Raw genomic sequence first — 72089 nt, forward strand, 5'->3', positions numbered from 1 at the left:
ATAAAATTAGGATATGGAGAAATATTTTGAGCCCTGGTAGATTGGTGCAGTTAGAAATACTTGACTTTACAGAAATAGACTGTAGAACCTGTACTCTATTTTCTTTTCTCTAAGACCGTTCTTTGAAATAGAAAACCTGAAAGCCTACATATCAAAGAGCTATGGAAGATGAAGGAAGAATATTTGAGATCCACCCATTATATATAGGGCTTCCCAGGTGGCACTAGCTGTAAAGAACCTGCCTGCCAATGCAGGAGACTTTAAGGACCCAGATTTGATCCCCAGGTCAGGAAGACCCCCTGGAGCAGGACATGGCAACCCACTTGAGTATTCTTTCCTGGAAAATCCCGTGGACAGAGGCGCTATGCGGGCTACAGTCCATGGGGTAGCAAAAAGTTGGACTCAACTGAAGTGATTTAGCACATATGCATCTATATATAGAGTCCCAGAACTTCAGAGCCAAATATCTATGAAAATGAAAGACGGGACTGGATTTTCTAATGCGTGACTTTGGCCTGCACAGTTAAGCAGTATGTTTTCCTGAGGAAGTATTCACTTGGGGAGGAGGGTGTTCTTTCAGCCTAGTCTATCTCAGTATAAGACTTGAATAGGAAATCAATAAGAATACAATTTTTGAAAACTATTTTGAATCATGCCTTTCTTTCTTAAAGTATTAATTCACTAACTGATGTTTTATAATGCAAGAATTTAGTGAAACGTGGCTAAACTGATTTTTCTGAATTATCTGATATATATGGGTCTATGCAGTAGTTCCTGAAAGTTGTTTCTTTCAGGATATTTCCCCCACTGTAAAGAGGTTGTGCCTTACCCAGCGTATTCAGCTACTGGATACCTTAGCTCATTATCTGGGAGTTCAGTTGTAGCTAGGAATGATTTCAGATGATTTACATGCTAAGCAGTATTCTCTTGAAAACACATAAAAAGCAGAAAGATTGTGTTAGGATTGTGTAATGAAAACTTCAATATAAAGATCTTGTGCCTTCTTTGGATGTGCACTAAATAAGAAAGCTAGTAAACTAGTGGTTGGAATGTTTCTGTCAATAAAATTGATGTCATTTCATACTACTTGTATAAGGCTCACCTCTTTTTACAAATCAGAATAAGCAGTTAATTTGAACTTGTCAATGCAACAGTATCTGTTGTAGTTCATTGATTCCTCTGATGATAGTAAAAGATGCTTCTGTTTTTTCAAGGGCAGACATTTTGTATTCTGAGGTTATAGGAACACTGCCACATAAACCACATTTATTTTGTTTTGTAGAAAGAAAATTTGTATTTTTTTATAGTCTGGTTTTATAATAGCAATTACTTTAAAACTTCAAAATGTAAATGTGAAACCATTATTTAAAAGTTGTTTGCAAGGGTATGATTGGTTGAAGATGTTTATCCAGTTCTTGCAAACTTTTTATAAGCTTGGAATCATCACCAAATATAATGTGACTTTAGAATCTAATGGCTTTCTACTGAATGCATTGCTGTGAGGGTTAGAAAATGCATTTGTTCTGAATATTATCTTGGCTGCCTCACTGAGAAGTTGCAATATTGTTTGTTTGTCAAACAGCTTGAAAAGCTAGACAATGCTATTAGGAGTGATGTGGAAATGATAGGTGGGGAGATTCTTCTTACCTGCTGCTTTGTTATTTGGTAAAGTCAAGATGGTAATGGTTTTCTTATCCTTTCATTCCTAATGAATTGTCATAATAAGATCTGCAGATTACTTTTTAAAAAATCACTGTATAATCACAGTGGTAGAAAATTCTTTTCAGAAACACAACTTCCAGTCATCTCTGTAGAAGACATTTGTAAAAATGATGTGAGAAATGTTGAACTCTTTCTGTATTAGACAAATGCATTTTGTATATTTGTCATAGAACAATTCTTTCAGTGCTTCCTGCTTTCCTGTAAAAACACAGTTTTCTGATAAGTAATTTTGTCTATTGACTCCTTTATTTCTGACTGCTTCCACTCCTTTGTACTTTTTTGGTATTTTTCTCACTTAAAATAAAAAATATTATGATTGGAATTTTGGTGGTTTCATAGAACAATTAAGCTGGTAACCTCTTAGTTCTTTGGTTTATTGCTTAATAGGGCAAATGTGTAAAATCTCATGAGTGTGATTAGAATGGAAGGTAATTCTGCTTTACTTTCTAATTATTCATCACATTGTCTAATAACTGCACTTCTAATCCAATTAAAAAGTGACAAATTTGGACCTGGAATTCAGAACAGAAAAATGTAAGACTTTTTATGGTTGAATTCAAGGAGAGGGGAGTAGAAAGTAAATGTAACATTTTTTGTCCATATTACAGTTCTGTTGTATCAGATGAATTCTAGTGTATCACAGGTGAGAGGTTTTGGGGGTGCAGGATGTAAAAATAAAACTGGTTGAAGTATCACTCAAAGCAATGACAGTTGATAAGAGGCTCAGTAATGCAAGACTCGGAGAATCTGGTGACAATAGTTTGTTATGTTCATTTAAAATTTGCTACATTAATTTGTTACATTAATATTTCTCTAGGCCTGAGGTATATCCCTTTCCACAATGAAACCATCCCCAAATAATGCCGACATAGTTAATAGCTTCTGCAGCCCTAGTTGACAATCACAGTCTTACAGGCAGAAGTAGAGAAGGGACTAGAATATGAAAATACCTTCCCTAAGTCTGCACATCACTGCATGACACCTTTATATTCCAAGGGGAAAAATGATAGTAAGTCTTAGCAATAGCAGAGAACATGAAACATGAGAGTATATAAAAACACATTAATATACAAGTGAAATTCAAGTGACATTTCATTTTGTTTGATGACAGTGTGAATAATGGCTCTCCTATCCCTAATGACAAAACTTGTTTTCTAAAACTATAGAGGATAGTATAATATTTTCTTATTCATCTCTTGGCAAGAGCTACCTGTATTACCTCAGAATGTTTCTCTCCAAGAGTAACACTTCTTTTAGTGATTCTGTAGGAGGAGAAGGGACCTTTGAAATTGATAGTTGAAGTCCAGGTTACTCTGAGAGTGATATTCTGAGTAACACTTTCTCAAGTCACCCCCAAAGGCCAAGCATATGCTCCTCTCAGTTTTCAAACAGAAAGCCTGGTTCACTTTTAATTATCTCCTTCAGCTTCACCCGCTTAATGTATAGTAAGAAGAACAGCAATACTGAATTGCATCCCAAGGCAGTGAGACCTATGTGACACATCCAGGGAATATTTCTGGACCAGAGTGAACTCTGAACCTGTGTGAAATCACCCACAGTGAAAGTCAGTATCAGTGAGCTCCATCTCTCCAACTTATTGTTTTTTCCTGAAGGAGGGAGACTAGCCTTTTGACTCATGAAGTATGTTGCTCCTCCCTGTACTCTTTTCCTCAAGGACTGGCTGTGCTCATTTAGGCTTCTTTGCCTCTCATAGCACATCTTAGTTCAGAGTCCTGTAGTCTCCATAGCTCAGGTTTGGTGCAGGAAGCAATGGCATCTTCCAGTTACTAGGCTCCACTTTGAGGTTTCCCTCCACTTTACCATGCAGTTCTCTCTGTTCTTTGGCTTACTACTCCCTTCCACAGAGTCAGGGTGCATCCTGAAAATAACGCTAATTCCACAGACCAGCCTTCACTGAGGACTGTTCTTGAGTTGTGTTTGGCATACTTGGTTAGCTATGGGTGATTTTGCTGATGTAAGTAAACTTAAAAGCTAAAAATAATGGGATACAAGTTTTTGAAAATCAGCCTTTGAATCATGTGGAAATACCATATCAGTCTTAGATCAGTTTATTTAGTGAATATTGAAATTAAGTAGTGAAAGTGAAAGTCACTCAGTTGTGTCCGACTCTTTGTGACCCCATGGACTATACAGTCCATGGAATTCTCCAGGCCAGAAGACTGGAGTGAGTAGCCTTTCCCTTCTCCAGGGGATCTTCCCAACCCAGGGATCGAACCCAGGTCTCCTGCATTGCAGGCAGATTCTTTACCAGCTGAGCCACAGGGGAAGTCCAAGTACATAATAGTGTCATTAATTCTAATATAGTTATTTGTTTACTAGCAAATGCCAATATATAACTGACTATAATAAATGTGGTACTCTGGAAGTACAAAAAATGTTAACCTGGGACATTCCAAGAATGTAAGGTATATGTTTGCCTCTGCATATGTGCTTACAACTTATATTAAGTTGGTATAAAGACAAGCATTATATAGTATACTAATATTGTTATTGATTTTTAAATGGTCTTAATATTGTGGAGATCCAACCAATCCATTCTGAAGGAGATCAGCCCTGGGATTTCTTTGGAAGGAATGATGCTAAAGCTGAAACTCCAGTACTTTGGTCACCTCATGCAAAGCGTTGACTCATTGGAAAAGACTCTGATGCTGGGAGGGATTGGGGGCAGGAGGAGAAGGGGACGACAGAGGATGAGATGGCTGGGTGGCATCACTGACTTGAACGTGAGTCTGAGTGAACTCCGGGAGTTGGTGATGAACAGGGAGGCCTGGCGTGCTGCGGTTCATGGGGTTGCAAAGAGTCGGACATGACTGAGCGACTGAATGGAACTGAATATTGTATTAATAGAGCCATACTCACAGAAGTTAGGAATCCCAAGCCATAAATATATCCCAGTTTCATTCAGTTTATGAAAGTATGTAATGGTTTTAAGAAGCAATTTGACAAATGAATCATCACTTCACAATACTAAATTTGTGCTTGGTTGCTCAGTTCATGTCCGACTTTTTGTGACCCCATGGACTGTAGTCCGCCAGGCTCCTCTGTCCATGGAGTTTCTCCAGGCAAGAATACTGGAGTGAATTGCCATACCCTCCTCCCGTGGATCTTCCCAATCCAGGGGTAGAACCCAGGTCTCCTGCATTACAGGCGGATTCCTTACAATCTGAGCCACCAGGGAAGCCCTTGACTACATTTAGAACCAAAGATTCTCTCCAACATCAATTAGCATTTTAAAAAACTTGAGGTGCTTCATAATTATTTCTAGTGGTTTTTATTTTTTCCTTCCATGATTATCAAATGCTAGTTTTGTAATAAATTTATTTAGCTCAGACTAAAGATTACAAATTAATCAGTAGTCTTGTATTATAAAACTTTTCATATTTTTATACATGCTTTGGTTCTTTTAAAATTTTATGCACACTTTTGTTAATTTTATACTGATACTCTAAGTGTACTGATCTTGTTTTCTGTCCTAGATATAGATTGTCAACAAAGGGAATTACTACTCATCATATCATAGCATCAGTTTAGCATTTTACTATCTCAGAAATAAAACCAAGACATTATGGGTAAATGACAAAGTTGAAGAAGGAGAGTAGGTAGTTATTCAAGACAATTAAGCAGAAAGAAATAAGTGGAATTGGGAACACAACTTACCTTGAAGCTTGCAGGCATCCAGTACAAAAAGGGACACAGGGTGATTTGTTGTGCTCTTGCCAGGTAATAAAATAAAACATACCCATTTCTACGTACTGGGAATAAGATAAAACATCTAGTAGTTATAAGCACTTGAACTTACAGCAATATGTAATAAATGATAGTGGAATGAGCAATTATTCTCATTGTGAGGTATTTTGATTTGGTATATTTTTAATGTCCTGGTGAGGCTAAATAGATGAATGAAATAGGCCCTTAGACCATCCATTTGAAATAATCACATTCCACTTTTTTTAAAGTGTGTAGAGCAGAAAATTAAAAATTTGTATAAATGCTAAAAATTAGGTTACAGGAAGTCTATTTAGTATATACTGTTTGCAATAAAATAAAAACTATATACATTAAAATATTTATGGTATATTTTTACTAATAAATTGATAATTTACATTAAGATATAGAAGGTTTTATTAGAACCAGGCATGAAACAACAGATACTTGTTCCAAATTGGTAAAGGAGTATATTAAGGCTATATATTGTCACTCTGGTTATTTAACTTACATGCAGAGTACATCATGAGAAATGCTGGGCTGGGTGAAGCACAAGCTGTAATCAAGATTGCTGGGAGAAATATTAATAACCTCAGATACGCGGATGACACCACCCTTATGGCAGAAAGTGAAGAAGAACTAAAGAGCCTCTCGATGAAAGTAAAAGAGGAGAATGAAAAATTTGGCTTAAAACTCAACATTCAGAAAACTAAGATCATGACATCTGGTTCCATCACTTCGTGGCAAATAGATGGGGAAACAATGGAAACAGTGAGAGATTTTATTTTTGTGGGCTCCAAAATCACTGCAGATGGTGACTGCAGCCCTATAATTAAAAGATGTTTGCTCCTTGGAAGAAAAGCTATGACCAACCTAGATAGCATATTAAAAAGCAGAGACATTAATTTGCCAACAAAGGTCTGTCTAGCCAAAGCTATGGTTTTTCCAATAGTCATGTATGGATGTGAGAATTGGACTATAAAGAAAGCTGAGCACTGAAGAATTGATGGTTTTGAACTGTGGTGTTGGAGAAGACTGTTGAGAGTTCCTTGGATTGCAAAGAGATCAAACCAGTCCATCGTAAAGATCAGTCCTGAATATTCATTGGAAGGACTGATGCTGAAGCTGAAACTCCAATACTTTGGGCACCTGATGTGAAGAATTGACTCACTAGAAAAGGCCCTGATGTTGGGAAAGATTGAAGGAGGAGAAGGGGAGAACAGAGGATGAGATGGTTGGATGGCATTACTGACTCGAAGGACATGCATTTGAGCAAACTCCGAGAGTTGTTGATGGACAGGGAGGCCTGGCGTGCTGCAGTCCATGGGATCACAAAGAGTCGGACAGGACTGAGTGACTGAACTGAACTGAATACAGCATGTAACCTTTTTTTGCCATTGTACTAAGAAGGGTGAACAGACATACTGAACTTTTTATTCTGGAAGATTTTAGAAATTCAGTTGGTCAAATATTTATGCAGTTAATACTAAAAATTACCATTCTAGATTCCCAATAATATGTTGGATCTTTTCAAAGCCAACTATGAAATCTTATTCTCCAGATCCTCCCTTTATACTTTAGGCCAGCTTCTTGTTTGTCCCAATTGTTATCACTGCCTCAGGCAGTTGTGATGTTAAGCAATTGTTTTCAACAAATGTGCTAGGATTAAGGTTTATCCCACTGAATACACTTTGAATCAGGTCAAATAGTGAGAAGCCCTGCTAATGGAGCTTTTGCAGGAATCTACCAAATAGATAAAATATGTGAGAATGGGCTCTCTAAAGAGTTTCAAACAGTTTATCACCTCTAGAGCCTGCTGAGCAGCTAGCTGGTTTTCATTGCAAGACTGCTGATTTTCAAGGTTATTGTGGAGCTGGAGAGAGAGAGAGAGAGATGGGAATAACGCAAGTCAAATGACACAGGGCTTTTGCTGTTTACTGAGATTTTAGCTAGTTTTCTTGAATAAATACTCCTTGGATTGTTGGAAGCCTTAGGTTAAGTTTGGACTTCCCTGGTGGCTCAGACGGTAAAGCATCTGCCTACAATGCAGGAGACCCGGGTTTGATCCCGAGGTCGGGAAGAACCCCTCGAGAAGGAAATGGCACCCCACTCCAGTACTGTTGCCTGGAAAATCCCATGGACGGAGGAGCCTAGTAGGCTGCAGTCCATGGGGTCGCTAAGAGCTGGACACAACTGAGCGATTCACTATCTATCTATCTTAAGTTTTAGAGTTTTGAAAAAGTTATCATAATTTTGGATACTTTTATCAGCAGTTCCTACTGCTTCTATGCAAGAGCAGATTTTGGAGATTCTTACTCTGCCATTCTGAAAATTGTCTTCCTCCAATAGTGTTTCGGAACTTTTTAAAACCTCTTGCATTGGGACGTGGCACAGATGTTAAAACCTGTGAACTCTTGGGAGCAGGTATTTGCTCACATACTGAATGCTCACATACTTTCTTCTCTTTCTTTTGAAGGCTGTCCCCAAATAGCTCAGCTACTATCTGAAGTGAAGTGCTTAGGGCCCATGTAGATTTTTTTAACTTTTGAGATTTTTTTTTTTTTTTTTTGCTTAGTTTTTTGGTTTTTACACCCAAGATGCCAGAAGAATCTCTGGAATCATATTTGCTTTTGAGTAGCCTTGTTTACCTTCATCCTGAGTCATTTCATGCTGGTGTAGTAGAGCTTTTGAAAATCTGGGTCAATCTCATTTTGCTCTTCTAACTAAATAATTTTTCCCTTAAATTCTTGTATAATTACAAGGATTGAAAAGATATTATATACTGCATAGCAATAAATACATTCTTGTTGTAAATCTGTTAAGCACATTGAGGAAGGTTGAAGGGTTCCCCAGGACTTCTTTTCCAGGGTTTTCTATTGGAACATCAATCCAGTAGCTCCAGTGGTATCACCATAGCTATATGATGAGTGTGCAGCAGATCTTTGCAGCAGATTGCACTAACTCCTTCAGAGCAGTAATTATTACTGGAATGCATCTGTATATCAACTTGAAAAATAGTCACAGCCGAGAAGTTGAGATTTATGCTTTATTTGGTGGGAATTTTTAGGACTTCAAGCCTGGGAGAAAGCATCTCAAGTGACCCTGAGAGAACTGTTCTCAGGAGGTAGGGGGAGGAGTCAGTTTATATAGAAGTTTGCAACAAGGGGCAGGTAGTCTGAACATCAAAAGATTATTGTTCTTAATCATCAAGGAAAACCAAATCTCTCAAGTTAAGGAATTTAGTAGTTTTCTATGTATGAGAAGATGCAAGGGTCTGGACTTCCTGAAATCATTCCCTTCATATGCATCTCAGCTATCTGTGGCCAGTGCTTACCGTGGGCAGTTGCTGATGGCTGTTGCTTCTGCTTTTCACATCCTACTCCCACCCCAGGCTCCTCAGGGTTCACCATGGGCAGTGGCGGCAGCTTGTGGCAGCAGATTGAACAATGCCAGAGAGCAGGTGTTGTTCTTCCTAGGTGCCCTTTGGAGGGCTTGAATCACGGATGGCTGTGACATCTTTGTTTATTGATATGGTAGGAAATAGTCCATTTCATACATATGATAGTAGACATTTCCCCAAAGAAGACATACAGATGGCTAACAAACACATGAAAAGATGCTCAACGTCACTCATTATTAGAGAAATGCAAATCAAAACCACAATGAGGTACCACTTCACACCAGTCAGAATGTCTGCGATCCAAAAGTCTACAAGCAATAAATGCTGGAGAGGGTGTGGAGAAAAGGGAACCCTCCTACACTGTTGGTGGGAATGCAAACTAGTACAGCCACTATGGAGAACAGTGTGGAGATTCCTTAAAAAATTGCAAATAGAACTGCCTTATGACCCAGCAATTTCACTGCTGGGCATACACACCGAGGAAACCAGAACAGAAAGAGACACATGTACCCCAATGTTCATCACAGCACTGTTTATAATAGCCAGGACATGGAAACAACCTAGATGTCCATCAGCAGACGAATGGATAAGAAAGCTGTGGTACATATACACAATGGAGTATTACTCAGCTATTAAAAAGAATACATTTGAATCAGTTCTAATGAGATGGATGAAACTGGAGCTGATTATACAGAGTGAAGTAAGCCAGAAAGAAAAACACCAATACAGTATACTAACACATATATATGGAATTTAGAAAGATGGTAATGATGACCCTGTATGCAAGACAGCAAAAGAGACACAGATGTGTAGAACGGACTTTGGACTCTGAGGGAGAGGGAGAGGGTGGGATGATTTGGGAGAATGGCATTGAAACATGTATACTATCATGTAAGAAACGAATCGCTAGTCTATGTTCGATGCAGGATGCAGGATGCTTGGGGCTGGTGCACGAGGATGATCCGGAGGGATGATGTGGGGTGGGAGGTGGGAGGGGGGTTCATGTTTGGGAGCTCATGTACACCCGTGGCGGATTCATGTCAATGTATGCCAAAACCAATACAGTATTATAAAGTAAAAAATGAAATAAAATAAAGACGCTCTGACAAAAAAAAAAAAAAAGGAAATGTGGAATTGAGCGGTGCAGTGATTGTTTAAAGCAGAGTATGTATCACCACGAAACAGATGAATAATACCAAATGGATAAAGCATCAATTCTTAGTTGATTTCATAATCCAGTTTAGCATATCTTTTCTTCTAGAGTGAACATGTGGGAGAAATACACATTTGTTTTACTATGCCATCTAAAAAGGTGTTTATTGCATGTTCAATTAAAAACCAAAAAGAAGTAGTACCAACTCCCACGTTGGTGATCAGTCCTCAGAGTTTCCTTAACTGATTGAAACTCTTCTGATTAAAACAGTGTCAGTGCTAAGTCACTCACTTGACTCTAATTCTCAGTTACTTTTTTGGCAAGACAAATAAGTTTTTGCATGCAAAAATCTACTGTTGTATTTAATTATCTCTGCAGATATAAAACATCAATATAATTTTAATTAAGAAGTTCTTCATGTATCTGGGAAGTAATCTGTTTATGTGACTTTGGAACTTTTAGGTTACGAAGTCGCCTGCAGGAAATGTTTTAATGTTTTATTTCTCCTTTCTTTTTCTATTTAGTGAAGCAGGACACAATATTCTTTTGATGATATCCATTGATTGTGCTTAGCTATGAAAAAATATATATGTATATAAAATATTCATATTAATTATATAACTCTGCATGTCTATAACAGTGCTATCTGTAAGAACATTTTTATTTTTAAAATAAAATAATAAATTCCAATTAAAAATTCAATATAAGATTTATTATAATTTACCTAAATTCTGTATTGCTCTTTCTCTCTAATGTGTATGTACATCTCTGAGTATTTTAGGCATTATTTGGAATTATGGCATATAGTAATATTAACTGGAAAATAACTCAGAATCATGATTTTGTCATTTTAAGATAGTATTATAAAAAACTCTGCTTTTTCTTGCCTTTTTAATGATCCAACAGATGTTGGTAATTTGATCTCTGGTTCCTTTGCCATTTGTAAATCCAGCTTGAATATCTGGAAGTTCATGGTTCATGTACCGTTAAAGCCTGGCTTGGAGAATTTGAGCATCTCTTTGCTAGTGTGATGTGAATGCAATTGTGCGGTAGTTTGAATATTCTTTGGCATTGCTTTTCACTGGGATTGGAATGAAAACTGACCCTTTCCAGTCCTGTGGCCACTACTGAGTTTTCCAAATTTGCTGGCATATTGAGTGTAGCACTTTAACAGCATCACCTTTTAGGATTTGAAATAGTTTAACTGGAATTCCATCACCTCCACTAGCTTTGTTCACAGTGATGCTTCTAAGGCTCAATTCATCATTGAAAAGGCAAGACAGTTCCAGGAAAAAAACATCTACTTCTGCTTTATTGACTATGCCCACGCCTTTGACTGTATGGATCACAACAAACTGTGGAAAATTCTTAAAAATATGGGATCACTAGACCACCTTACCTGCTTCCTGAGAAATCTGTATGTAGACAAAAAAGCAACAGTTAGAACTGGGCATGGAACAACAGACTGTTTCCAATTTGGAAAGGAGTATATCAAGGCTGTATAGTGTCACCCTGCTTATTTAATTTATATGCAGAGTACATCATGCAAAATACTGGGCTGAATGAAGCACAAGCTGGAAGCAAGATTGCCAGAAGAAATATCAATAACTTCAGATATATAGACGACACCACCTTTATGGCAGAAAGTGAAGAAGAGCTAAAGAGCCTCTTGATGAAAGTAAAAGAGGAGAGCGAGAAAGTTGGCTTAAACTCAACATTCAGAAAGCAAAGATAATGGCATCTGGTCTCATCACTTCATGGCAAATAGATGGAGAAACAGTGGAAACAGTGGCAGACTTTATTTTCTTGGGCTCCCAATCACTGCAGATAGTGACTGCAGCCCTATAACTAACTGCTATAACTAAGTCCTATAACTAAGCGTATAACTGCTTGCTCCTTGGAAGAAAAGCTATGACCAACCTAGACAGCATATTGAAAAGCAAAGACATTACTTTTCCAACAAAGATCCATCTAGTCAAAGCTATGGTTTTTTCAGTAGTCATGTATGGATGTGAGAGTTGGACCATAAAGAAAGCAAAGCACCAAAGAATTGATGCTTTTGAACTGTGGTGTTGAAGAAGACTGTTGAGAGTTCCTTGGACTGCAAGGAGATCAAGCCAGTCAATCCTAAAGGAAATCAATCCTGAATATTCTTTGGAAGGACTGATGCTGAAGCTGAAACTCCAATACTTTGGCCACCTGTTGCGAAGAACTGACTCACTGGAAAAATCCTCATGTTGGGAAAGATTGAAGGCAGGAGGAGTTGGGGACGACAGAGGATGAGATGGTTGGATGGTATTACTGACTCGATGGACATGAGTTTGAGCAAGCTCTGGGAGTTGGTGATGGACAGGGAAGCCTGGCATACTGCAGTCCGTGGGGTTTCAAACAATCAGACATGACCGCGCAACTGAACTGATAAACTGACTAATACAAAAACTGAGCTAGCTCCTAACATATTCATTACACCAAGAGAAATAATGTATTAAAATACTTCAGTTAACTATTAAACACAATTCAGCTATAAAGTAAAATGACTAAATACTTCAATACTTCAATACTAAACTCAGTATGCTTACTGGAATCTGTAGGTTTAATGCAGAAAACTGGTAGAATGTTGAGCGTGTGGTTGTAATAATGTTAGAGGTTTTAGAAAATAAAACAAGATCTAACTTGTGATTTTATTTCTAATATAAACTGATAGAGAGTAAGTTACTGCATTGAGCTAAATATAGGTTATGTTCTCAATTTATCACTCCTTAACAAATGAATTGCTCAGTACTCTCACTAAAGATTTTCATTAAAAAGTACATTTGTCAATATTTTTGTTAAAATACATATTAACTGCATTTTCAAAGAGAATTGTTTTTAATTTTACTATTTTTGAGGAGAAAATAAGAATCTGTTTTGGTCCTTTAAAATGCCCTAGAAAAAAATAAAAGTTTCTAAAATATCACAGCATGCAAGTTAAACCAATGTCAAGGAAATGATCACTACCGTAATAAACTAAGTGACAATTTAAGCTCATTTATTTCACAAGATGATCAATATCTTTCTTATAAGCTATCATATCTTTATTACTAATGCTATATCACTTTTAGGAGGTCTCAGCTAAATACTCATTTCTATTTTTTTTAAATTTTGTTTGCTTTCCAAAAAGCTACAAATGACCTAATCTTTTTGCCCATTCTGATCTCATCCTTCAAAGTACAAATTAAAACTACTTATTATCATTCTCCCTCAAAAAGAAAAGCTCCTGCTTTTACTTCCCATAAAATATAGAGAATGGAAAACTTACTTGGAAGAACCTATTAGAAAGCTTAAGTCTATGCTGTGTGATTGCCATTTCCTCCTTGATCTTCCAGTGTGTTCTTCATTAAATTTACCAAACATGCTTAAAAAGTCACTAAGTATAGAAAACAAGTGATTGTCCTACACGCCAGCGTTCTTTATTCTGGTCCTAGTCTGGTTCACTAAACCCAAACCAACTGTATCACCAACACAACCTTGCCCTGGCTAGGTACCAAGCATTCCCACAGCCTCTGTTATGGTGGCAATACAGGTATTTGTGTGGGGGTTGGGGTGGGGATGGGATTGGAATAGGAAGCAACATTTCTCTCTCTCTCTTTTTTTTTGCCGTACCTTAAAATTTATTCCAATTTGGAATGGAAAACTGAAATATGTCTTAATTGCTTTTATTATCTGAGTTTTGGAGAGTGTACAAACACATTTTAACCATGTGGTAGGACCACTCCAGGGACTTAAAAAGGCCTGTCCAAGTTAAACCAAAGATGTGTGCATGCGTGCATGCAAAGTTGCTTTAGTCGTGTCTGACTGTGTGTCCCTGTGAACTGTAGCCCACCAGGCTCCTCTGTTTATGGGGTTCTCCAGGCACAAATACTGGAGTGGATTGCCATGCCCTGCTCCAAGGGATCTTCTCAACCTAGGGATCGAATATGCATCTCTTACATCTCATGTATTGGCAGGCAGGTTATTTCCTACTAGTGCCACCTGGGAAGCCTGAAACCGAAGGTAATTTCATGGTAAACCTTCCTTTGTAAACTACAGAATTAAAGCTGTGAATCAGTTCATATTGAAGTCCCCCGTGCCAGCTTGGTAACAGTGAGAATTTCTTTACTACCTCTAGCTGGAGTTCAAGATAATTTAAGAATCTGTTTGTAATTATTTCAGTCTTCTTGTTATTAATGTTAGTGTATTAATAACATCAGTGCTGTTAATATTATCAGTCTAATAATGATAATAAAATAATATAACATGAACAGTAATAATATTAGTGTTGTTAGTGTTACTCTTCCTTACAAGCATTCCTTGTAAAGGAATATTTCTGGAGCAAACTGTGCTTGGTTTATGCAAGTGTTTTAACCTAGAACAGCCGTGAATCAGGCTATTCTAGGCATTTTCTTTCACAGGTCTTAAATATCTTGGGTGTAAGAATTCAAAGAAGTGTCTGTAAAATCTTCATTCTTAGTACCATATAAGCCACAATTTTAGATTTTAAAAAGTCATGTGACAATATGTTTGGATTAGTAAGTTCATACATACTGCAGGCTAAATTTCCTTACAATAAGTAAAAGTGAAATGATTATATGGAAACCATTATAGCATACAAGAAAAATTGCAGGCTTTGGGAAAGTCTTTGGGAAACATTAACTCAAATTCTGTTTTGAATTTTAAACTTTCTGTATTCTAGCTACTTGGCCTTGTCACCTTTGGGAAAATGAAGAAAACAATGCCAACTTACAGCTTTATTGGGAGGGTGAAAAAGGTAATGCATGTAAAGCACCTATATTACTGCCACAGAATAGATGGAAAATAAACATAACTTCTCTTTTCTTTTTTTCATACTAACAGATAAAACTATTAAACATTACTTTTCTTAATTAGAAATAATGTAAGTATATGGTGCATGAAGATTTTAATTCATTAATGATTTCTTAAGTTGAAAATAGCAATCATATAAAACAGTATGCTATTTTAAAGTAAAGCAAGCAAAACTGCAGATATAAAAAGAGAAACATTCTTCTGATGTAGTGTGAATTAAATTGTTATCCAGCCAGCCTTGAGTTTGGATTCTGAAAACAACATTTTTGAAAAATTCAAAGTTCATCCTTTGAGGAAAAAAATCAATGATATATTGTCGATATAGCTACTTCAGTTATCATTCCTATTAGACAGGAAACCATATGGAAGAAGGGGGTAAACACTACTTCAATAACTCAGATCTTAGAATCAATATGGTGATGGAAATGACACCTATGAGAGTTAATGAAACACTAGGACACCTTTATTGTGGAAACACTCTAGAAAAGAAATGGAATTGAATATCACATTTGTGCCATCCAAATGTAATCTTCAGACTAGTCAGCAAATCTTATAACTGAATTTTGTTCTCATATTTGGGGCAGTAGAGCACTAATCAGAACACAGAATTCTTGGAAATAGTTTCACACCATCCGAATCAGCATATAGACCATTGTCTTGAAAAGAGGAGGTCCTATCCAAATAATCTCAGTTGAATATATAGGCACACTCTTTAATCTCAACAATTAATACTGACGTAATAGGGTTGATACTTTGGCCACCTCATGCGAAGAGTTGACTCATTGGAAAAGACTCTGATGCTGGGAGGGATTGGGGGCAGGAGGAGAAGGGGACGACTGAGGATGAGATGGCTGGATGGTATCACGGACTCAATGGACGCGAGTCTGAGTGAACTCTGGGAGATGGTGATGGACAGGGAGGCCTGGCGTGCTGCGATTCATGGGCTTGCAAAGAGTCGGACACGACTGAGCGACTGAACTGAACTGAATAGGGTTGATACAGTGATAAGTTTCCTAAGACATATCCTCAAGATAGCATCTAGCATATAGTATTCCCCCAAAAGTATTGACAGAAGCATTTATTGATATTTTGCAAACTTTCTTATTTGTCTTTGTATAGATCAGAAAGAATGACAAGTCCATTTAGGATATTAATTGGAGCCACTGCAGAATTTAAAAGTTAATTATTTTATTTTAACCAAAAAAATATTTTCTGCCTAAAGATCATCCGTTTCTTAGATGCCTTAACTTTTCCCTTATTTCAGTCATCAACACTTGGAGTTGACTTTTTTTTAATTCACATTTTTTCACAAATGTTAAAGCATATGGAACAAAGAGTAAATGCATAGCCAAACTGTGATACAAATAGTAGGTGATTTGGGGGTTAACTTTGTAGCCAGAGGCTGATATAGTACATGAGATTTTAAACATGAACTTTATCCCAGTCCTCAAGGAGATAGAATCATAAATAACATACGTAGACTTGCTTTTGGCGTAATGACAATGCATTAACTAAATTCAGTAAACTAATGATCAGCACATTTGCAAATTTATAATAAAACCATTTATTAGTACTTGTCTAAATTCCCCAAGAAACCAGTCAACTACAAGCAGCTATTATATTTTGTTTCACATGTACAGTTTACTATTCTGTAATTATTTTTTCTCAAATTGTTGAAGGGAAATTTGCCATGTCCAGTTTTAAATAGATGTCTTTACAGAAAATGCGGAGATATAATTTAACTCACAATACCCCACCAGTGTGTTTAGTTCCATCACATCAAACATGATTCTGAGATGGTTATTACCTTTAAAGGTAAGTCTTTCTGCCAAGTCACTGTTGCCTCACTTCATTGTCTTTTTGATTACTGGGTATATTGGAAGTATTCCTACTGTCACACTACTTGCCTCAGTTTTATCCATTGCTTTCTTCTGATTTCACCATACCCTGCTCTTAATAACTGGTTTATTTTCGTCTTAGAGTTGATTTTTTTTTCTTTAACACTTGTATGTTTATTCTTCTTCCATAGCCTCTATCCATCCACACTAGTAAATCCTGGGATTTTCTGGGTCTTCTTCCCATTGTTTTGAATAATATTACAAAATAGTCTACAATTGACTAGAAAGTAATTTTTCCACTCCCTTTATATTCTTAATGACATCATGATACCAATTAAAGTCATCTTGATATGATTTGCAGTTGGCTTTGCTGTTGGAAAATTAAAATTATAAAACACTGATAATTCAATATATAGCTGTGAAGATTTCTATAGCCTGTCTCTATGGCATAGTTTTTTTTTTTTTTTTTTACAGATTATAAAAATTATAGGGCATCTCTGTGGGGTACAATTAACTTTTTTCCAATTCTTCTTTACCATGGCAACACGTTCTCTTTTCCAACTGGCAATGTATCAAAGGCCACCTGGGTTATTTTCATATTCTCTGCCAGCTGGCACAACAGGAACATAGATTCATATTTACACAGGGGAATTGGGGGCAAGGGGTGACAGGCATTGCTTTTCCCCAGAGATGGGTTGTTGCTGCAGCTCCTCATGATTGTTAAAATTACTTCAGCTGGGTGAAGTTTGACAGTCTTCTGATACATGCATAATCTGAATTTCATCCGTATTTACTAGCCAGTGAGTATAAATGATATAATATTAACAATAACATTCTCATATTTCTGACTTAACATCTTTACAACGTGAAAACTTGACTACTCAACCCATAGTCTTCAAATGATTCTGAGCATCTCCAAGGTGTACCCCAGGGACATGCATGTGACCCAACTGAAGTATTCCTGGAAAATATGTGAGAATGCAGTATTAACTTATAGACTAATATAAAGTATTTCTGAAAATACCTATATTAATTTTAATAAAAATAGAATGTTTTAGATTAAAATAATTTGTAGATTTAAATTTTAAAAAGTGCCTAGAAATTTGGAAAAATAAAAATGGTGCTATATACCTAATATCTTGGAGGAATCATACTAAAATACTCAAAAGTATTTTCTTTGAAATTAGCCTCATTAGTCACTGATTCAACAAACTCAAGATTTCCTATAGCGTTTCTTGCAGGATGAAATTACTTATAATTGCTTTTGGGCCTCCCTGGAGGCTCAGCAGTAAAGAATCCACTTGCCAATGCAGGAGATGTGGGTTTGATTCCTGGGTGGAGAAAATCCCCTGGAGAAGGAAATAGCAATCCACTGCGGTTTTGTTGCCTGGAGAATTCCCGTGGACAGAGGAGTCTGGCAGGGCTGCAGTCCATGCAGTCACAAAAGTGGTGGACATGACTTTAGCTCCTAAACAACCAGCATCACCATATTTGCTTTTGTTTTCTTATTTCCTAATTGATGTGTGTGTGTGTGTGAGTGTGAGTGTGTGTGTGAGAGTGTGTGTGTGAGTGAGGCAGAGAAAATATTTTGTTTCAAAGTTTCAAATTCATGTGTCTTTTTTTCCCCCCTATTTTCATTTAACTGGCTCTCACGCTGCTGGTACATCTTTGGCGCCTAAAAAAATGAACTCACCTTTCTGCACTATGCAGAGAGGGATCTAAACAGGCACTGTCTTGGCTTCCTGTGATAACTTAAAGGGAAACTTTCATCATATCTCGAGCCCTTGAGTCCTGCAAATAGAGGAGGAAAGTGTTCTTAAATTCCTTGCAGCAGCGATTCGCTTCGGTGGCAATGACCTTGACTTCTGAATGGAACGGTGATGGCATTTGATCACGACTGAGGAAAACCTCAAGAAACTTCTGCTGGCAGCTTGTGCCACGGTTGCCAATGAAGACCCGATGACGGGGTCATACCTTTCAGAGATACTGATCAGTGAGCTGCCAGTTTGCTGCTGCTGACGATGGCGCCGCTCCTGTTGCCAGCCACTTCACTTCCAGAAACTTCAATAACCAGATCCAGGAAGCTTTCCGCGAGTGGAGACTTCCAGGAATTACTGATCCCAGTGCGGACCAGCGGCCTCACACAGAGGCATCTTATCACTGCTCTGCGGGCACCGCCACGGCGCGAGACAGAAGCGGAGCTCACCCAGTGGGTCTGATGCTGTGACGCTGGTCTGGGAGTTTCTGCGCAAGCGCTCTGGCATGGTCTCGTATGACCACCTTCGAGAGGTCAGCCTTACCTCCGCTTCCGGAAAGATCCTGAAGACACCGGAAAGATCCTAAAGACACCGAAAAGGAAGAGCAGACCGCGGCTCAAAGGCCGCGCCCACGGCGGGATTTCAGGGTGGGTGGAGTGCTCCAGCTTTCAAGTTGACTGTTCCCAACCCGAGATTGCGGACAGGTGGGAAGGCACGCTGGTCCCCTCTGCGTCCGGTCTGCTGCCACAGCTCCACTGGGTAGGAACTTCCATGGAGTAGTCTGCAGCTATTCTTCTGTAGACTCTTTAAAAGAAAATGGAAATAAGGTTGATGGAAAATAAACAGTCTATTTATTATTTTTTTTAAAAAGCTCAAACCATATAGCCCCTCTTGCATTATTGTTAGTGTAAATAATTTGCTACAGAAAACTCTCTTTCCCAAATCCCTTGTTTATTAGGCCACTCACCAATGACTGCTTTTTGGTTGTTAAATCATCCAGATGAGAAAGATGTCTGACTCATTTTGGGTTTAGAATTTTAGAGCATTTATAAATACTTCACATAGTTGTGTGTATTTTGCTTGCTTTGCCTGGAAGTAGGTTTTGGCTTATGTGTCTCCCTTTCCCGAATGAAAACTGCTCTCAGTCTTTGTCTCATTCTTGAACCTAGATGAACACCAAGTACAAAGTGCCTGGTTCATTATGTAAGTTCTGGTCTACTGAATTGCTATTTTGATATTAGAAAATTGCTTTTGAAAATACACCTTGTTTTGAAACAAAGCTATTGAGTTTATTATTTGGGTTTCAGAGTATTGAAAAGTAATAACTACTGCCAGAAAAAAGATTCCTTAAGGAATATATATTAAGGCAATGCTTTCTACTTATACGTGGGAAGCATAGGAAACATTTTCAAGGGTTTAAGACAGAGGCTGTTTGATGAACTCTGTGAATAATCTTACTCAGTTAAGCCAACCTGGGAACCACTATAGTCTCCTCTGCTCATCTAAAAAATTAAAGGACTGAATTAGGTGATTTTTCTGCTCTAAAATTCTGTGCTTATGGGACCAACTGCTCAATAATCTAAGCCTGGAGTCACATATCTCTGTCACAGCTCAAGTTTTTAATTTAGATCTATGACTTTGGGCCCAGTGTTTACATTTTGGGTCATGATAAATTCTCTCATGAAAAGATCAGAGGGTTTAAATAGGTTATTTGTCTGTGAAATTCTATAATACTTATACTATCAGTACTTGAATCACAGTAATATTTGTGGTTATGAAAGTGTACTTTGGCCACCTCATGCGAAGAGTTGACTCATTGGAAAAGACTCTGATGCTGGGAGGGATTGAAGGCAGGAGGAGAAGGGAACGACAGAGGATGAGATGGCTGGATGGCATCACTAACTTGATGGACATGAGTCTGAGTGAACTCTGGGAGTTGGTGATGGACAGAGAGGCCTGGCGTGCTGCGATTCATGGGGTTGCAAAGAGTCGAACATGACTGAGCGACTGAACTGAACTGAACTGAAGTGAATTAGTTGCATTGTCTTATGGTGTTTCAGTTCTTGTGTGAAAAAGTTAGGGAGTTAAGGAAACATTTCTGCAATGTACAGGATTCTAATTCAGTAGATGTTACTATTTGTGAGAGGGTGGTCTGAGATCTGTTATAATTCACAAGCTCTATTGGAAACCAAAGATCAGTATCAGGTATTGAACTGGAATTCTTATTTCTCCTGTTGCAGATATTCTGGTTTTCTCATTTTGAGACCATTAACAAGAGCACTTGTATTGATTTTTGTCATCTAAATTGCAGGAGTCAAGACTCAGAAGTTTTGCTCTGAAAGTCAAGAATTTAACCCAGTGTAAAACCTAACTGATGGACTATTTAGAAAAGAAGGTGATAGACACTGGGTATAATTTACTATAAGCCATAGATCATTCATAGTATTGATTAAGTTATAGTAGCACCCAAACACAAATTATTATTAGAGAACTTTTGGGATTATGAGAAGCTGAGTCACAAGTGCTTTGGAAATGCAAAGGTCTAGGTTATCTTTGTTTGAACACAAAAAAGAAGGTTAGGAGGTATTTAATTTCCAGGTACAGCAAACTCTTTCCCCTTAGTATTTAAAAAAAATGTATGTCTTTTACATCTTTTCTTTCTAAAGTTGAGTTTCTGGTTAAGTTTTTGTTCACCAAAATGAATAAGGGAGCTTTGTCTAATATTCAAGAGTTTGTTTAGTAATGACTATGGAATTATAAACTAAAAATTTACCATTAAAAACAATATTTTGAAATTATTCTTATAGAAAATTGCTTATATATATATTTTAATGTTATGCTTGCTGTTATAATTGTTTAATCAAAAACATAAATTTGAGATAAATAAGTAAATAGATAAATATTTAAAGATAAATAAAATATAAAATTGGTTTAAAGATAACCAATAATTATCATTTTACCATCCTAGCTCTAATAATCTAGTGTAGACCTGTGCAAAGTCCTTAAAATTAGAAACATAAAGGCTCTCTGTTAAGAAAAAAAAAATAGAACAAAAGTAGCTCTAGATTAAATTTAAAGTACAATGTAGAATTTTGATTTTCTGTAACAATTATAAGAACAGATTTTTGCATCAAAACAGAAACTACAATGAATGTGGAAACTAAAATTTGAAAGAAAAAGTTGAAAATTTAAAAAGAAGAAAAGTTTTTGTTTTAAATACAGAGTCAAGGCATTTTTGTATTGGTTACCTTCTTTATAGGGCTTCTCTGGTGGTTCAGACAGTAAAGAATCTGCCTATAATGCAGGAGACCCAGGTTTGATCCTGGGGTGGGGAAGATCCCCTGGAGAAGAAAATGGCAACCCACTCCAGTATTCTTGCTGGAGAATTCCATGAACGCAGGAGTCTGACGGGCTAACAGTCCATGGGGGTCACAAAGAGGTGGATATGACTAACACTTTCACACTTTACATTCTTTATATCGTTTTTTTGTCAGGGTTGGAATCATAGTATTTACTTGTGTTTCTTTAAAATATTTCAAAATTTATTGGAGTTTGACATGCCTTTTATTTCTTCTCATTTTACCAGTGTGAAACAGTATTTTCATACATTGCAACATTGTAAGTAATTGTTTATTTATTAATGACTATCTATAGCATAATGCCAGGACACTAGGATAATCAATACAGGGATCAAAATACTGATATTCAGATACGTGAAGTTTGGGTCATGATTGTTTGATCAATCACTTAAGTTTACAGGTAGCATATTTGCAATGCTTTCCTTAGGTCAATATATTCTTGAGATCGCACAAAATCTGTGGTATCTGTAAAGAACAGAGGAGCTTTATGATAAAAAAAAAATGTAAACATGGAAAATCAGAGCTGTGACTTGCTCTCATGGCCCTTCCTGGCTCCAGCCCTCTTTCCTCAGAGGCTCCTCCATGCTGTCCCCCTCACCTTCAGATTTACACTCCCTTTTGGCCTTCTTGCTCCTCCTTTTAAACCCCTTTGTCTCACCTGTGTTCTTTTTGCCCTTTTAACTCCCTTAGGTTGCCTTTGAGTATTGGATTCTCTGCCTGGCTTTGATTTCTTCCTAGGATGGTACTCCCAAGATCAGTCCTTTGGTCTCTGCACAGATGCTCTGTGACTGACAGGCAACCACTGAATTGGCCCCAGGTTCCCTGGATACTTTGCCTCTGTTAGTGGCATCTACTTTTCTGGGAGGGAGCACCTAGCGTTACTAAGAATTAGGCTTCCTGTCAATGATAAACTCGACCTGAGTGAAGTTCAGTGTGAAAGCACATAGAGATCAAGTGTGAATGATACATTAATGGTGAATTTTGTGCATTTTAAAATTCTTAAATAGATGTAATAGGAAAAAAAGATGAAGTTGGTATTCTTTTGTTTTTAGTGATATATTAAGCTGTTCTTGCTGTATGTTGTTGTTCAGTCACTCAGCCATGTCTGACTCTTTGCGACCCCGTGGACTATAGCACACCAGGCTTCCCTGTCACCGTCTTCCAGAGTTTGCTCAAACTCATGTCTGCTGACATGGTGATGCCATCCAACCATCTTGTCCCCTTCTCCTCCTGCCTTCAGTCTTTCCCAGCGTTAGGGTCTTTCTCAATGAGTCGACTCTTTGTATCAGGTGGCCAAAGGATTGAAGCTTCAGCTACAGCATCAGTCAGTCCTTCCAATGAATATGCAGGGTTGATTTTGTTTGGGTTTGACTGATTTATCTCCTTGCTGTCTAAGGGACTCTCAAGAGTGTTTTCCAGCACCACAGTTTGAAGGCATCAATTCTTTGGCGTTCAGCCTTTTTTTATTGTCCAGCTCTCACATCTGTACATAAATATTGGAAAAACCACAGCTTTGACTATATATGGACCTTTGTTCTTGCTATACCTTGTTTTATTATCTCCATTTCACAGTTAGCTGAAACAAGGTTAAATAAAACAGAACCTTACAAGTAACATAATTTAGATAATAGGAGATTTATTTTAAGAATTTGACCTTATGCATTTATGGGAACTGGTTAAAACAGTCTTCATCAAGCTTTGCTTTGTGTCTGGGGTCAGAGTCTAAATCTAGCAAGGCTGGCAGTCAGGAAGGGAAGGTGATGTTAAGTTGGGCAGAGGATCAAATAGGTGGAGCCCATGAGGATGAACTGAAACTTCCTCTTTCTCTCTGTCTCCAGGACTTCAACTTTGCTGAGGAGATCTCTTCCAGAACATGGTGTCCTTTAGCACAAGACTAACCAAGCGTTTAGCCCAACAAGGATCCTGCAGGAGCCGCAGAAGCTGCAGGCAGACTTGTGTCCCACACCACCCTGACGAGCCAGCAGGTAAGGGATGGCAGCTGTGTGTCAAACTGTATCCCTGCTGGGTATTCTAAACTGATCTTTCAAGCGTAAAATGCTTGCAGCTGCTGCTGCAAGCCTACCAGCTCTTGCACAAATGATCTTTGTGATTGCAATAACTCACTACTATACAAGGAGGTGCTGGGAAACAGAACTTCAGGCTAGCTAAGATCCACCCAACTGCATGTACAGTTTGCTGTATACACTTACATGGCCACAAACTGGCTGTAAAAGTTTTGGTTGTGCTCCCTAATTTGGTATTATACAACTTTGATTTTTACATTGTTGCTTTTCTCTTCAGTGTAAAATTATACCTCATTATCCCATTTTGGTCTTAACTTGCATTTCTATAAGTGATAGGTTGAACATATCTTTTTATTTGTACTGACCATTTGTGTTTCCTTTTCTGTGAAAATGCCTATGGATGTCTCTTGCCTTTTCTTTCTCATCTTCTGTTTATTGATTCAGTGGAGAGCTTCTTATTTTCTTACTGTTTACTGTTTTTTGGTATTTAATTTGCTATCATTGGCTAATTTGTGATTTTTGTTTTCACAAATGGCAACCCACTCCCGAACTCTTGCCAGGAAAATCCCATGGATGGATAGAGGAGACTGGTAGGCTAAAGTCCATAGTGTTGCAATGAGTTGGACACGACTGAGCTACTTCACTTTCACTTTTCTTTCGCTTTTAGTGAACACTTTTAAAAATTTCACAGTGGTGAATTTTAAAGTATTCTTAATGTAATTATATTTGATATGCTTATGAAATTCTTCCCTATGCTAAGATCATGAAAGCACTCCAAAACTTTCACATATTCGTTTTATACTTTCCCATTCTAAAGTGTGCTTTGAGATCAGGTTCCAAATACCACATCGTTGTTTATCTCATGTGGAAAACTAGTTGTCTCAACATTCATTACTGAAATATCTTTCCTTTTTTATAATCTATAATACGATTTACATCAAGTTTCTTGATTTACATCGAGGTTCTATTCAACTACCATAGCCGTTCAGTAAACCTTCATAACAGTTCTTAATGGAGTATATTGGTAATTATTGACCCTGTGTGCACGCATACTAAGTCACTTCAGTTGTGTCTGATTCTTTGTGACTCACTGGACCATAGCCCAACAGGCTTTTCTGACCATGGAATTCTCCAGGCAAGAATACTAGAGTGGATTGCCATGCCCTCCTCCGGGGGATCTTCCCAATGCAGGGATCAAACCTGTGTGGCCTGTGACTCCTGCATTGCAGGCAGATTCTTTATCACTGAGCCACAAGGGAAGCCCAATGGTTGACCGTAAGGTCTCTCAAATAAATGTTGAAATTATAATAACAAATAACAAGTAATTGTATTAGAATTTTTATTGGAATTGCATTAAATATGTAAGTCAAATTTGGATTGAACTAATATATTACAGTGTTTTATCTTCGCATGTAGAATATCTGTCCAGTTATTATAATGAGTTCTAATATTATATAAAACTTTATTATTTGTAGACAGGAAGCTCTTTTCTAATTTTCTTAGGATTGTTTTTAAGTAGCAAATAGACTATTTTTTGTTAAGATTGCATCTAATAATGAAAAATCTTTAATCTCTAATAATGAAAAAATCTAATCTTTATTTTCAATTATTTCATTTTTAATTTCTTTTTCTGGCCTTATTATAGTGTTTATAGTCTTTGGTAGAATCTTATTTTTTTTATTGTGATAAAAACTCTTAACAAGATTTACCATTTTAGCTTTTTTAAGTGTACAATATTGTTAAGTATATGTACATTGTTGTGCAACTGATTTCTATAAATTTTTCATCTTAAAAAACTGAAACTCTGTATCTTTTGAAAAACAGCTTTCATTTTCCCCTTTCCCCAACAGTTCCTGCAAATAACACTCTCTACTTTCTATTTGTAAGACTTTGACCATTTCAGATACCTCAATATAAGTGGGCTCATGCAGCATTTGTTTTATTGTGGTTGGCTTATTTAACTTAGCATAATGTCCTCAAGTTTCATCTATATAGCATATGACAGGATCTCCTTTTCCTAGGATGAATAATACTTTATTTTTGAGTATTCTCCATTTATTTATCCATTCATCTATCAGTGGACCTTTGGGTTGCTTTTCCTTTTGGCTATTGTGAATAAGGCTGCAGTGAATCTATATATGCAAATCTCTCTTGAGATCCTATTTTCAATTCTTGTAGATACACACAAAAAGTGAAATTGCTGAATCATGTAGTAAATTTGTGTTTAATTTTTTGAGGATTCTCCATACTGCTTTCTATAGCAGTTACATCATTTTATATTTTCTCAACTATAGTTCAAATTCTTTACTGCTTTTTCAATGCTTGTTCTTTTCATTTCTTTTTTTGACAGTAAGCATCCTAAAAGGTATGAGGTGATATCTGATTGTTGTTTTGATTTACATATGTGGTAATTAGTAACACTGAGCATCTTTTCATATGCTTGATGACCATTTATATCTCTTTTTTGAAGTAACAACTGTTCAAGTTCTTTGCCTATTTTTAATTGGATTATTTGAGTTTCTGGGTTGTTATTGTTCAGTAATAGGAGTTCTTCTTCTTTTTTTTCTTTAAAAAAAAAAAAACCATGTTCTAGATATAAAACCCATCAGATATATGGTTGCAAATATTTTCTCCCATTCCACAGGTTGGTTTTTCTGCCCTGTTGATTATTTCCTATAATATGTACAGTTTTTAGGGCTTCCTAGGTGGCACTAATGGTAAAGAACTGGCCTGCCAATGCAGGAGAAATAAGTGATGTGGGTTCGATCCCTGGGTCAGGAAGATCTCCTAGAGGAGGGCATGGTACCCCTTCTGGTATTCTTGCTTGGAGAATCCCATGGACAGAGAAACCTGGCAGGTTATAGTTCATGGGGTTGCAAAGAGATGGACACGACTAAAGCGACTTAGCATGCTCACACAGTTTTTAAGTTTGATGTAGTCCCATTTACCTATTTTACTTTTGTTGCCTGTGCTTTTAGTTTATACAAGATATCATTGCCATCCAATGTCACACAGATTTTCCTCTATAATTTCTTCTAGGAGTTCATAGTTTCAGGTCTCATGTTTAGATCTTTAATTCATTTTGAGTTAATTTTTGTGTATAAGAGTCCAAAATAATTTCTTGGCATGTGTATATACAGTTTTCCCAGCACCATCTGTTAAAAAGACTGTCCATTTCCTATTGTGTGAACTTATCTCTCTCAGCAAAGATCATTTGCCAGTTTCTTTCCAGGCTCTCTTTTCTTTTCCATTCATATGTATATCTGTTTTTTATGCCAATGCCATACTGTTTTGTTTACTTAGGTGTGAAATATATTTTGAAATCAGGAAGTATGATGCAACCACTTTTTTATTCTTTCTTAAAATTCTTTTGGCTCTTTGGGGTTCTTTTGATTCCTGATGAATTTTAGGTTTATTTTTTTCAATTTCTACAAACAGTATCATTGTGTTTTGCTAGGTATTGCATTGACTCTGTAGATTATTTTGGATAGTATGTGCATTTTAACAACACTAAGTTTTCCAATCCATGAACACAAAATATTTTCCAACTTATTTGTGTCAGTGTTTCAGCATTATTTTGTAATTTTCAGTGTACAAGTCTTCATTTCCTTAGTTTATTCTTAAGTATTTTCTTATTTTTGGTGCTACTGTAAAAGAAATTATTTCTTAATTTCCTTATTAAATTGCTCATTGTTAGTGTGTGGAAATGCTGCTACTATTTTTTGTACACATTGAGTTTTATCGTTTTTATTGCTCTTCTCATATTATCAACTCTGACTTCAGATATTTTATCTAATTTGTTTTTTTTCCCCTCATAATTTCTGTTCTTTTGTTTATCACATTTTTCTTCTTTCATTTAAAAGCTTTTATTTTTTTTAGCTTTTTATGATTTATTTTCAGATGATCAATTTTACCTGTATTACACAGATTTTGATGTTATATTGTCATGCCTGCATGCTAAGTTGCTTCAGCTGTGTGTGACTCTTTGCAACCCTATGGACTGTAGCCTGCCAGGCTCCTCTGTCCATAGCATTCTCCAGGCAAGAATGGGTTGCCATGCCCTCCTCCAGGGGATCTTCCTGACCCAGGGACTGAACCCATGTCTCTTATATCTCTGTCTCCTGTATTGGCAGGCAGTTTCTTTACCACTAGCACCACCTGGGAAGTTCTGTCATCATTTAGTACAAAACACTTTCTAGTTGTCTTTGAAATGTTTTTCTTTGACCCATGGATTATTTTCATTATTTATGTTCCAAATATTTAAGCATATTCTAGGTATCTTTTGTTAATTTTCAGCTTATTCTTTCTTTGTCATAGAATATACTCTATGTGAACTCAAACAGTTGAAATTTTTTGAGACTTGCTTTATGACTCAGACTATGAAGGTGATTCCTGATGCTCTTATACAAATTTCTATTTGTATATAATATCTGCATACTGTTTTTCCAAATTAATTAAAAATTTGTTGAGAACTTACCAAAAATTCTCAAAGTTGGATATACTTAAACTAGTATAAAATCCTTTATAAGTAAAGCATTTTTGTTTGGCTTCTTTTGTATCTTTTTCAACTTAATCACCCCCTAAAAGCTTCAATAAATTCTTTCATCACAGGAAGCCATAATTTTTTTTTGTACATTATTATTTCATAAAATATTCTCATTATTATAAAAGATTTACTAAGAAAACAAATATACAGTAACCCATATCTCTTTATTTCCTCATGATAGTGATAGAAATTAAGATCCCCATTACAAATTCACATTCAGTGCTACAATTAGAAAAAAATATAGCATATTTATTAAAATGCTTTTTTACAAAGGGTCTTGATTGCAACATTTTATTTAGCTATTAAAAATCTATTGTATTTCACCATCTTAACAGTGTCTGCCAAGAAGATAACTAAATGAATAAGATGTAAAAAAGAGTTTTGTGTGATTTTTCCATGAGTATTTCACCAAAATAACCTGCAAAAAAAGAATGAGGTATTGTTATTTTAAATCCCTTAAGATAAAAATATAAAATAGCATCATTCCTTTAAAATTTAAGACTTAAAATCGTATAGAAAATCAGTGAGTTACAAAAATGTACAATATGGTTGAACTCAATCTGGTTCATCATATATTCAGATGATCTGCAGGTTAGTTGTATTAACACTTACCTAATGTAATATTGCTAAAATTACATAATTATATCTTCATTTTGAAAATAGGAGAAATAATCTTAAATGTTGAAGTTGTTTTCCAAAAATTATAGACTATCAAGTAGGAGGTAAGAGTAAGTATTTAAGTTAGTGGAAAACCTTTATTTTGTTTGCGGTCTTTGCTCTGCCTGAAGGATGAGGAGCTCTGATATCACATGAGTAAATTTCTTGTTACCAGTTAGGACCTAACTTTCTGTTGGCATAGACTGAATATGTGGAATTACTTTAACAAATAATTTTTTTTGGAGAATTTTTAAAAATTAATTCATTTTTTATTGAAGGATAATTGCTTTACAGAATTTTGGTGTTTTCTGTCAAACCTCACATGAATCGGCCATAGGTATACATATATCCCCTCCCTTTTGAATCTCCCTCCCGTCTCCCTTCCTATCCCACCCCTCTAGGTTGATACAGAGCCCCTGTTTGAGTTTCCTGAACCATACAGCAAATTCCTGTTGGCTATCTATTTTACAAATGGTAATGTAAGTTTCCATGTTACTCTTTCCATACATCTCACCCTCTCCTCCCCTTTCCTCATGTCCATAAGTCTTTTCTCTATGTCTGTTTCTCCATTGTTGCACTGTAAATAAATTCTTCAGTAACATTTTTCTAGATTCCGTATATATATGTTAGAATATGGTATTTATATTTCTCTTTCTAACTCACTTCACTCTGTATAATGGGTTCTAGGTTCACCCACCTCATTAGATCTGACACAAATGTGTTCTTTTTATGGCTGAGAAATATTCCATTGTGTATATGTGCCACGACTTCTCTATCCATTCATCTGTCGATGGACATCTAGGTTGCTTCCATGTTCTAGCTATTGTAAATAGTGCTGCAATGAACAATGGGATACATGTGTCTCTTCCAGTTTTGGTTTCCTCAAAGTATATGCCTAGGAGTGGGATTGATGGGTCATATGGTGGTTTTATACTTCAGTATAAAATACTTCAGTATTCTTGCCTTGAGAACCCCATGAAGAGTATGAAAAGGCAAAATGATAGGATACTGAAAGAGGAAGTCCCCAGGTCGGTAGGTGCCCAATATGCTACTGGAGATCAGTGGAGAAATAACTCCAGAAAGAATGAAGGGATGGAGCCAAAGCAAAAACAATACCCAGCTGTGGATGTCACTAGTGATAGAAGCAAGGTCTGATGCTGTAAAGAGCAATATTGCATAGGAACCTGGAATGTCAGGTCCATGAACCAAGGCAAATTGGAAGTGGTTAAACAGGATATGGCAAGAGTGAAAGTCGACATTCTAGGAATCAGTGAACTAAAATGGACTGGAATGGGTGAATTTAACTCAGATGACCATTATATCTACTACTGTGGGCAGGAATCTCTTAGAAGATATGGAGTAGCCATCATGGTCAACAAAAGAGTCCGAGATGCAGTTCTTGGATGCAATCTCAAAAACCATTCAATATCACGATAATCCAAGCCTATGTTCCAACCAGTAATGCTGAAGAAGCTGAAGTTGAACAGTTCTATGAAGACCTACAAGACCTTTTAGAACTACCACCCAAAAAAGATGTCCTTTTCATTATAGGGGACTGGAATGCAAAAGTAGGAAGTGAAGAAACACCTGGAGTAACTGGCAAATTTGGCCTTGGAGTACAGAATGAAGCAGGGCAAAGGCTAATAGAGTTTTGCCAAGAGAATGCTCTGGTCATAGCAAACACCCTCTTCCAAGAGCACAAGAGAAGACTCTACACATGGACATCACCAGATGATCAACACTGAAATCAGATTGATTCTATTCTTTGCAGCCAAAGATGGAGAAGCTCTATACATCAGCAAAAAACAAGACTGGGAGCTGACTGTGGCTCAGATCATGAACTCCTTATTGCCAAATTAGGACTGAAATTGAAGAAAGTAGAGAAAACCACTAGACCATTCAGGTATGACCTAAATCAAATCCCTTATGATTATACAGTGGAACTGAGAAATAGATTTAAGGGACTGGATCTGATAGACAGAGTACTTGATGAACTATGGACGGAGGTTTGTGACATTGTACAGGAGTCAGGGATCAAGACCATCCCCAAGAAAAAGAAATGCAAAGAAGCAAACTGGCTGTCTGAGGAGGCCTTACAAATAGCTGTGAAAAGAAGAGAAGTGAAAAGCAAAGGAGAAAAGGAAAGATATAAGCATCTGAATGCAGAGTTCCAAAGAATAGCAAGGAGAGATAAGAAAGCCTTCCTCAGCAATCAATGCAACGAAATAGAGGAAAAGAACAGAATGGGAAAGACTAGAGATCTCTTCAAGAAAATTAGAGATACCAAGGGAATACTTCATGCAAAGATGGTCTCGATAAAGGACAGAAATGGTATGGACCTAACAGAAGCAGAAGATGTTAAGAACAGGTGGAAAGAATACACAGAAGAACTGTACAAAAAAGATCTTCATGACCAAGATAATCACGATGGATTGATCACTCACCTAGAGCCAGACATCCTGGAATGTGAAGTCAAGTGGGCCTTAGAAACCATCACACAAACAAAGCTAGTGGAGGTGATGGCATTCCAGTTGAGCTATTTCAAATCCTGAAAGATGATGCTGTGAAAGTGCTGCACTCAATATGCCAGCAAATTTGGAAAACTCAGCAGTGGCCACAGGACTGGAAAAGGTCAGTTTTCATTCCAATCCCAAAGAAAGGCAATGCCAAAGAATGCTCAAACTACCGCACAATTGCACTCATCTTACACACTAGTGAAGTAATGCTCAAAATTCTCCAAGCCAGGCTTCAGCAATACACGAACCATGAACTTCCATATGTTCAAGCTGGTTTTAGAAAAGGCAGAGGAACCAGAGATCAAATTGGCACCATCTGCTGGATCATGGAAAAAGCAAGAGAGTTCTAGAAAAACATCTATTTCTGCTTATTGACTATGCCAAAGCCTTTGTCTGTGTGGATCACAATAAACTGTGGAAAATTCTTCAAGAGATGGGAATACCAGACCACCTGACCTGCCTCTTCAGAAACCTATATGCAGGTCAGAAAGTAACAGTGAAAACTGGACATGGAACAACAGACTGGTTTCAAATAGGAAAAGGAGTATGTCAAGGCTGTATATTGTCACCCTGCTTATTTAACTTATATGCAGAAAACATCATGAGAAATGCTGGGCTGGAAGAAGCACAAGCTGGAATCAAGATTGCCAGGAGAAATATCAAAAACCTCAGATATGCAGATGACCCCACACTTATGGCAGAAAGTGAAGAGGAACTAAAGAGCCTCTTGATGAAAGTGAAAGAGGAGAGTGAGAAAGTTGGCTTAAAGCTCAACATTCAGAAAACTAAGATCATGGAATCTGGTCCCAACACTTCATAGTAAATAGATGGGGAAACAGTGGAAACAGAGTCAGACTTTATTTTTTGGGGCTCCAAAATCACTGCGGATGGTGACTGCAACCATAAAATTAAATGACACTTACTCCTTGGAAGACAAGTTATGACCAATCTAGACAGCATATTCAAAAGCAGAGACATTACTTTGCCAAGAATGGTCCATCTAGTCAAGGCTATGTTTTTTCCAGTAGTCATGTATGGATGTGAGAGTTGGACTGTGAAGAAAGCTGAGCGCCAAAGAATTGATGCTTTTGAACTGTGGTGCTAGAGAAGACTCTTGAGAGTCCCTTGGACTGCAAGGAGATCCAACCAGTCCATTCTAAAGGAGATCAGTCCTGGGTGTTCATTGGAAGGACTGATGCTAAAGCTGAAACTCCAATACTTGGCCATCTCATGCGAAGAGTTGACTCATTGGTAAAAACCCTGATGCTGAGAGAAATTGGGGGCAGGAGGAGAAGGGGACAACAGAGGATGAGATGGCTGGATGGCATCACCGACTCGATGGACATGAGTTTGAGTAAACTCCAAGAGTTGGTGATGGACAGGGAGGCCTGGCGTGCTGCTATTCATGGGGTCCCAAAGAGTCAGATATGACTGAGCAGCTCAACTTATCTGAACTGATGGTGGTTTTATTTCTAGTTTTTTAAGGAATCTCCCTACTGTCTTCCATAGTGGCTGTATCGATTTACATATCCACCAACAGGGCAAGAGTGTTCCCTTTTCTCCACATCCTCTCCACATTTATTGTTTGTAGACTTTTTGATGAGTGCCGTTTTGACTGGTGTGAGGTGATATCTCATTGTAGTTTTGATTTGCATTTCTCTAATAATGAGTGATGTTGAGCATCTTTTCATGTATTTGTACTTTAGCAAATAATTTTGAAGTGCTAGCTCCTCTGTAATTAGCAGTGTGCTCAGTGTTGGAAATACACAGTAACTGAGACAGACAAAAGCTGTTCTGATATTCAGAGGTCTCGAGAAATAAGCCCTGATTTTGGTGCTTTCAAGGGTTGGTTTTATAATCAAAAAGATAATAACACATCTTAACATTATATTTTCTTTTCAAGAACATATTAGTAATTTTTAAGTCATTATATAGAATGTGATAGTCTAACTTTATTCTGATATAAAATAATATATGCTTACTGAAGAAATGCAGGCAAAAGAAAATAAATATTAACAAATAATTCATCTAATCTTAACATTCCTGGGCTCACATTTTGTCCCCCAAATTAGCTTAATACTGAATGTGTATTTTGCTATCTGCTTTTTCCATTTTCTATTATATTTTAAATAAATATGAAATTATTAAATGCTTCTTGTGGGAAAATATAAAATATCAACAAATATAAAGAAGAAAGAAACATTCACTATAATGTTACCATCCGGGGTCAGAACTTTTAATATTTGATGATTTTTTTTCAGTAAAATACATTTATAATTATAGTAGTTGAAATTTGCTGTATATAAAGGTCTTTTTTAAAAAAAAAAATTTAAGCTTACATCATAATCATTTGGTCACTCATTTTCCTAATTGAGGCTGGTAAAATTTATAAAATTCTGGGAAAGAGACGTTTGCCTATATATCTTGATCTCTAGTTGTGATTTTTTTAAATGGTAGCTTTATTGAGCTGCACTATTTTAAAGTGAATGAATCTAAGAGTTTTTGGTGGGTAGAGTCCACACTGTCTTACGGATTTTCAGAATATTCTTAAGATCCCCAAAATCACTGTCTTGTGAGATTTGTAGTCTTCTGTTCTGTAATTTTGGGTTGTAAAATCTTTTAGAACTGTCGTAATATTTTAGGCAAACAGCTATCTTTTTCTTTAAGTCTTATTTATGTGTTTGTAGTCTCTTTGCATTTTTTTCCAGAGCTATTAAAGTTCTTTGCTAGGATGATTCTTTCATTGTCATTTGCAGGGCAAGGGCTTTAATAAAGGATTCTTTCACAATGTAAACATTTGGCTGAGGGGCTGGACAGTGCAGGTGATGGGAACAGAGGGAGCCTGATGTCCACTGGGCTCTTTTGTAGTCAGGTAGACAAGTTAGGTAGACCATGAACTCTGCACAGATTCCTATTCTGGCTCTGTCTCCTACCAGATATGTGATCCTCACTTTCTCTGCATCAATTTCCTTATTTGACATTCCAATTATGGTATTTTTCAGTTCCAGAATTTCTATTGGAATCCTCTTTGTACTTTCTATCTCTTTATTCACATTCTTTTTTTTTTTTTTTTTTTGTCTTTTTGAGACATTTTAGTTGCTTGTTCATGATATCCTCTGGCTCTTTGAGCATCCATCTTTGTGCATCTAGGTCATTAGGAAGTAATCTGAAGATTATTTTGAGGAAAAATGTGATAACACATGTTAAGCACTTAGAATAATACTTGGTCTGCTCATAATGCATCCTTAACAAATATCAGCCTGTTGTTATGGAAGACCAGCCCTGACCCAGTCTTGGCTTTGGTGATATAAAATCTTTCACTGTAATCTCTGATGAATATTCTTCCTAAATGTATATAAAATTCCTAACCAACAATTGGGCCACCATTGCTATGAGTTGAGGTGAATCTTCACAGGACACCTGGTTTTATATTTATCCATCCCTGATCCATATATGATGAATCAACAGTAAATAAAATCTATCACAGAAATGACTAAAAAACTGTTTTCATACTGGTGAATCAAGATTAGCCTCATTATTAGGTTGGTGCAAAGGTAATTGTGGTTTTGCATTGTTGAACCTTGCCATTTGATATCAGAATCATTCTTAAATAAATATGGTTATGTTATACATCATTTTAATATACATTCTTGCTTTATATTTTTAGCAAATGACATTACTTGCTGTTTATTTTATATTTATTTTATTTATTTTTATTTTTATTTATTTATTTATTTTTATTTTACTTTGCAATACTGTATTGGTTTTGCCATACATTGACATGAATCCACCACGGGTGTACATGAGTTCCCAATCCTGAACCCCTCCTCCCACCTCTCTCCCCATATCATCTCTCTGGGTCATCCCAGTACACCAGCCCCAAGCATCCTGTATCCTGTATCGAACCTAGACTGGCGATTCGTTTCTTACATGGTAGTATACATGTTTCAATGCCATTCTCCCAAATCATCCCACCCTCTCCCTCTCCCACAGAGACCAAAAGACTGTTCTATACATCTGTGTCATTTTTGCTGTTTCACATACAGGGTTATCGTTACCATCTTTCTAAATTCCATATATATGTGTTAGTATACTATATTGGTATTTTTCTTTCTGGCTTACTTCACTCTGTATAATTGGCTTCAGTTTCATCCACCTCATTAGAACTGATTCAAATGTATTCTTTTTAATGGCTGAGTAATACTCCATTGTGTATATGTACCACAGCTTTCTTAGCCATTCGTCTGCTGATGGACATCTAGGTTGCTTCCATGTCCTGGCTATTATAAACAGTGCTGCAATGAACATTGGGGTACACGTGTCTCTTTCAATTCTAGTTTACTCAGTGTGTATGCCCAGCAGTGAGATTGCTGGGTCATAAGGCAGTTCTATTTGCAATTTTTTAAGGAATCTCCACACTGTTCTCCATAGTGGCTGTACTAGTTTGCATTCCCACCAACAGTGTAGGAGGGTTCCCTTCTCTCCACACCCTTTCCAGCATTTATTGCTTGTAGACTTTTGGATCACAGACATTCTGACTAGTGTGAAATGGTATCTCATTGTGGTCTTGATTTGCATTTTTCTTATAATGAATGATGTTGAGCATCTTTTCATGTGTTTGTTAGCCATCCGTATGTCTTCTTTGGAGAAATGTCTATTTAGTTCTTTGGCCCATTTTTTGATTGGGTCATTTATTTTTCTGGAATTGAGCTGCATAAGTTGCTTGTATATTTTTGAGATTAGTTGTTTATCAGTTGCTTCATTTGCTATTATTTTCTTCCATTCTGAAGGCTGTATTTTCACCTTGCTTATAGTTTCCTTTGTTGTGCAGAAGCTTTTAATTTTAATTAGATCCCATTTGTTTATTTATGCTTTTATTTGCAGTATTCTGGGAGGTGGATCATAGAGGATCCTGCTGTGATTTATGTCGGAGAGTGTTTTGCCTGTGTTCTCCTCTAGGAGTTTTATAGTTTCTGGTCTTATGTTTAGATCTTTAATCCATTTTGAGTTTATTTTTGTGTATGGTGTTAGAAAGTGTTCTAGTTTCATTCTTTTACAAGTGGTTGACCAGTTTTCCCAGCACCACTTGTTAAAGAGATTGTCTTTTCTCCGTTGTATATTCTTGCCTTCTTTGTCAAAGATAAGGTGTCCATAAGTATGTGGATTTATCTCTGGGCTTTATATTTTGTTCTGTTGATCTATATTTCTGTCTTTGTGCCAGTACCATACTGTCTTGATGACTGTGGCTTTGTAGTAGAGCCTGAAGTCAGGCAGGTTGATTCCTCCAGTTCCATTCTCAAGATTGCTTTGGCTATTCGAGGTTTTTTATATTTCCATACAAATTGTGAAATTATTTGTTCTAGCTCTGTGAAAAGTACCACTGGTAGCTTGATAGGGATTACATTGAATCTGTAGATTGCTTTGGGTAGTATACTCATTTTCACTATATTGATTCTTCTGATCCATGTACATGGTATATTTCTCCATCTATTAATGTCCTCTTTGATTTCTTTCAGAGGTGTTTTATAGTTTTCTATATATAGGTCTTTAGTTTCTTTAGGTAGATATATTCCTAAGTATTTTATTCTTTTTGTTGCAATGGTGAATGGAATTGTTTCCTTAATTTCTTTTTCTACTTTCTCATTATTAGTGTATAGGAATGCAGCCGATTTCTGTGTGTTGATTTTATATCCTGCAACTTTACTATACTCATTGATTAGTAATTTTCTGGTGGAGTCTTTAGGGTTTTCTATGTAGAGGATCATGTCATCTGCAAACAGTGAGAGTTTTACTTCTTCTTTTCCAATTTGGATTCCTTTTATTTCTTTTTCTGCTCTGATTGCTGTTGCCAAAACTTCCAGAACTATGTTGAATAGTAGTGGTGAAAGAGGGCACCCTTGTCTTGTTCCTGACTTTAGGGGAAATACTTTCAATTTTTCTCCATTGAGGATAATGTTTGCTGTGGGTTTGTCATATATAGCTTTTATTATATTGAGTTATGTTCTTTCTATTCCTGCTTTCTGGAGAGTTTTTATCATAAATGGATGTTGAATTTTGTCAAAGGCTTTCTCTGCATCTATTGAGGTTATCATATGGCTTTTATTTTTCAATTTATTAATGTGGTGAATTACATTGATTGATTTGTGGATATTGAAGAATCCTTGCATCCCTGGGATAAAGCCCACTTGGTCATGGTGTATGAACTTCTTAATGTGTCGTTGGATTCTGATTGCTAGAATTTTGTTGAGGATTTTTGCATCTATGTTCATCAATGATATTGGCCTGTAATTTTCTTTTTTTGTGACATCTTTGTCAGGTTTTGGTGTTAGGGTGATGGTGGCCTCATAGAATGAGTTTGGAAGTTTACCTTCCTCTGCAATTTTCTGGAAGAGTTTGAGTAGTATAGGTGTTAGCTCTTCTCTAAATTTTTGGTAGAATTCAGCTGTGAAGCCGTCTGGACCTGGGCTTTTGTTTGCTGGAAGATTTCTGATTACAGTTTCAATTTCCATGCTTGTGATGGGTCTGTTAAGATTTTCTATTTCTTCCTGGTTCAATTTTGAAAAGTTGTAATTTTCTAAGAATTTGTCCATTTCTTCTACGTTGTCCATTTAATTGGCATATAATTGCCGATAGTAGTCTCTTATTATCCTTTGTATTTCTGTGTTGTCTGTTGTGATCTCTCCATTTTCATTTCTAATTTTATTGATTTGATTTTTCTCCCTTTGTTTCTTGATGAGTCTGATTAATGGTTTGTCAATTGTATTTATCGTTTCAAAGAACCAGCTTTTGGCTTTGTTGATTTTTGCTATGGTCTCTTTTGTTTCTTTTGCATTTATTTCTGCCCTAATTTTTAAGATTTCTTTCCTTCTACTAACCCTGGGGTTCTTCATTTCTTCCTTTTCTAGTTGCTTTAGGTGTAGAGTTAGGTTATTTATTTGACTTTTTTCTTGTTTCTTGAGGTATGCCTGTATTGCTATGAACTTTCCCCTTAGCACTGCTTTTATAGTGTCCCACACGTTTTGGGTTGCTATGTTTTCATTTTCATTTGTTTCTATGCATATTTTGATTTCTTTTTTGATTTCTTATGTGATTTGTTGATTATTCAGCAGCGTGTTGTTCAGCCTCCATTTATTGGAATTTTTAATAGTTTTTTTCCTGTAATTGAGATCTAATCTTAATGCGTTATGGTCAGAAAAGATGCTTGGAATGATTTCAATTTTTTGAATTTATCAAGGCTAGTTTTATGGCCCAGGATGTGATCTATCCTGGAGAAGGTTCCATGAGCACTTGAGAAAAAGGTGAAATTCATTGTTTTGGGGTGAAATGTCCTATAGATATCAATTAGGTCTAACTGGTCTATTGTATCATTTAAAATGTGTGTTTCTTTGTTAATTTTCTGTTTAGTTGATATGTCCATAGGTGTGAATGGGGTATTAAAGTCTCCCACTATTACTGTGTTATTGTTAATTTCCCCTTTCATACTTGTTAGTGTTTGTCTTACATATTGCGGTGCTCCTATGTTGGGTGCATATATATTTATAATTGTTATATCTTCTTCTTGGATTGATCCTTTGATCATTATGTAGTGGCCTTCTTTGTCTCTTTTCACAGCCTTTGTTTTAAAGTCTATTTTATCTGATATGAGTATTGTTACTCCTACTTTCTTTTGGTCTCTATTTGCGTGGAATATCTTTTTCCAGCCCTTCACTTTCAGTCTGTATGTGTCCCCTGTTTTGAGGTGGGTCTCTTGTAGACAACATATATAGGGGTCTTGTTTTTGTATCTATTCAGCTAGTCTTTGTCTTTTGGTTGGGGCATTCAACCCATTTACGTTTAAGGTCATTATTGAGATATTTATTTTAGACTATAGAACTGATGTTAGACAAAAAGCAAATTTGAGTGATTTTCTCATTTGAGTTCAAAATGGATTGTAAAGCAGCAGAGACAACTCACAACCTCAACAATGCATTTGGTCCAGGAACTGCTAACAAACATACAGTATAGTGGTGGTTCAAGAAGTTTTGCAAAGAAGACTAGAGCCCTGAAGATAAAGAGTGTAGTGGCCAGCCATTGGAAGTTTACAATGATCAATTAAGAGCAATCATTGAAGGTGATCCTCATAACTACACAATAAGTTGCTGAAGAACTCAATGTTGATTATTCTAAGGTCATCCGGCATTTGAAGCATATTGGAAAGATGAAAAAGAGCTGACAGAAAATAAAACAAATCATCGTTTTTAAGTGTCATCTTCTCTTATTCTGTGAAACAATGAACCATTTCTTTATTGGATTGTGTGATGTTTGAAGAAAAGCAGATTTTATGACAACCAGCAATGACCAGATCAGTGGTTGGTGTGAGAAGCTCAAAAGCACTTTCCAAAGTTAAACTTGCACCAAAAAAAGGTCATGGTCACTGTTTGGTGGTCTGTTGCCCATCTGATCCACTATGGCTTTCTGAATTCTGATGAAACCATCACACATCTGAGAAATATGCTCAGCAAATTCATGAGATGCACCAAAAACTTCAGTGCTTGCAGCCAGCATTGGTCAACAGAATGAGCCCAATTCTTCTCCACGACAATGCCTGACTGCACACCACACAACCAATGCTTCAAAAGTTGAACAAATTGGGCTATGAACTTTTGCCTCATCTACCATAAACACCTGACCTCTTGCCAACCAACTACCACTTCTTCAAGCATCTTGACCACTTTTTTGCAGGGAAAGTGCTTCCACAACCAGCAGGATGCAGAAGATGCTTTCCAAGACTTCATCAAATCCCAAAGCATGGATTTTTATTCTGTAGGAATAAACACATTTATTTCTCATTGGCAAAAATGTTTATTGTAAAGGTTCCTGTTTTGATTACTAAAGATGTGCTTGAACCTAGTTATGATTTAAAATTCACAGTCTGAAACCACAATTACGTTTGCACCAAACTAATGCAATGCTGTGGTAAAGACAGATTCTACTGGCGTCAAATGAAGGAGATGATCCAGAGACAGCCCAGAAAGTGTCATAAGTCAATAGAGAAGAGAATCCTTATTCAGTAAGTACCCTAGGGTACTGGGTTACCAAGTGACAAAAGAACTGCTTAGAGTAATTTAAATTCTTACCTCAACATTATACATTTATTTAAATTCATAAAGGTCAATGAGTTGTATTTTTAAGTCTCTGTGAAAATTAAAAAGAAAATTAAAGTGAATTTTTATCAAAACTTTCAAATGACTATTTTCTAACATCTGATGTGATAAAAAATTAAAAATCTATATTTGAAACAGTCTGCATTGAGAAACATCAAAAATTTAACATTGAAAGACAGTTGTCAAATGTGACATATAATTAATATTATTATGTGTAAAATGTCATAGAAATAAATAAATCATTTATTTATGATCAGTCAATTCTCAAAGAGAACGCATTCTAAAAAGACGAAGAAAAAACAGGAGATGGATCAGCTCTTTGACATCAGAATCTGTAGATAGTCTAGTTTAAGCTTCACCTAAACCATCTGAACTAGGAATACATTTCCATCTAATTAATAAAGACGCTGAAACTAAGGGAGATTCAGTAATTTGCCCAAATCCTCAGTTTGATAATAATGGTGAAGCCATAGCTCTCCCTTTTATGCATATGTCAAATTCAGTTTCCCTGAGAAGCTCATTACACAAAATAAAATAATAATGTGGTATTTTTGTTTAGTAAAGAGTATAAGTTTGAAAATATTAAATCATATGTAGGCATAATATCATTTATAAATTAAAAAAGAGAGATGACAACATGGAAAATTCTTTAATATAATATTAGGTTAAAAATAAGATACAGAATTCATCCTGCAATGTCATCTAACTTTAGAATAAATGTAAAAGATTATAAAGCACATCATGTGCAGATGGTGGCTTTTGGGTGTTCTATTTTACCATTTTCTTCTATTATGCATTTTTTTATAGTGAAACTATAAGAATCAATTTTAAAAAGGAAAATAAAAGCATGGTGTGAATATGCTAGTTAAAAAATCTGTTTGTATTAACTTCTTTCCATCTCTTCTTTACCAAAGCAACATGTCCCCTTTTCCAACTTGAAATGTATCAAAGGTCACCTGGGCTATTTTCATATTCTCTGCCAGGTGGCACAATGGGAACATAGATTCATATTTACACAGGGGAATTGGGGGCAAGGGGTGACAGGCATTGCTTTTCCCCAGAGATGGGTTGTTCCTGCAGCTCCTCATGATTGTTAAAATTACTTCAGCTGGGTGAAGTTTAACAATTCAGTCTTCTGATACATGCATAATTTGAATTTCATCAGTATTTACCAGCCAGTGAGTATAAATGGTATAATATTAACAATAACATTCTCAATTTTACTGACTTTAACAACTTTATGAAATGAAAACTTAACCACTCAATCCATAGTCTTTAAATGATTCTGAGCATCTCCAAGGTGTGCCCTAGGGACATGAATGTGACCCAGTTGAAGTACTCTTGGAAAATAAATGTGAATGCGACATTAACTTATAAATTAATACAAAGTATTTATAAAAGACTGTATTAATTTTAATAAGAAAATAGAATAAATTAAATTAAAATAATATGTAGATTTAAATTTTAAAAAGTACCTAGATGTTAGGAAAAATAAAGATGGTGCTGTATACATAATATCTTAGAGGAATAATACTAAAATATTTAAAAGTGTTTGCTTTGAAATTAGATATTCTCTTCCATCCAATAACTATCTAAGGCTTAATGGATAATAGAGATACTGTAGTTAAATAATATAAGAACCTATGGGCTATGTCATACAAACTCTATTATAATAGAATTTGGAAGTATTTTTCCATACAATTACTCCTTGTAGAGATCTGTAACCCTAATTTTTGTGAATGACAGAATCAGAATTTTCAGTTTACTTTATCTTGGAATACCAAATTCCATTTTCCTGTGCCTAAGATTACCTAGGCCTATGTAATCATACCACTGTTACAAAGAGATCACAGTACAAAAAGTTAAATCTCTTTTAAGTGGATATGATTAGATGCTGTATTAATTCACATTACCTATTTACTCTGGCAGAGTGTTCAGATGACTGTAGTTCTTTTCCCTATAAAGTGTTCTGAGCTTTAGATAGTCCTGCCTTTGTTGTTTTCAGTCGCCCAGTCATGTCCAACTCTTTGCAACCCCATGGGCTGAGCACACCAGGCCTCTCTGTTCTTCACCTCTCCTGAAGTTTGCCCAAGTTCATGTCAATTGCATTGGTGATATCATCCAGCCATCTTATCCTATGACTCTCTCTTCTCCTTCTGCCCTCAATCTTTTCCAATGAGTCAGCTGTTCTCATCAGATGACCAAAATACTGAGTTTCAGCTTCAGCATCAGAATTTTCAACAAGTATTCAGAGTTGATTTCCCTTAATATTTACTGGTTTGATCTCCTTGCTGTCCAAGGAACTTTTAGGAGTCTTCTCCAGCACCATGGTTTGAAGGCATCAATTCTTCAGTGTTCTGCCATCTTTACAGTCCAGCTCTCACAACGGTACCGGGCCATAGCCTTGACTATATGGACCTTTGTCAGCAGAGTAATGTCTCTGCTTTTCAACACACATTTAAGGTTTGTCATAGCTTTCCTGCCAAGAAGCAAATGTCTTCTGATTTCTTGGTTGCAGTCACCATCCACAGTGAATTTAGAGCCCAAGAAGAGAAAATCTGTCACTACTTCCACCTTTCCCCCCTCTATTTGCCATTAAGTTAATTAAAAGACACTTACTCCTTGGAAGAAATGTTATGACTAATCTAGATAGCATATTCAAAAGCAGAGACATTACTTTGCCGACTAAGGTCCGTCTAGTCAAGGCTATGGTTTTTCCAGTGGTCATGTATGGATGCAAGAGTTGGACTGCGAAGAAAGCTGAGCACTGAAGAATTGATGCTTTTGAACTGTGGTGTTGGAGAAGACTCTTGAGGGTCCCTTGGACTGCAAGGAGATCCAACCAGTCCATTCTAAAGGAGATCAGCCCTGGGTGTTCTTTGGAAGGAATGATGCTAAAGCTGAAACTCCAGTACTTTGGCCACCTCATGTGAAGAGTTGACTCATTGGAAAAGACTCTGATGCTGGGAGGGATTGGGGGCAGGAGGAGAAGGGGAAAACAGAGGATGAGATGGCTGGATGGCATCACCGACTCGATGGATGTGAGTTTGAGTGAACTCTGGGAGATGGTGATGGACAGGGAGGCCTGGTGTGCTGCGATTCACGGGGTCGCAAAGAGTCAGACACGACTGAGCGACTGAACTGAACTGAATTGAATGGAGGTGGATGCCATGATATTAGTTTTTTTTAATAGTTTTAAAGTTTTAGTTTTAACCCAGCTCTTTCACTCTCCTCCTTCACCCTCATCTAGAGGCTCTTTAGTTCCTCTTTGCTTTCTGCCACTAGAGTGGTATCATCCACACATCTGATGTTGTTAATGTTTCTCCCACCTGTCTTGAGTCCAGGGTGTAATTCATCCAGCTCAGCATTTCTCATGATGTGCTCAGTGTATAAATTAAACAAGCAGGTTGACAGCAGACAGCCCTGTTGTACTCCTTTCTCAATATCGAACCAATCAGTTGTTTCACCTGGTTCTAACTGTTGCTTCTTGACCTGCATACAGGGTTTTCAGGAGACAGGTAAGGTGGTCTGGTATTCCCATATCAGTCCTGCCTTGAAAGAGTTGCAAATTCATTAAAAAAAAAGTCTCCTCTTCTGGGCATGCTGGGACAAATGGGTAACATCTAGGGTCTTTCATTATACTTCTTAAACCCAAAGATAGAGCAGCAACCTTATTTTCCCTATAAGAAGAAATCACCTCTAACACCAAAGCATCTTTTTCTGATTATTTACCTGGTTGCAATCTGAGTTTCCAATCTAATGGACATTGTGTCCCTTCCTGAAAATTGTCCCCTTGAATACTGAAATATCTAAACAATATGATCTATGGTCATGGGGTAAGATTCTCTTTTAATCTTTAGCTTTTGACATTTTAATCAAAATGTGTTTATATGAATCTCTTTGGATTCATCTTGTTTGAGAGTCTGTGTTGTTTGGATCTGGATATCTGCTTCCTTCTCCAGATTGGGGAAATTTTTAGCCATTATTTTTTTAAAAAAATAAGACTTGTGCAGCTTATTTCTCTCTCTCTTTTTCTTTTGGGGCCACTATAATGGGAACTCTGCTCTTACTGATGTTGGCTTGATGTTCCCTTAGGATATCTTCTGTTTTTAGCATTCTCTCTCTCTCTCTCTCTTTTTTTTTTTTTTGCTGTTCTGTTTGGGTGAGTTCTATCTTGTCTTCCAGGCCATTCATCTATTCTGCTGCTTCATCTTGTCTGCTGTTAAACACTTCTAGTGTATTTTTTAGTTCAGTTATTGTATTCTTCAGTTCTGTGACTTCTATATGGTACTTTCTCATGTTTTCCCTTTGTTGAAGATCACACTGTGGTTATGCATTCTTTAGAGTTCAATGGGCATCTTATGACCACTATGAATCCTTTATCAGTTAAATTTCTTATGTTCTTTTTATTAAGATTTTCTCCTTTTGTTGTTGCTGTTGTTCTTTGTTTGGAACACATTCTTCTGTTTTCTTATTTTATGATTCACTGAATTTTTGTGTATTAGGTGAAATACCTCCTCTCACAGTCTTAAGTCATGGCCTTATGTAGTCAATGAATCTTACTGTTTAACCTTGCCATACCTCTTGTTTGTCTCTCAAACCTTTGTGATTTTCTAGGCAGCCTGGTGGATTCTTGATAGGTCCCCAAATGAGATTTTGTCAGGTCCTGTCAGTTTTCCAAAGGGAGGAGTCTCAGTCAGGCTGATTGGAAACCAGACGCACAGGCAGCAGCTTTATAAGTATAAAAATATATATAGTTCTTTGGAGTCATCATCATAACCCTCAGGTCAGTAACTCAGTTGTGTCCAACTCTTTGCGACCCCATGAACCGCAGCATGCCATGTCTCTCTGTCCATCACCAACTCCCAGAGTTTAACCCAAACCCATGTCCATTGAGTCAGTGATGCCATCCAACCATCTCATCCTCTGTTGGCCACTTCTCCCCCTGCCCTCAATCTTTCTCAGCATCAGGGTCTTTTCAAATGAGTCAACTCTTCGTATCAGATGGCCAAAGTATTGGAGTTTCAGCTTCAACATCAGTCCTTCCAATGAACACCCAGGTCTGATTTCATTTAGGATGGACTGGTCAGATCTCCTTGCAGTCCAAGGGACTCTCAAGAGTCTTCTCCAAACCACCAAACAAAGCATCAATTTTTCGGCTAACAGCTTTCTTTATAGTCAAACTCTCACATCCATATATGACTACTGGAAAAACCATAGCCTTGAAGGATGGACCTTTGTTGACAAAGTAATGTCTCTGCTTTTTAATATGCTGTCTAGGAAAATCCCATGGATGGAAGAGCCTGGTGGGCTGCAGTCTATGGGGTCGCTAGGAGTCGGACACGACTGAGCTACTTCACTTTCACTTTCACTTTCATGCATTGGAGAAGGAAATGGCAACCCACTCCAGTGTTCTTGCCTGGAGAATCCCAGGGACGGGGGAGCCTGGTGGGCTTCCATCTCTGGGGTCTCACAGAGTCGGACATGACTGAAGCGACTTAGCAGCAGCAGCAGCAGCAGGTTGGTCATAACTTTCCTTCCAAGGAGTGTAAGTGTCTTTCAACTTCATGGCTGCAATCGCCATCTGCAGTGATTTTGGATACCAGAAAAATAAAGTCTCTGTTTCCACTGTTTCTGCATCTATTTCCCATGTGGTGGGACTGGATCCCATGATCTTTGTTTTCTGAATGTTGAGTTTTAAGCCAACTTTTTCACTCTCCTCTTTCATTTCATCAAGAGGCTCTTTAGTTCTTCTTCACTTTCTGCCATAGGATGGTGTCATCTGCATATCTGAGGTTATTGATATTTCTCCTGGCAATCTTGATTCCAGCTTCTGCTTCCTCCAGCCCAGCATTTCTCATGATGTACTCTGCATATAAGTTAAATAAGCAAGGTGGCAATATACAGCCTTGACATACTCCTTTTCCTATTTGAAGCCAGTCTGTTTTTCCCTGTCCAGTTCTAACTGTTGTTTCCTGACCTGCGTACAGATTTCTCAAGAGGCAGGCAAGGTGGTCTGGTATTCCCATCTCTTTCAGGATTTTCCACAGTTTATTGTGATCCACAATGTCAAAGGCACTGGCATAGTCAATAAAGCAGAAATAGATGTTTTTCTGGAATTCTCTTGCTTTTTCAATGATCCAGTGGATGTTGGCAGTTTGATCTCTGGTTCCTCTGCCTTTACTAAAACCAGCTTGAACATCTGGAAGTTCACGGTTCATGTATTGCTAAAGCCTGCCTTGGAGAATTTTTAGCATTACCTTGCTAGCATGTGAGATGAGTGCAATTATGTGGTAGTTTGAACATTCTTTGACATTGCCTTTCTTTGGGACTGGAATGAAAACTGATCTTTCCCAGTCCTGTGGCCACTGCTGAGTTTTCCAAATTTGCTGGCATATTGAGTGCAGCACTTTCACAGCATCATCTTTTAGGATTTGAAATAGCTCAACTGGAATTCCATCACCTCCACTAGCTTTGTTTGTAGTGATGCTTCGTAAGGCGCACTTGACTTCACATTCCAGGATGTCTGGCTCTAGGTAGGTGATCACACCATTGTGATTATCTTGGTCATGAAGATCTTCTTTGTACAGTTCTTCTGTGTATCTTGCCACCTTTTCTTAATATCTTCTGCTTCTGTTAGGTCCATACCATTTCTGTTCTTTATTGAACCTATCTTTGTATTCAGTTTTCCCTTGGTACCTCTAATTTTCTTGAAGAGATCTCTAGTCTTTCCCATTCTATTTGTTTTCCCATTCTATTCCTCTATTTGTTTGCCTTGATTGCTGAGGAAGGCTTTCTTATCTCTTCTTGCTATTCTCTGGAACTCTGCATTCAGATGCTTATTTCTTTCCTTTTCTTCTTTGCTTTTTCCTTCCCTTCTTTTCACAGCCATTTGTAAGACCTCCCCAGGCAGCCATTTTGCTTTTTTTGCATTTCTTTTCCTTGGGGATGGTCTTGATCCTTGTCTCCTGTATAATGTCTCGAACCTCCGTCCATAGTTCATCAGGTACTCTGTCTATCAGATCTAGTCCCTTAAATCTATTTCTCACTTCCACTGTATAATCATAAGGGGTTTGATTTAGGTCATACCTCAATGGTCTAGTGGTTTTCCCCATTTTCTTCAATTTCAGTCCTAATTTGGCAATAAGGAGTTCATGATCTGAGCCACAGTCAGCTCCCAGTCTTGTTTTTGCTGACTGTATAGAGCTTCTCCATGTTTGGCTGCAAAGAATATAATCAGTCTGATATCGGTGTTGGCCATCTAGTGATGTCCATGTGTAGAGTCTTCTCTTGTGTTGTTGGAAGAGGGTGTTTGCTATGACCAGTGGATTCTCTTGGCAAAACTTTGTTAGCCTTTGCCCTGCTTTATTCTGTACTCCAGGGCCAAATTTGCCTGTTGTTCCAGGTGTTTCTTCACTTCCTACTTTTGCATTCCAGTCACCTATAATTAAAAGGACATCTTTTTTGGGTGTTAGTTCTAGAAGGTCTTGTAGGTCTTCATAGAACCATTCAACTACAGCTTCTTCAGCATTACTTATTGGGGCATAGACTTGGATTACCATGATATTGAATGGTTTGCCTTGGAAAAGCACAGAGATCATTCTGTCATTTTTGAGATTGCATCCAAGTACTGCCTTTCAGACTCTTTTGTTGACCATGATGGCTACTGCATTTCTTCTAAGGGATTCCTGACCACAGTAGGAATCATAACCCTGCTGACCTCCAAACCCATCAATTTGCAGGTATCCCCTTGTTGATAATTGTAGAAGTCAGAACTCTCAGTGGGTTTTTCATTTCCTCTCTGAGAGGTGCAGTGAGGTCAAGGGGAATGTACAGATGGTGTCCACCCCACTGTGCCACTGCAGCCTCTCAATATGTTGCAAACTTGAAACCTGCCCTACATGCTGAAGCTTCAGGGAGTTTGTATCTCATATCATGCACTGTAACCCTTGGCACCTGCATTGGAGAGATAAGCCTGAAAGGTCTGTCTTTGAAAACCAGTTGGGCATATGTTTAGGAAATTGAAGAGGCTGTTAGGGAGTGAAAATTTTATTACTGGATTTTCCAGCCAAGTGACAACCTAGAGAGATTTTATTCATTATCACAAGTAAAAGTTGTCTCACATATTTCTTAGCTCACTTTGAAGAAAGTATTCTCTCTGTTGCTAACCACTACATTATGCTCAAGGAAAGCTAAGTGGGTTCCCTCAGAAAACACCAATGTTTAAGGCAGCCATGTAGTGGATCCTAAAATATGGCTTCCTTTATTGCTATTTGATTGCTCTTTAGCAGTTTTTGTTATTATTTGTTTAAATCTGTCTCCACATTGGACTCTAAGCTTCATGAGTTGGCTTCAGTTGGTACAAAGTAACAATCAATAAATACTTGTAGATGGAAAGAATTTCTTAATTCTTCATGCTTTAATTCATCAGAACCCTGGTATAACTGGAAAAGAGAGAGATGAACATTAGGGTGCCTGATGGAAATATGAGGAGGTTATTGCTTTTGCTATCAGGCAGGTATATAAAAGTTTACTAGGAAAGAGAAGCAAGCCTTAGGAATAGAACTTGAGTTCAAAGGCCTTAAGTAACCAGAGTGTTCTGTCTTTAATAGAATGGTCTGTCTTGAATGGAAAGGTCTCTGTTTGACTTTGCTTAAAGCCAACCTTGTGACACTGTTACCAAGATTAATGTGTTTTCAAAAAAGAGTTCCTGCTGGTTTCCACATTACCTATTTTGAACAACAACAACAAAAACCAAGAAGTAATCTTATGGAGTCTGATGGCTCATTTTTCTTCTTAGCACCCCTATATGATAAGCTTTATAATTCCCATTTTATAGGTGAGAAAAATCACTTCTTTTGCTAGCATGTTTTTAAAAATATAGATGCATATTTTGAAACTTGGTACTTTATAAAAAAACGAATGTCACCCACTCAGCCATGTGACAACTTAATTGACACTATATCCCCATAAATTTATGTTTTATTGTTCCTCTTTTACCTGTAAATTAACCAGTTATGACAGAGCCCTAAATCAGTTTCACTAAATTATTTGACCTTTACTCTGGTGGTGAAGAAAATAGCAGTATATCTACTACTGCTGCCAAAGGAATCTTGGTACATCAGTGTTTTGTGATAGCGGTTTTGGAAAATTAAAATGCCAAGTCATTTGGAAATACTCATATGCTAAAACACAGCAGTTTTAATTTATTACTGTACAGGCAGCCAAAGTTTTTGATTACTGTTTGTTTTGATCCATTATGCTGCTTTTCTTTCCAAATAAAAAATCTATATTATAGATTAAGACTTAGCACTTCCAACTTTAGTTAATCTTGGTATCTGTAAATAATGTTAATCTCGTATGTTATACTTATTGGGCCTTTTGCATATTTCATACTTGGTATAGTTTACTTGTGGTTTGCATCCAGAATTTACTTTTCTTTTTCTTTTAAATATCTCTAATATTAATAGCTGAATACCAGTAGGCTGTATGTGCTTTTTGAGACTTACATTTCATTGTTATCTTGGGATACTTGTTGATAGATTGGGTTTAATTATTTTACTGCCAGAGGTCAGATTATGATTTTGAGATCATTATATTAGAATCATTATACTGAAACACAATTATCTAATATAGAGATGTTCATATAAAGCCCTGGTCACATACTACGTATTTTATATTAAAAGCCAGATAATTTGTATTTAGAGGACCTACCCAAACAGGAAAAATCAAATTTAGGGTCTCACTGATAGGGAAAATGGCACAGTTGTTTTTCATCCATCATATGCTAGCTGTGTTTTATAAGAATTTGGCTACATTAAAAGTAATTTTGAAGTCAGAAAAGATAAAGTCCTGTTGTGAATATTTTATATAATCATCTTGTAAACAAATTTGAACAGTGAGGGAAAAGTCAATAACTATTATAGTGACTCATTGGCTTTCAATTTTATATAAAAAACCTTTTAAATGCATATAAGTACTTTATAGTTTTAATCATAGCATGGATCTAGTTTAGTATGCTGGCCTTTTCAATCAGCACATAATTAGCAGCAGAATACTGTTTTGGTTTTAAAATGAACCTTATAATGATATTGTCAACTCTGTCTGCTCTCTCTTTCACTCAAGAAAAACAGCATAGAACTTCTCAAATGGGTCTTTGTTTTGATTTTGTGCTGTATTATTCTTGTTTTCTTCTGTATTATTTCTTCTGGAAGAAGAAATGAGAATCCAGCAGATCTTCACTGTATAAATCATGTGCCACACAGTGTGGTAAGTGTGGGAGAACAGAGAAGAGAGCTGACCCTGACATTTGTAGCCTAATGATAAAAAGACATATAAACCATACTACAAAGAAGGAAGCAATGTGCTAAATAGAAGTCACCTTAGATGGTATAAGCATGCAGAGGAAGGAACCACTAAGATCAGAAAAAAATGAAGGAGGAAGAAGAGAAGGCTTCAGGAAAGAGGTGGGATGTGAGCTGAATCTGGAAAGAAAAGTTCCAAAAGCAGATATGAGAATGCAGGGCTATCCAGGCTGGGAGAAGAAAACATCATTTTTCATCTTCTTCAATTACTTTTATTATTTTATTATTATTTCTGAAACAAAATCAAAAGTCTTAATAAGATTCCATGGGTTTATGGCATTGTCTTAGGTAACAAGCGTATCTCTGAGTTGGAGTATATTTTAATATTCTAAGCAGAAAGAAATTAGAATTTTGATGTACATAATGCACAAAAAACATGAAAATACATTATTACTCTGTAATTAATACTATTTATTTCCCATAATTCAAAATCATCAAATAAATTAGAATGCCATAAAAGTAATTAAGTGTGAAAAATTTGCTTTTTATTGACACAGTGCAACCTAAATGGAAAATTTTTCTTAATATTCTGTCTAGCAGTAGTATTTATTGCTTTCAAAATATATTAATAATGCATTTAATCTGCATTTTACTTTTACTTTAGAAAGTTTCCTAAGTTTTATTTTCCTTCTAATGTGATTTCCATGTTTATTGTTTAGAAATAATTGCATAATGCATATTTCTGGTCTATATATATGTATGTTAGACTCATAGATGCAAAATTAAGAGTTTCATATTTCTTTATGACATTATAATGAAACTCATTAATAACTACCCTGGGAACAAATTATTAGAAGAAATTATGTTTTGAGCAAAGAAATATAGTATAAAAAGGAGAAAGAACTATTTGTTAACACTAGTAAAGAATTTCAATAATGTTAAAAATATAACAAATTATAAAAGTTTATATTTGAATAATTCATTTGCAATATATGTTAAACATTGAAAAAGAGTCCATTGAAAATTCCTAGCTAATTTGCAATACTTTACCTGAAACTTTAAACATATGCATATGCACCTGTGAATTTAAGACTGCTGAGACTTGCAACCTATTTTTATTTGATCATCTGTGTTCACTTTCTTTCTTTGGCCTGAAAACAGTCCCTCTCAAATTGATCAGATTTATATAGTGTTTAACTTTGATAGTAAATAATTTGTAAAGCTTTCTAATTCTACTTTTTGTCAGTTATTTGATGCCATAGAATGTATTGTCATTTGCAATTAACCAAATGTGCAAAAATTTATCACTCATATTTATAGAATCTCAAAGTGCAAATGTTTAATAGCTATATAATTTCTCTCTTCCAATTATATATGTATATATTTACAATGATCACATTAGATATAAACTGTCACCTATTTTAAAACAACTTTTTGAAAATAAACATCACCAAATATATGAATATTATCAATTGCAGAAACACTAATGTGTATATGAAGTATATAAGTGTATACATTAATACCTACACAGGCATTTTTTGCCTGAATTCTATAGCCATTTATTTATACATTTATTTAACAGAAATGTTGTGTCCCTACTGTAGGTGTGGAAAAGACTAGGTGTCAGGAATAGAAAAATAAATGAGATGTAGTCTATACCTGAGAGTTTGCAGTCTCCCACCTGAGGTAGACATATAAACAAATAATTACAGTAAAAATCTGGTGTTACAGTAGAGTTTTGACTAAAATACTAAACATACAAAGAAGAAGCATTCAAAATGTGCACTCTTAAAGCGATACTATTGCAAGAATTGTGGGAGGAAACAAATGTTACTCCTCTGTTGTGATGTCAACAGTCCGAATGCTGAATCCATTGAATCCAGTGAAGGGCAGAAAATGGCATGTTTTCACTGTTGCTTGGCCATTGCCAGAGAAGGTTGTAGAGTCTTAATGTTGAGAATCCTCAGGCCAGTCCTACCTGCCACACAGACACCATGCCCAGTTTATCCTAAAATGCACGATGGACCCCTTGCTCCTAAACCAAGCCAGGTGAGCCTGTGTGTCCGTCATGTGGGGATCAGGAATTTCCTTTGGAGATGGGGGTCTGAGCAGAGGGTGTTTGTCCTTTCTGTCACCCCACTCTCCACCTGTTGTTCATCCTTGTGCCATGCATGTCAGCTCTCCCTGCGCTGGAAGGTAGAACTTGGTGTTTGGGGAAGTTTCACCTCCGGGGAAGTTTCACCTCCAGGGAAGTCGTTCAGGAACAAATCTCAGGAATTCAGGAGGCACATTTTCTTTACTTCAGGTTTATGGAATTTTCAAACCACTCTGGAGAACAGGGACAGATGTGTATCTTTCTTACTGTAATTACCTCTCTAACCATTCCCTCTCTCTGATCCTAGAATCTTTTTTTTCAACAAACTTATTCTAGGATCTAAGATCCCTCACTTCATACATCTTTGTAAATTATGTTTCAGGTAACATTAGAGGAGAGTACCATGCTGGTGCTTGTTAATAAATGGTTTCACAGTGCTGTCCCATGCCCCGTGAACTCGTTCCTATTTGTCTTAATGTCAATTTTCATATTCCCTGTTGAGAATGGAATTGTGTAAAATACAAGGTTCCTGATTTAATTTTTATAACCTAATTGCTGAATTGGAAGGCACTTAGCATTCTTAATGTGCCAATTTTAAAAATAACTAGAACATGTTTTTGTGTCACATCAATTACTCTTAGTAATAATGTATATACTTACAGGACTTAACCTTTTGTGCCTAACCCATTGCTGCTTTGAAAGATAACCCAAGAAGTGGGAGGAGGCACACAGTGTTGGGCAAGGTAATTTTGGGAAAATGAGCACGTTCAGTGCCTAATGGACAGCAGGAATCACAGTCACTACAAAGCAGGTAGTGGAAGTTGCTAAGCAGATAAGGGCAGTATTTCTCAGCATAGCCTTGAGCCAGTAATAACAGAGAGAGAAGACGTCCCTTTTAAGGGCCCTGATCTCATTCTGGGTGCTCTGTTCTCATGACCCAGTCACCTCCCAACGACCCCTACACATACCTCATGCATCTCACTGGAAATTATGGTTTCACCATGTGGATTTGGGGAGCAGAAAACTTCAGTTCATACCAGTATCCACAAAATAAGAATGTTGTAACTGCAATGATGAAGTTTAGAACATGTGTGGGTACTGAGAAATGAGTAACTCCTTCTTCTGTGTAAGAGATATAAAAAAATAGTTGTATAAAGCATGTCGCTATTGCACTACATTTTGAAAATTGAGGAGGGTTTGGAGAGAGAAAATGTTCAGTTCAGTTCAGTCGCCCAGTTATATCCAAATCTTTGCGACCATGGACTGCAGCACACCAGGCCTCCCTGTCCATCACCAACTCCTGGAGCTGGCTCAAACTCATGTCCATCAAGTTGGTGATGCCATCCATCCATCTCATCCTCTGTCATCCCTTTTTCCGCCTGCCTTCAATCTTTCCCAGCATTGGGGTCTTTTTCAAGGGGTCAGTTCTTCACCTCAGGTGGCCAAAGTACTAGAGCTTCATTTTCAGCATCAGTCCTTCCAGTGAATATTCAGGACTGATTTCCTTTAAGATGGACTGGTTGGATCTCCTTGCAGTCCAAGGGACCCTCAAGAGTCTTCTCCAAAACCACAGTTCAAAAGCATCAATTCTTTGGCCCTCAAGCTTTCTTTATAGTCCTACTCTGAATCCATACATGACTACTGGAAAAACCATAGCTTTCACCAGACAGACCTTTGTCAGCATAAAATAAGAAATGACGAACTAGAGACTGGTTGCATGAGCTGATCAGAGGGGAAAAGATAGGAAAATGACTCAAAGTAGAAATTGTAGGCAATGAACAGGATTCAAAAACTTCCTTTGCTAAGGTCAGGTCTAATGCTTGTAGAGTAGCAATTCAGTTCAGTCGCTCAGATGTGTCCGACTCTTTGCAGCCCCACGAATTGCAGCACGCCAGGCCTCTCTGTCCATCACCAACTCCCGGAGTCTACTTAAACTCATGTCCATCGAGTTGGTGATGCCATCCAGTCATCACATCCTCTGTCATCCCCTTCTCTTCCTGCCCCCAATCCCTCCCAGCATCAGGGTCTTTCCCAATGAGTCCACTCTTCATATGAGGTGGCCAAAGTATTGGAGTTTCAGCTTTAGCATTAGTCCTTCCAATGAACACCCAGGAATGATCTCCGTTAGGATGGACCCGCTGGACCTCCTTGCAGTCCAAGGGACTTCAAGAGTCTTCAACACCACAGTTCAAAAGCATCAATTCTTTGGCACTCAGCTTTCTTCATAGTCCAACTCTCACATCCATACATGACCACAGGAAAAACCATAGCCTCGACTAGACAGACCTTTATTGGCAAAATAATGTCTCTGCTTTTCATATGCTACTTTCTTCCAAGGAGTAAGCGTCTTTTAATTTCATGGCTGCAATCACCATCTGCAGTGATTTTGGAGCCCCCCCAAAATAAAGTCTGGCACTGTTTCCACTGTTTCCCCATCTATTTGCCATGAAGTGATGGGACCAGATGCCATGATCTTCGTTTTCTGAATGTTGAGCTTTAAGCCAACTTTCTCACTCTCCTCTTTCACTTTCATCAGGAGGCTTTTTAGTTCCTCTTCACTTTCTGCCATAAGGGTGGCGTCATCTGCATGTCTGAGGTTATTGATATGTCTCCTGGCAATCTTGATTCCAGCATGTGCTTCCTTGAACCCAGTGTTTCTCATGATGTACTCTGCATAGAAGTTAAATAAGCAGGGTGACAATATACAGCCTTGATGTACTTCTTTTCCTATTTGGAACCAGTCTGTTGTTCCATGTCCAGTTCTAACTGTCGCTTCCTGACCTGCATATAGATTTCTGAAGAGGCAGGTCAGGTGGTCTGGTATTCCCATCTCTTTCAGAATTTTCCACAGTTTATTGTGATACACACAGTCAAAGGCTTTGGCATAGTTAATAAAGCAGAAATAGATGTTTTTATGAAAATCATCTGCTTTTTCCATGATCCAGTGGATGTTGGCAATTTGATCTCTTGTTCCTCTGCCTTTTCTAAAACCAGCTTGAACAACTGGAAGTTCACAGTTCACGTGTTGCTGAAGCCTGGCTTGGAGAATTTTAAGCTCTACTTTACTAGCGTATGAGATGAGTGCAATTGTGTGGTAGTTTGAGCATTCTTTGGCATTGCCTTTGTTTGGGATTGGAATGAAAACTGACCTTTTCCAGTCCTGTGGCTACTGCTGAATTTTCCAAATTTGCTGGCATATTGAGTGCAGCACTTTCACAGCATCATCTTTTAGGATTTGAAAGAGGTCAATGGGAATTCCATCACCTCCACTAGCTTTGTTTATAGTGATACTTTCTAAGACCCACTTGACTTCACATTCTAGGATGTCTGGCTCTAGGTAAGTCATCACACCATCGTGATTATCTGGGTCGTGTAGCTCTTTTTTTTTGTACAGTTCTGTGTATTCTTGCCACCTCTTCTTAATATCGTCTGCTTCTGTTAGGTCCATAGCATTTCTGTCCTTTATTGAGCCCATCTTTGCATGAAATTTTCCCTTGGTATCTCTAATTTTCTTGAAGAGATCTCTAGTCTTTCCCATTCTATTGTTTTCCTCTATTTCGATTGCTGAGGAAGGCTTTCTTATCTCTCCTTGCTGTTCTTTGGAACTCTTCATTCAAATGGGGATATCTTTCCTTTTCTCCTTTGCTTTTCACTTCTCTTCTTTTCACAGCTATTTGTAAGGCCTCCTCAGACAGCCAGTTTCCTTTTTTGCATTTCTTTTCCACGGGGATTGTCTTGATCCCTGTCTCCTCTACAATGTCATGAACCTCCGTTCATAGTTCAACAGGCACTCTATCTATCAGATCTAGTCTCTTAAATCTATTTCTCACTTCCACTGTATAATCATAAGGGATTTGATTTAGGTCATACCTGAATGGTCTAGTGGTTTTCCCTACTTTCTTCAATTTAAGTCTGAATTTGGCAATAAGGAGTTCATGATCTGAGCCACAGTCAGCTCCCAGTCTTGTTTTTGCTGATGTATAGAGCTTCTCCATCTTTGGCTGCAAAGAATATAATCAATCTGATTTCGGTGTTGACCATCTGATGATGTCCATGTGTAGAGTCTTCTCTTGTGCTGTTGGAAGAGGGTGTTTGCTATGACCAGAGCATTCTTTTGGCAAAACTCTATTAGCCTTTGCCCTGCTTCATTCTGTACTCCAAGGCCAAATTTGCCAGTTACTCCAGGTGTTTCTTCACTTCCTACTTTTGCATTCCAGTCCCCTATAATGAAAAGGACATCTTTTTTGGGTGGTAGTTCTAAAAGGTCTTGTAGGTCTTCATAGAACTGTTCAACTTCAGCTTCTTCAGCATTACTGGTTGGAGCATAGGCTTGGATTATCGTGATATTGAATGGTTTTTGAGATTGCATCCAATTACTGCATTTCAGACTCTTTTGTTGACCATGATGGCTACTCCGTTTCTTCTAAGAGATTCCTGCCCACAGTAGTAGATATAATGGTCATCTGAGTTAAATTCACCCATTCCAGTCCATTTTAGTTCACTGATTCCTAGAATGTCGACTTTCACTCTTGCCATCTCCTGTTTAACCACTTCCAATTTGCCTTGATTCATGGACTTGACATTCCAGGTTCCTATGCAATATTGCTCTTTACAGCATCGGACCTTGCTTCTATCACTAGTGACATCCACAGCTGGGTATTGTTTTTGCTTTGGCTCCATCCCTTCATTCTTTCTGGAGTTATTTCTCCACTGATCTCCAGTAGCATATTGGGCACCTAATGACCTGGGGAGTTCCTCTTTCAGTATCCTAACATTTTGCCTTTTCATACTCTTCATGAGATTCTCAAGACAAGAATACTGAAGTTGTTTGCCATTCCCTTTTCCAGTGGACCACATTCTTTCAGACCTCTTCACCATGTCTAAAGTGGAATTAAATGTGCATGTTGGTCATTTAAAGCCTAACTATTAAAAATAATAAAGATATGGTGGTAAGAGGCTGGCAGGGCATTTCATCTTTTTGTGATTCACAAAGCCAATACTCTTTACAACAAGTACACTCAAGGGAATGGAGAGTACCTTTGAAAGGCATAAGCTCCCAGAGTTCTTGTATTATTTGTCTGAATCATTCTTTATAGATTAGAATATCCAGTCACCTAATATGGGAAGGGGCATTTACTTATCTTTTTCTATTCTGTCCCTTACAGATAATCAGTTTTGATCAAGTGATTAGGAAAATAAAGTTAGAAAACAGAATTTCTTATCTTTCAAAAATCTAATTTATCCAGTTATGAGAAGTCACACTAATCCTAAAAAATATTTAGCCTTTCTCTGCATATTTATGATAAAATTAACCAGGGTTATTAATAGAATACAAAAACAATTAAGATTACTCTAAAATTGTTGACATTAGCTAAACTCACGTTTTAAGCAAATGAGCTAAGACTTAAAAAAAAAAAAGAGCAATTGGCTTTAAATAACATGTTCTCCAAAACAAGTGGATAAAACTGCTGAAGCTTTAGTCTCTTTAGTACTGAAAGAGATTTTGGTCTGTGATACCATCACTCAGGACTGTGCATCTTGTGTATGGTTTGTCTTCCTGTGAGAACTGAGGTATCTTGCTATGTAACAAATTACCCCCAAGTTTGGCAGCTTAAAAAACCCAAACATTTATTACTTCATAATATGTGGGTTAGAAATCTTCAGGTGGCTTAGTTGTGTTTGCCTCTGGTTCAGAGTCTGGCACAGACTGAAATGAAGTTGGTGGCCTGGGTTAAAGTCATCTCAAAACCCAACTGGTAGAGCATTGCTTTAAACACGATTCACCTGGTTCCTGGTAGGTCTCAGAAGATCTGAGATTCTACAAGAATATCCGTGGTACCTTTATTCATAATAGCAAAAATTTGGTAATAAGTCAAGTTTATCAACAGAAGAGTGAGCAAAAAAAATATTTGTAGATTCACACAATGGAATATTATTGATAAGACATAAAATAAAATGTTGAATCATAGAACAGTCCATCTCAAAATAATGAAGCCAAACATAGAGTACATACTATATAATTTCCTTTATACACAATTCTAAACAATGCAAATTAATCTGTAGTGACAGAAAGCTGCTAAGTAATAGGTGTGATATAGAGGGACTTCAGGGAGAGGGAAAAAAAACTTTTGAATATGAAGAAAATATTCTATAACTTGATTGAGGCATTGATTTCATGGGTAAACCAACTGTTAAAATTCACTGAACTATCAGTTAAAATAATTTACTTGTGTATAAATTATACATCAATAGAAATTATGAAAGTATTTTAGCATAAGTGAACTCAATAAATGCACTGAAAGCAAATTAAATGTTCTGATGTTTTTATAACCTTTATTTATTTATCTGGCTGCATCAGGTCTTAGTTGTGGCATGCAGGATGGTTGCAGCACACAGCCTCTCTAGTTGTGGTGTGTGGACTCAGTAGTTCTGGCGCATGAGCTTAGTGGCTCCACGGCATTTGGGACCTTAGTTCCCCAAGCAGGGATTTGAACCTGCATCCTCTGAATTGCAAGGCGGGTTCTTAACCATTGAACTGCCAGGGAAATCCCTCAATGTTCTAATTTGATGACAAGCAAATCCCATTGTTTTGATGCTATTTATCAACAAAGAAAAATAATCTCAGAGACAAAGATATTACAAACATTTTAAGTATCAAAAACTATAGAATACAGGAAAAAAAAATCTTACTATGTTTCATGGTTATCTCCTACACCATAACACTATGACCTGTATTTTAAAATTGCAGGGATTTTGTTGTGTGATAGGTTAGAATTGCAATTTCAAACATTTGTCATATTCCTAATTTTTTTTCTGTTATCAGCTCAGTTCAGTTAAGTCGCTCAGTCGTGTCCTACTCTTTTCGACTCCATGGACCACAGCACAGCAGGCCTCCTTGTCCATCACGAACTCCCCGAGTTTACTCAAACTCATGTCCGTTGAATCGGTGATGCCATCCAACCATCTCATCCTCTGTCATCCCCTTTTCCTCCTGCCGTCAATCTTTCCCAGCATCAGGGTCTTTTCAATTATGTGATTTCATATAAATTCATTTTCTTACATATGTGTTTGAATTGATTATGGGTAAACTAACTTGAAAAATTACATCATTAGTAAATGATTGAACGTCTGAGAGCAAAGTTATTCTTTATTCAGTACATTTTTTAAAAAGCATCATTACAACTTATCTAAAAGACATTCCTGGAGATAATTCTGATTATTATGCTCATAAGTAATGATAAGTAATAATCATTTAAAATGAAATACTATTAAAGTTTTAAATGATATATTAAAGCAGTATGTCTTCTACTGTGTTTCTATAATTCTTAATAAATGCCACAGTATTAAAATGCAGTTATATTCTAGTGTATATCTAGAATAGCATTATATGTAACGTTTCTATAACAATATTTGCTTATAATATTATAGCTGTATGGGTTTATCTATAATACTTTCTGCAATAAGAATATAGTTATGTAATAGCATTTTTATAATTTATTCACATGACAGATTTTCATCATATGGTAATATTATTATTGTTCTTTTCAGCATTTTTCTTTAATGGGAACAAGCAGGTTGTTAAAAACATGATGTTTAGGGACTAGGATCCAGGGTATAATCTTTCTTTTTTCCTGAAAAATTAGTTTCTCTATCATTTCTTTTAATTACATACATATATATGTATTTATGCATTTTTAAAGGGTGATGGTTTGTGTTAAGGGATATTACTCATAAATAGAAGAGAGAATGGTGTGAAAATCCTGAAAGCTCTTCATGTAGATTCATTTTGCATTTCATAATTAAATATGTGAAAACTAACGTTGTACTATTCCAGCATCCAGTTTGTGTACCAATGTCAAGATTTGAATGCTTGGGTCCATGCTACTATTGTGCTTGGAATCTTTCACCTCTTACCAGTTGAACTTAAAAGGAGTGGCATGAGTTAGGGTAGGTCTTCAGGTAAGTGTGAGTTTGATGAGACAGTGGAAAAAACTAATTTTTAACTGTGGAAGAACAGATGTGAATAGTAATGAGAAATGGCCACTAAAGACACATAGATGGATGCTGGAGAGCAAGAAGGGATCCTGAGTGGTGAGTGATTCTCTGAAAAGTCACAGGCAAATGGGACAGGGGATCTGTGGAATGCAGATTGATTCATGAGAGGTTAAGGACTTGGCCATCTGGTAAAAGTCCTCATTTAATATTAGGTAAAAATGAAGTCATCAACCCACTTAGTAGTTTGGAGTTTGGAGAGGACCTTTCATCTCTCAGAAGGTAGGAGTGTGAATTTATTAAAACATTTAAAAGAGATGCCTGAAGACTCAGAGGTATTCTCTGAGACTTCAGTGAGACCATGGATGATGTCAGTTCAGTTCAGTTCAGTTGCTCAGTTATGTCCGATTCTTTGCAACCCCATGGACTGCAGTACACTAGGCCTCCGTGTCCATCACCAACTCCTGGAGTTTACTCAAACTCATGTCCATTGAGTTGGTGATGCCATCCAACCATCTCATCCTCTGTCTCCCCTTCTCCTCCCACCTTCAATCTTTCCCAGCATCAGGGTCTTTTCCAATGAGTCAGTTCTTCGAATCAGGTAGCCAAAGTATTGCAGTTTCAGCTTCAGCATCAGTCATTCCAATGAATATGCAGGACTGATTTTCCTTAGGATGGACTGGTTGGATCTCCTTGCAGGCCAAGGGATGCTCAAGAGTATTCCCCAACACCACAGTTCAAAAGCATCAATTCTTCGGCGCTCAGCTTTCTTTATAGTCCAACTCTTACATCCATACCTGACTACTGGAAAAACTGTAGCTTTGACTAGATGGGCCTTTGTCGGCAAAATAATGTCTCTGCTTTTTAATGTGCTGTCTAAGTTGGTCATAACTTTACTTCCAAGAAGCAAGCGTCTTTTAATTTCATGGCTGCAGTCAGCATCTGCAGTGATTTTGGAGCCCCCAAATAGTCAGCTGCTGTTTCCACTGTTTCTCCATCTATTTGCAATGAAGTGATAGGACCAGATGCCATGACCTTAGTTTTCTGAATGTTGAATTTTAAGCCAGCTTTTTCACTCTCCTTTTTCACTGTCACCTAGAGGTTCTTTAGTTCTTCTTTGCTTTCTGCCATAAGAGTGGTGTTATTTGCATACCGAGGTTATTGATATTTCTCCCGGCAATCTTGATTCCAGCTTATGCTTCATCAAGCCCAGCATTTTTCATGATGTACTCTGCATATAAGTTAAATAATCAGGGTGACAATATACAGCCTTGATGTACTCCTTTCCCAATTTGGAACCAGTCTGTTGTTCCATATCCAGCTCTAACTGTTGCTTCTTGACCTGCATACAGGTTTCTCAAGAGGCAGGTCAGGTGGTCTGGTATTCCCATCTCTCAGAATTTTCCAGTTTGTTGTGATTCACATAGTCAAAACTTTGGGGTAGTCAATAAAGCAGAAGTTGATGTTTTTCTGAAACTCTTGCTTTTTCAATGATCCAGTGGATGTTGGCACTTTGATCTCTGGTTCCTCTGCCTTTTCTAAAACCAGCTTGAACATCTGGAAGTTCGTGATACACATACTATTGAAGCCTACCTTGGAGAATTTTGAGCATTACCTTGCTATCATGTGAGATGAGTGGAATTGTGTGGTAATTTGAATATTCTTTGACATTGCCTTTCTTTGGGACTGTAAAGAAAACTGACACTTCCCAGTCCTGTGGCCACTGCTGAGTTTTCCAAATTTGCTGGCATATTGGGTGCAGCACTTTCATAGCATCATCTTTTAGGATTTGAAATAGCTCAACTGGAAATGCATCACCTCCACTAGCTTTGTTTGTAGTGATGCTTCCTAAGGCCCACTTGACTTTGTATTCCAGGATGTCTGGCTCTAGGTGAGTGATCTCACACCATCATGGTTATCTGGGTCATAAAAGATCTTTTTTGTATATTTCTTCTGTGTATTCTTGCCACCTCTTCTTAATATCTTCTGCTTCTGTTAGGTCCATACTATTTCTGTCCTTTATTGAGCCCATCTTTGCATGAAATGTTCCCTTGGTATCTCTAATTTTCTTGAAGAGATCTTTAGTCTTTCCCATTCTGATGTTTCCCTCTATTTCTTTGTATTGATCACTAGGAAGGCTTTCTTATCCCTCCTTGCCATTCTTTGGAACTCTGCATTCAAATGGGTATTTTTTTCCTTTTTCCTTTCTCCTTGCCTTTCCCTTCTCTTCTTTTCACAGCTATTTGTAAGGCCTCCTCAGAGAGCCATTTTGCCTTTTTGCGTTTCTTTTTCTGGGAATGGTCTTGGTCCTTGCCTGCTGTACAACGTCACAAACCTCTGTCCACAGTTCTTCATACACTCTATCTGTCAGATCTAATCCCTTGAATCTACTTCTCACTTCCACTGTATAATCATAAGGGATTTGATTTAGGTCATACCTGAATTTTCTAATGGTTTTCCCTACTTTCTTCAATTGAAGCTGTAATTTGGCAATAAGGAGTTCATGATCTGAGCCACAGTCAGCTCCCGGTCTTGTTTTGCTGACTGTATAGAGCTTCTCCATCTTTGGCTGCAAAGAGTATAATCAATTTGATTTTGGTATTGACCATCTGGTGATGTCCATGTGTAGAGTCTTCTCTTGTGTTGGAAGAGGGTGTTTCCCATGACCAGTGCGTTCTGTTGGCAAAGCTATTAGCCTTTGCCCTGCTTCATTCTGTACTGCAAGGCCAAATTTGCCTGTTACTCCAGGTATCTCATAACTTCCTACTTTTGCATTCCAGACCCCTATAATGAAAAGGACATCTTTTTTGTATGTTATTTCTAGAAGGTCATGTGGGTCTTCAGAGAACCTTTCAACTTGAGCTTCTTCAGCATTACTGTTTGGGGCATAGACTTGGATTACTGTGTTGTTTAATGGTTTGTCTTGGAAACGAACAGAGATCATTCTGTCGTTTTTGAGATTGCATCCAAGCCCTGCGTTTTGGACTCTTTTGTGGCCCGTGATGGCTACTCCAATTCTTCTAAGGGATTCTTGCCCAAAGTAGTAGATATAATGGTCATCTGAGTTAAATTCACCCATTCCAGTCCATTTTAGTTCACTGATTCCTAAAATGTCGATGTTCACTCTTGCCATCTCTTGTTTGACCACTTCCAATTTGCCTTGATTCATGGACCTGACATTCCAGCTTCCTGTGCAATATTGCCCTTTACAGCATTGGAGTTTACTTCTATCACCAGTCACATCCACAATTGGATGGGTTGTGGACAGACAGATAATGGTGGTGAGTTCTTACAAAACGTGGTCTACTGGGAAAGAAATGGCAAACCACTTCAATATTCTTGCCTTGAGAACCCCATGAACAGTATGAAAAGGCAAAAAGATAGGACACTGAAAGATGAACTCCCCAGGTGGTGCCCAGTATGCTCCTGGAGATCAGTGAAGAAGTAACTCCAGAAAGAATGAAGAGATGGAGCCAAAGCAAAACAACCCCCAGCTGTGGATGGATGATGTACTTCTTGATAAGGTAAAGCACATTGAATGTTACTTCATGTACCATGTTCTTGTAATTCTTAAAAAAGTTGAAAATAAATGATACATTGCCAAAATACAGTTGTGAGAATGTTATCTTTTGTGAAATTTCCCATGACAGAAGTTCTGTGTTTAATGAGTAGATTTGATCAGTTAATGAAACATTAATCATCAGAGAAGATAGACTTTTAAAAATTTTGATTTGTATATGTATAAAAGGGATTCAACAAGTTTCTTGTTCAGCTTAGTAGTTGGCTCACAGTAAAAATGGAACTCAGAAATTTTTATTTTCCACTCCACTGATTCAATCACTCTGATGAGGCAAAAGCAGCTCTGTCTTGAAAAATTACTTTAAACATGGCAATAAATCAAACCAAAAGCAACTTATACAGATTCTTTTATCTCTTCTTCTGACAAATTCAGCTATTGGCATTATAACAGTTTTGAGTAACAAACCAATTTGTATGTATCATGTCAATCTTACTCACAAATTTTAAATTGTCCCAAAGTTCACATGTTTTTTCAAAGTTTAATTTTTTTAAAATACAGCTTGTCTGTCTAGTCAAGGCTATGGTTTTTCCTGTGGTCATATGGATGTGAGAGTTGGACTGTGAAGAAGGCTGAGCGCCAAAGAATTGATGCTTTTGAACTGTGGTGTTGGAGAAGACTCTTGAGAGTCCCTTGGAGTGCAAGGAGATCCAACCAGTCCATGCTGAAGGAGATCAGCCCTGGGATTTCTGAAGGAGATCAGCCCTGGGATTTCTTTGGAAGGAATGATACTAAAGCTGAAACTCCAGTACTGTGGCCACCTCATGCGAAGAATTGACTCATTGGAAAAGACTGATGCTGGGAGGGATTGGGGGCAGGAGGAGAAGGGGACGACAGAGGATGAGATGGCTGGATGTCATCACCGACTCAATGGACGTGAGTCTGAGTGAACTCCGGGAGTTGGTGATGGACAGGGAGGCCTGGCGTGCTGTGATTCATGGGGTTGCAAAGAATTGGATATGACTGAGCAACTGAACTGAACTGAACTTAAATGAAAGGAGAACATACTTCCTTACACTGGATCCTTCAGTGATCTTATTTTAGTTTACCATTTCCATTTTATTTCCTTTTATCCTACATCACAAATACAGCTCACTTCACTCCAAATTCCACCACTAGTTATCTGTCAAATCCATTCCATGATTTAGCAAACCTGGCGTGCTTCTCCCTGCAAAACCTTATCTCTATAAAACTTTTAACCTCTCCAAGTCCAGTTCAGTTACTGCCTCTGCCAAGGAACGTTCTAATCATTTCTACAAACTATTCTTGTTATGATGGACTTGTGTGTGTGTGTGTGTGTGTGTGTGTGCGCGTGCGCGCATGTGTGTATATATTAAGTGTGTAAAATCAGCATCCTATCCACTTCTGGGAGATCCACCTCCTACCTGCTTCAGTGATTTAAATGTGAATTTCTTTATTTTATAAACCTTTTAAAATGCTGATTAGATTATGAGTTGGCATCTTATGAGGAAAATCAAGTCAATTACAGTACCTTCTACCCTGCACTCTAGTTAACAGGTTTGGGTGTTAGCACCTGACTGACAAAAGACCAATTGTTACCTTTCCTTGTAATTACTACTCGAAGCTGGAAAGGTCTGTCTCTTTCAGGTGATGAAACTGAGCTGTAATACCGAAGACACTCACACCATAGATCATAGCATTTCAGGTGATAATTATTATCTCTTTCAGGTTTGTCTGTATTGCCTTATTTTTTTAATGATGGGAAATATTACTTTAAAAACCAGAGTGGGGCTGGGGGGAGCAGGAGTACTAGTTAAAATTTGAAAACAAAAGATACTGAAAAAGTTGTGTGTGTTTTTTTTTTTAAGAATATTTGCCTAGCAACAATTAAGCCTTGTAGGTTAACTTTCAGTGAGTCAGCTTACAGTAGAATCTTGCAGTCTCTTGAGTAAGACCAGCCCACTCTCAATTCTGTGACTCTACACTTAACTTTGGTAAGTTCCCAACATCTCTGTGCCCCCTATTTATTCATCTTTAAAATGGGGATTATAATACCATCTGGATCCCACAGGTTTGCTTTGAGGATTAAAAAATAAAACATGTAAAGAGCTCATTGCAAGGATAGTAAAACCTTAGCAGAGGTTTGCTGTTACTTCTGTTAGACAACTCTTTTAACCAACCTCTACATGATAACTTACTGTGAATGTTCTTTGTTTTCTCTGTGGAAACATGCTGACTTTTGTCCAGTTCACCCTAAAAACTTAAGGTTAGTTGATTCCTTTTTGGTATACCTATATTCTTCTGCTTGCACAAAATAAGTATTTTCTTCCCAAGAGTGACTTTTGTTTGGTCTCAATTGTGTTCCTTCTAAGGGTACTTTAGGTATAATTTTGCAGTTTAGCAAATCATTATGAAAACCATTGAAATATGACTGTGGAAATAAATGCTAATAACTGAAAGTATTTCAAAGTTGGATTTATGCAACAGTACAAAAACCTAGAAAGTTTTGCTTGTAAAGTAGCTCTGTAAAAGTCTGTCATTTTTTCTGAACAAACCCTGAAGACTATAGATTGATTTCCATGGTGTATTAAAAAAAAAACAACATAGAACTCAGAGGGGAAAACTTGCCACTTCATGTAAAATGTTATGTTAGTTCAAATTTTCATTTATAGTAAAATACTTGGAGTGTGTATGCATAGGTATGTATGCATATATATGTAAGATTATATATAATACATACATATAATATAAAAAACCTTTTATGACTTCACATTTAACAAAATTTTCCATTTAACCTGTAAATTACAAGTCTTGATGGCAATAGACAAATAAGCTTCAATTAGATTTCCTTCCAGTTGGAATCATATTCATTTAGAGTGGTTGCACTCATTATTCTCTGTTGATTTCCTTAGATTGACCAATATGGTATAACATCTGGTTAATTTTTGGAGTAAAAAAAAAGTAGAATACTTGGTAACTTTTTTCAGTTAGTAGATCACAGTCAAGCACAGCTAAAACTACTTTTGAATAATTAAAAGCAGGATCTTTGAGGAAGAAAATGTGGACATCATTATTTTTATCTGCCAAGTCTAATATTTAAAGGTTTTATAGATACTATGGCTTCAGATAGCCTTGTTTTAATTATTTTATCATCCCTTTCACTCAGTCTCAATTCTTTCTCAGACTCAAATTAAAATATAGTTGTCCTAACTCAGTAATCAACTCTTATCATGGCAGATGTTGATACCTCCACTAACTCCTTTAGGATTTACTAATCTTCTTTCCAGGCTCCATGCCACTGGTTCCTTATACTGTAGAGAGCCTCAAATTAACTTGAGCAGCTTGTTAAAAAACACCCCCCAGTACTTACCCCCATATTGCTTTTATCAGAACCCTTAGTCTGTTTGATTCAGATATACACCAAATTTTTATAGGATTGTTTCCTTTATTTAATAATAATTCTAACTTGTAACACTATGGCAGTATACTATAAGAATCTTCTCTTATATTCTGTATTTTCCCCCTTAACTTGGTAAAAGCCATTTTTTAAATTGAAGTATAGTTGATTTACAGTATTGTGTTAGTTTCAGGTATACAACAGAGTGAGTCAGCTCTACACACACACACACGTGTGCATGGGTGTATGTGTGTGTGTGTGTATGCATACTTTCAGATTCTTTTCCAGTATAGATTATTACAAAATATTGAATGTAGTTCCCTGTGCTATACTGCATGTCCATGTTATTTATCCATTTTATATATAGTAATGTGTATATGTTAATCCCAAACTCCTTCTTAACAGTCATTAGGGGAAAACAAGTTGCAGAAAAGGAAACATTAATGTATAAATCAATACATGAAATCTCTGAGGTCTCTATCTCGCTCTTTGAATCCTTATTTGAAATAAGGAGACAGTTCTGAGACTAGAAGGTCTGGAGACAGTTGTGAGACTGGAAGGTCTTGAATAGTTGAAAAGTTCAATAATAGAATTGCTTCATCAAGTTTAAAGAACTAGTCCAGAAGGTCACAGAGAATAAGGGGTTAGGATTCATTCAAATAAATGGTCAAGTATTAGTAGATAGCATTTAAATGGGAAGAGGAAGGAAGCCTAGCCATGATTGTCTGGGGAAGAGCCTGGGCAAACCTAGTACCTGGTCCATCATTACATTTAGCATGTGGTGTGAGGACAAGAAATGAAATGGATCAGGGATTACTGAAAAAGGGAAGTAAAAGATGCAAAAATGCATTTAGTTTATTCTTTAAACTTTGAAAATTATCTTGTATTTATATACATTTAGAGACAACTACCACCATTTTTGTTTCTAATAATGCTGTTAACTGTTGTACATAAATCCTCACTCACACTTTTGATAATTTTTTTAGGATATGTAATATTTTAAAAGGTTCTGGCATTTGATGCCTAACTGGAAACATTATTATCAAGTTACCCTGATTTGAAACATTTTTTTGTTTTAGTTTTACTACTATAATAATTCTTCCATCACTTGTTACACTAGCTCCACATTCTTATTAGAACACTATGATATTTTTTTTGTAAAGCATTTTTGAATTTACTTTAAATCATTTTATTGAAGTATCATTGATTTTCAGGTATGCAACATGGTGATTCAATATTTTTTACAGATTATGTGCATTTCAGGTTATGACAAAGAAATTCACAGGTCGTCCAGAACTTCACAGGCAGTTCAGTGGTTAGGACTCCATGCTTCCACTGTAGGGAGCACGGGTTTGATACCTGGTTGGGGAACTAAGATCTTAAATGCCATGGCCAAAAGTTACAAAATAAAGTTATGATGATATGTTGGCTATATTCCCTGTGCTATAGGATATATCCTTCTGACTTACTTATTTTTTGTATAGTAGTTTGTACCTCTTAATCTGTGACTCCTGTCATACTCCCCTCACCCAGTTTGTAATCACCAGTTTATTCTCTGTATCTCTGTTTCTGTTTTGGTATATTCATTTGTTTATTTTTGGGGTTTCATATATAAGTGATAATATACAGTATTCATCTTTCTCTGTCTGCTGTATTTCATTAAATACTCTCCAGATCCATGCATGTTGTTGCAGATTTCATTCTTTTTTATGACTAATATTCCATAGTGTTTATACACCACATCTTCTTTATCCATTCATCTGTTGATGGACATTTAGGTTGCTCTCATGTCTTGGCTATGGTAAATAATGCTGCTATAAAGGACGCATGAATCTTTTAGAATTAGTTCCTTTTTTTCTTTCCAGATATATACCAAGGAGTGGAATTGCTCCATCATATCATAGTTCCATTTTTAGTTTTTTTGAGGAACCTCCATACGGTTTTCCAAAGGGCCTGCACCAATTTACATTCCCACCAGCAGTAATAGTATTTACTAAGGTTGCCTTTTCTCCATATCCATGCCAACATTTATTTGTGATGTTTTGATGACGGCCATTCTCATAAGGGTGAGGTGATATCTCATTGTGGTTTTGATTTGCATTTCTCTGATGATTAGTGATGTTGAGCATTTTTCATGTGCCTATATGTCTTTTGTGGAAAAGATTTCTATTCAGGTCTTCTCCCACTTTTTAAGAAGTCTGATTTTTTTTTTTTGACATTGAGCTTTATGAGCTATTTATAAATGTTGGAGATTAATCCCTTATCAGTCATATCATTTGCAAAGACTTTCTTCCATTCAGTAGGTTGTCTTTTTGTCTAGTTGATGTTTTTTTGGTTGTTGTGCAAAAGATTTTAAGTTTAATTAGGTCCCACTTGTTTAGTTCTGCTTTTATTTCCTCACCTTCAGGAGACAGATCCAAAAAAACATTGCTATGAATCATGCCAAAGAATGATCTTCCTATACTTTCTTCAACAAGTTTTGTGGTTTCTGGTCTTACATTTAGATCTTTATTCCATTTTGAGTTTATTTTTGTATATAGTGGGAAAAAAATGTTCTAATTTCATTCTTTTACATGTAGCTGTCCAGTTTTTCCAGCACCACTTGTTGAGGAGACTGTCTTTTTACATTATATGTACTTCCCTCGTTTGCAGTAGGACAGTTGACCATAATTGTGTGGCTTTGTTTCTTGACTCTATTCTGTTTCATGGATCTATGCATCTGTTTTAGTGTCAGTACCATAATACTTCAATTACTATAACTTTGTAGTATAGTCTGAAGTCAGGGAGCGTGATATCGCCCATTTAGTTCTTTTTTCCTTAAGCTTGCTTTGGCAGTCATCTATTCTTTTCCATAGTTCAGTTAGCATTCTTATTTAATGCTTTGAATTCTTTATCTAGTAAATTATTTATCTCTGTTTCATCAGTTGTTTTTCAGGGTTTTTTTCCTTATTCTTTCATTTGAAACACATTCCTCCAACTTCTCATTTTGCTTAACTTTCTCTGTCTCTATGAAATTATGAGACAGTTTCCTCTTGTAGGGTGATTTTTGTGGGAGCATCCTTGTACAGTCTCTGTGTGCCCAGTGGCTTTGGTGGGAGATGTAGTTTTGATATGTTGGGGAGGGGAGCTCGGCATCTTCTTATTTTGCTATCTTGATCTCCTCATCTCCTCTCCTGTGCTTCCTTTTATTAATCTCTATTTAAAAATTATCTATTCTTCAGACCTTCATATTTGAATCAAGATTTCTCAGCCTTGGTGCTGTTGATATTTTGGGCTGGATAATTCTTGTTGTGGTTGCTGTCCTAGGCATTGCAGGATCTGTAGCAGTATCTTTGGCCTCTCCCAACTAAATGCCAGTAGCAACCCCCATGAAGATAGTAATAAAATGTGTCTCTAGACATTGTGAAATATTTTCTGGAAATAAATTTGTACCTGGTTGAAAAGCACTATTATAAATAAACTGTGACCTAACTTTTAATGAAAAATAAATTCTATTAGCAATTTTTATTGCCATTGAAGTAATCCTATAAATATAAGTGTAAAGAATCATCTTGACAATGTTCATGTTCTTATGCAAATTCTCTTAGTACCAGCAATGAATTTCTAGCCTGTCTTCTTAGAGATTCACAGATTTGTTCTCCTTTCCTACAAAATATGTGTTATCCACTAATATTATTTCCATTTTCCACAATATGAGAAATTTATGGCTAAAGGAATGTTAGGAAAAATGGTAATCTTAATTTTTGAAATATTTTGTGATGTGTATGACTGTGTATATGTGCACTTTTGTATTTGAGTTGGTATGGACGTAAGACTATATGTATTGTGGGAATTTAGGAAAAACTAAGTTAGGTGGATTCCCCTTGCAATACAAGGAGAGGCTCAACTTTCTGAAAAACTCTTTGTGAATAATGGGACAGGGAGTAGGCTGTGTGCAATAGATTGCTGAGACTGAAAATGATAAACCTGTAAGTAGTACCCATGATTTTAAGGCCACCAGATTTGGTCAGTACTGGTAAATGTTCTTCTTCTGAATAGCTATTTTGCAAAACAACAGATGTCTCATTTCTGTTATTGTGC

The sequence above is a fragment of the Oryx dammah genome, unplaced genomic scaffold, assembly GCF_014754425.2.
Source record: "Oryx dammah isolate SB20612 unplaced genomic scaffold, SCBI_Odam_1.1 HiC_scaffold_7, whole genome shotgun sequence".
Lineage (NCBI taxonomy): Eukaryota > Metazoa > Chordata > Mammalia > Artiodactyla > Bovidae > Oryx > Oryx dammah.